Source organism: Bos javanicus, chromosome 7 (genome assembly GCF_032452875.1).
Source record: "Bos javanicus breed banteng chromosome 7, ARS-OSU_banteng_1.0, whole genome shotgun sequence".
Taxonomy (NCBI): domain Eukaryota; kingdom Metazoa; phylum Chordata; class Mammalia; order Artiodactyla; family Bovidae; genus Bos; species Bos javanicus.
In genome coordinates, this window is record NC_083874.1 from 13,927,848 (window position 1) to 13,999,936 (window position 72,089).

General features: G+C 39.7%; 2 protein-coding genes and 1 pseudogene across 10 annotated transcripts in view; 2 read left to right on the forward strand and 1 right to left on the reverse strand.

Annotated features, from left to right (window-relative positions):
* Positions 1–8,391: 8,391 nt before the first annotated feature.
* Positions 8,392–11,049, reverse strand: LOC133250625 (olfactory receptor 7C2-like; annotated as a pseudogene).
* A 525-nt stretch (positions 11,050–11,574) lies between these two features.
* On the forward strand, positions 11,575–40,686 carry LOC133250622 (zinc finger protein ZFP2-like). 4 transcript variants are annotated; one of them, XM_061422048.1, is made up of 6 exons: positions 11,697–11,780; positions 32,858–32,947; positions 33,462–33,588; positions 34,231–34,311; positions 35,139–35,221; positions 35,703–40,686. In XM_061422048.1, the coding sequence occupies exons 2-6, from the start codon at positions 32,915–32,917 to the stop codon at positions 37,587–37,589; spliced, it is 2,211 nt and encodes a 736-aa protein (XP_061278032.1). In that variant the 5' UTR covers positions 11,697–11,780; positions 32,858–32,914; the 3' UTR covers positions 37,590–40,686. The 4 variants fall into 4 exon arrangements, with proteins under 4 accessions (XP_061278035.1, XP_061278032.1, XP_061278033.1 ...); XM_061422049.1 differs by having other exon boundaries at positions 11,758–11,953; XM_061422050.1 differs by lacking the exons at positions 11,697–11,780; positions 34,231–34,311 and adding an exon at positions 11,800–11,953.
* An 18,443-nt stretch (positions 40,687–59,129) lies between these two features.
* The window catches only part of LOC133250623 (zinc finger protein 266-like), a 43,737-nt gene continuing 30,777 nt past the window's right edge, over positions 59,130–72,089 (forward strand). For 3 of the 6 annotated variants that reach the window (XM_061422056.1, XM_061422057.1, XM_061422052.1), the window contains exons 1-5: positions 59,130–59,207; positions 68,117–68,205; positions 68,707–68,833; positions 69,458–69,538; positions 70,268–70,350. In XM_061422056.1, coding sequence (XP_061278040.1) covers positions 68,173–68,205; positions 68,707–68,833; positions 69,458–69,538; positions 70,268–70,350 — 324 coding nt within the window. In that variant the 5' untranslated portion in view covers positions 59,130–59,207; positions 68,117–68,172. Of the gene's footprint in view, positions 59,263–68,116; positions 68,206–68,666; positions 68,834–69,457; positions 69,539–70,267; positions 70,351–72,089 lie in introns of those variants that run through there. The other 3 variants (XM_061422055.1, XM_061422053.1, XM_061422054.1) reach the window with 3 other exon arrangements.

The following is a 72,089-nucleotide window of genomic DNA, read 5'->3' on the forward strand; positions in this document are numbered from 1 at the left end:
GTATTTCTCACAGTTCTACAGACTGGAACTCTGAGATCTAGGTACCAGTGAACCTCAGATTGGGACTTGAACCCATTACAATCACTCACCTGGTGTCTGAACTTACCGAGGCTCAGATTCTTTGTGTCTCTCTGAACAGATGGAATTCAGCAAGAGGCAAAGTAGTAGGCATGAAGTTGATCTGTTAATATATTAGGACACTTGTGAGAGATGCAAGCAGGCCATGTGGAGGGGACTCCACCCCAAGGATTGGTGGTGGTGGTGGTTTAGTTGCTAAGTTGTGTCTGACTCTTGCGACCCCATGGAATATAAACTGCCAGGCTCCTCTGTCCATGGGATTCTCCAGGCAAGAATACTGGAGTGGATTGCCATTTCCTTCTCCATAGGATCTTTCTGACCCAGGAATCGAACCCGTGTCTCCTTGCTCTTGCATTGCAGGCGAATTCTTTACCTCTGAGCCACTAGGAAAGCCCTCCCAAGGATTAAATAGGCTATATTTTTATAATCAAAAGACAGTGGGGGAGAAAGAAAAGACCTCTTTCTTCCTTGTTCAAGTAGATGTTAAGCTTTTGTTACCAGCTCCCCCTTCGTATGGGGCAGAAGAGTGTCTGACCCTATGAGGTCAAACTAGGACTGTCACAGCGCTTATTCACATCATCAGAAAATTGATAACATTTTCTTTCTTTCACTTAATGACCTGGGGCATGTCTCATACTTTATACTTAAGCGAGCCTACTTCATTTCATGAGGTTTTGATAGCCTTCTTAAACGATCATTAACTAACAAAGTTCACTAGGTTTCTTTCCCTCTGTATCTGTAATCCCCTGCCAGGATTTCAGTAGCATATTGGGCACCTACTGACCTGGGGAGTTCCTCTTTCAGTATCCTATCATTTTGCCTTTTCATACTGTTCATGGGGTTCTCAAGGCAAGAATACTGAGATGGTTTGCCATTCCCTTCTCCAGTGGACCACATTCTGTCGGACATCTCCACCATGACCCGCCCGTCTTGGGTAGCCCCACACAGCATGGCTTAGTTTCATTGAGTTAGACAAGGCTGCAGTCTGTGTGATTAGATTTACTAGTTTTCTGTGATTATGGTTTCAGTGTGTCTGCCCTCTGATGCCCTCTCACAACACCTACCATCTTACTTGGGTTTCTCTTACCCTGGACGTGGGGTATCTCTTCACGCCTTCTCCAGCAAAGCACACCCACTGCTCCTTACCTTGGACGAGGGGTATCTGCTCACCGCTGCCCTTCCTGACCTTCAACGTGGGATAGCTCCTCTAGGCCCTCCTGTGTGCACGCAGCCACTGCTCCTTGGACGTGGGGTTGGTCCTCCCAGCCGCCGCCCCTGACCTCGGACTTGGGTAGCTCCTCTCAGCTGTTCCTGCGCCATCGCAGCCTGGCACTCTCAGCCACTGGGGTAACTCCTCTTGGCCGCCGCCCTTCAGGCATGGGGTCCTCCCGGCTTCTGCCCCTCACCTTGGACGTGGGGTAGCTCCTCTTGGCCATACTTAGTGCACCAGTCACAGCCGCCTGTGCTAAACAAAAACAATACCCAGCTGTGGATGTGACTGGTGATAGAAGCAAGGTCTGATGCTGTAAACAGCAATATTGCATAGGAACCTGGAATGTTAGGTCCATGAATCAAGGCAAACTGGAAGTGGTCAAACAAGACATGGCAAGAGTGTATGTCGACATTCTAGGAATCAGCGAACTAAAATGGACTGGAATGAGTGAATTTAACTCAGATGACCATTATATCTACTACCGCGGGCAGGAATCCCTCAAAGGAAATGGAGTAGCCATCATGGTCAACAAAAGAGTCTGAAATGCAGTACTTGGATGCAATCTCAAAAATGACAGAATGATTTCTGTTCATTTCCAAGGCAAACCATTCAATATCACAGTAATCCCAGTCTGTGCCCCAACCAGTAACGCTGAAGAAGCTGAAGTTGAATGGTTCTAAGAAGACCTACAAGACCTTTTAGAACTAACACCCAAAAAAGATGTCCTTTTCACTATAGAGGACTGGAATGCAAACGTAGGAAGTCAAGAAACACCTGGAGTAACAGGCAAATTTGGCTTTGGAATACGGAATGAAGCAGGGCAAAGACTAATAGAGTTTTGCCAAGAAAATGCACTGGCCATAGCAAACATCCTCTTCCAACAACACAAGAGAAGACTCTACACATGAACATCACCAGATGGTCAACACCAAAATCAGATTGATTATATTCTTTGCAGCCAAAGATGGAGAAGCTCTATACAGTCAGCAAAAACAAGACCAGGAGCTGACTGTGGCTCAGATCATGAACTCCTTATTGCCAAATTCAGACTTAAATTGAAGAAATTAGGGAAAACCACTAGACCATTCAGGTATGACCTAAATCAAATCCCTTATGATTATACAGTGGAAGTGAGAAATAGATTTAAGGGCCTAGATCTGATAGATAGAGTGCCTGATGAACTATGGACTGAGGTTTGTGACATTGTACAGGAGACAGGGATCAAGACCATCCCCATGGAAAAGAAATGCGAAAAAGCAAAATGGCTGTCTGGGGAGGCCTTACAAATAGCTGTGAAAAGAAGAGAAGTGAAAAGCAAAGGAAAAAAGGAAGGATATAAGCATCTGAATGCAGAGTTCCAAAGAATAGCAAGAAGAGATAAGAAAGCCTTCCTCAGAGATCAATGCGAAGAAATAGAGGAAAACAACAGAATGGGAAAGACTAGAGATCTCTTCAAGAAAGTCACAGATACCAAGGGAACATTTCATGCAAAGATGGGCTCAATAAAGGACAGAAATGGTATGGACCTAACAGAAGCAGAAGATATTAAGAAGCGGTGGCAAGAATACACAAAAGAACTGTACAAAAAAGATCTTCATGACCCAGATAATCACGATGGTGTGATCACTCACCTAGAGCCAGACATCCTGGAATGTGAAGTCAAGTGGGCCTTAGAAAGCATCACTACGAACAAAGCTAGTGGAGGTGATGGAATTCCAGTTGAGCTATTTCAAATCCTGAAAGATGATGCTGTGAAAGTGTTGCACTCAATATGCCAGCAAATTTGGAAAACTCAGCAGTGGCCACAGGACTGGAAAAGGTCAGTTTTCATTACAATCCCAAAGAAAGGCAATGCCAAAGAATGCTCAAATTACCACACAATTGCACTCATCTCACATGCTAGTAAAGTAATGCTCAAAATTCTCCAAGCCAGGCTTCAGCAATACGTGAACCATGAACTTCCTGATGTTCAAGCTGGTTTTAGAAAAGGCAGAGGAACCAGAGATCAAATTGCCAACATCCACTGGATCATGGAAAGAGCAAGAGAGTTCCAGAAAAACACCTATTTCTGCTTTATTGACTATGCCAAAGCCTTTGGCTGTGTGGATCACAATAAACTGTGGAAAATTCTGAAAGAAATGGGAATACCAGACCACCTGACCTGCCTCTTAAGAAACCTGTATGCAGGTCAGGAAGCAACAGTTAGAACTGGACATGGAACAACAGACTGGTTCCAAATAGGAAAAGGAGTTCGTCAAGGCTGTATATTGTCACCCTGATTATTTAACTTATATGCAGGGTACATCATGAGAAACGCTGGACTGGAAGAAACACAAGCTGGAATCAAGATTGCCGGGAGAAATATCAATAACCTCAGATATGCAGATGACACCACCCTTATGGCAGAAAGTGAAGAGGAACTCAAAAGCTTCTTGATGAAAGTGAAAGTGGAGAGTGAAAAAGTTGGCTTAAAGCTCAACATTCAGAAAACGAAGATCATGGCATCCAGTCCCATCACTTCATGGGAAATAGATGGGGAAACAGTGGAAACAGTGTCAGACTTTCTTTTGGGGGGCTCCAAAATCACTGCAGATGGTGACTGCAGCCATGAAATTAAAAGACGCTTACTCCTTGGAAGCAAAGTTATGACCAACCTAGATAGCATATTCAAAAACAGAGACATTACTTTGCCAACAAAGGTCCGTCTAGTCAAGGCTATGGTTTTTCCAGTGGTCATGTATGGATGTGAGAGTTGGACTGTGAAGAAGGCTGAGCGTCGAAGAATTGCTGCTTTTGAACTGTGGTGTTGGAGAAGACTCTTGAGAGTCCCTTGGACTGCAAGGAGATCCAACCAGTCCATTCTGAAGGAGATCAGCCCTGGGATTTCTTTGGAAGGAATGATGCTAAAGCTGAAACTCCAGTACAGCCACCTCATGCGCAGAGTTGACTCATTGGAAAAGACTCTGATGCTGGGAGGGATTGGGGGCAGGAGGAGAAGGGGACGACAGAGGATGAGATGGCTGGATGGCATCACTGACTCGATGGACATGCGTCTCAGTGAACTCCGGGAGTTGGTGATGGACAGGGAGGCCTGGCATGCTGCGTTTCACGGGATCGCAAAGAGTCGGACTCGACTGAGCGACTGAACTGAACTGAACTGAACTGAACCAGGATTTCAACAACTATCTGTATGACTATCCTGTTTCATCTCTTTCACCAGGATCATCAAGTTATCCTCCGGTTTGCAGATTGTTTCCTTCTCATTAAGTCCTCACAGGGCAGAGGGCAGAAAGAAAAAGCAGACTCTCTCATGATTAGCAAGGGTAAGAAGTACATCGTTAAGGCTTCATCGTTGATAGAAATGAGAGCTTCTATCGAGGGTGTGAGGCACTGCTACAAAGATCAATAGACCATGTGTTTACAGAGAGAACTACTGGACTGGCCAAAAATATCATTTGTGTTTTCTGTAAGATATTATGTAAATAATACAATATATAATAAGTTGCTCACAGAATAGATTCATCTGTCTTCCCCAAAAAAAGTCTCTGACATCAGTGGTCCATTCCTGGAAATTCATTCTTCCTCAAGGAAATCTATACTCTCATTAAAAAAAAAAAAAAAAAAAAAAAGAACAACAAATGAAGCTACATGAAAGACACAAAGGACTTTTCTGGCTCTAAGGTTTGTTGATTAAACCTGTTAGTCCAAACTTAGCTCCAAAATGTACCTCAAATATGGTTTCGTTCACTTAACAATATTTGAGAGGCTCACTGTGGTATAGACTTGCTATGCAAGACAAAGTTGGCCAAATATATATCTTGACTCCCAGGGAGCATATAGTCTAGACTTTAGAAAAGAGTAGGGAGGAGAGTGAGTCAGGGAGAAGCAGAAGAAACCTAAACAGGAGGCTTCAGATAATTAATCAATATAATCAAAGGTATTTAGGCAAATTAGGTTAATTTTATTTCATCCCTGCCGACCATATACACTTCCTTTGATTCTGAGAATTTTAGTGTATGCAGTCCAGGCCCCTTTAAGGAGGAGGTGAACATTCTCAGTCTTGCTTTCCTTAAGCCTTGTGCAACAGTGTGTTTTGCCTGAGATCTGGCCTTTCTTTAGGAGCTAATGATTACACAGCATAATGTCTTACTCATGGAAATGCTTTTCTTAGGTTCTATGTTAATTGTTATAATTGTAACAAATCTTGCCTGGCAACCTGTGTCTCAAGACTTGTAGCCGAGATTACACAGCAACAGTATATCTTGCTCAGAGAGGTTGCCCAGAACCTGCTGTCTCTGGCTAATCTTGTGCCGAAGTTATCTCAGGATGTATGCCTTGGGAAAAGGTGTGATGGAATTCTTTCCACCTTGAGGTATCATTTTTATTTATTCCCAGCAGCCAGTTGAAAATTATATAATGCCCCACTTAAACTAGTGATGCGGGCACTCTTGTGCCCCTTCCAGTGATTTTATCAGAAGTTTTCTCTATCACTGTTACTTTAATAAACTTTACTGCACAAAGCTCTGAGTGACTGGGACTGTGTCTTTTGGTCCTGGACTGAAATCATCTCTTCTGGGGCCACGAACCTGTTTGACACTGGTCTCAATGCTAAGCTATCAATTCTAAATTTCATATAGTAAATAAAACTTAAATTTTGAATGACATATATTAATTTTGAAGAGACAGTTTTCAGTGAACACAATGTCACTGCTTTATATAATTGGCATTATCTCATTTTTATTTTCTTAAGTTAAAAAATATGTATTTGTTTATTTATTTGACTGCATCAGGTCATAGCTGTGACTAACAGGATGTTGCATTGTGGCCTGTGGGCTTCTCCCTAGGTGTGCCTTAGTTGTTCCACAGCATGTGGGATCTAGTTCCTTGACCAGGGATTGAACCCATGTCCCCTGCATTGGAAGGTAGATTCTTAACCACTGGACCACCAGGGAAGTCCTATCTCTTTTTTATTTTAATTGATGCATAATATAATAACATAATAAGATGCAAAAATATTAAACACATGAAGAGCTTTTACTAATATATATCTTCATAGCTACTCACCTGATGAAGATATAAAACACTTCCATCACCCAAAATGTGTCTTTGTGACCTTTCTCAGTCAACATTTCCCACATTCAAAGTACCCAATATACTGATTCCTATGTCCATCAATGAGTTTGACTGCTCCTAGATTTCATAAAAATGGCATCATATAATGTATACACTTTCATGACAATCTAACTTATGTCTGAAGTTTGTCAATGTTGTTGTGCATAGGAGTATTTGTTCTTTTCATATTAATGTGGAATTTTCTGTATTTTGGTGTGCCATATTTTGTTTATCCAATCTAGCACTGATGGGCATTTGAATTATTTCCATTGTGGTGCTATCTTTCAAATTGCTGCTGTAAACATTTTCAGACATGTTCTGTGAATATAAGCACTCATTTCAGTCAGGTATATACCTAAGAGCAGGAGGGATATGATGTAGAGTAGGAGTATAATTAGATTTAGTGCATGTGCCTGTTTCCAAAGTAACGGAATCCATTTATGCTCCAGTATAAATATCCTAGTACACTAGTAGTATATGAAAGTCCCCATTGCTCCATGTCTTTGCCAGCCCATGGTATTTTTAATCTTTTGAACTTTAGCCATTCTGGTGGGTGATTGATTATTTTTTTGCAGGAGGGAGAGGGGCACATAGTGTGCCAGGCGGGATCCCATTTCCTCAACCAGGAATCCAATCCAAGGCCCCTGCAGTGGAAATAAAGAGTCTTAACCACTGCACAACTAGGGAAGTCCCAGTGATTATCTTGATATGCCTAATGGTAAATGAAAGAGACCAAGGATGAACATCTTTGCATGAAATGTTCCCTTGGTATCTCTAATTTTCTTGAAGAGATCTCTAGTCTTTCCCATTCTATTGTTTTCCTCTATTTCTTTGCACTGATCACTGAGGAAGGCTTTTTTATCTCTCCTTGCTATTCTTTGGAACTCTGCATTCAAATGAGTATATCTTTCCTCTTCAGGAAATGCCTCCTCAGACAGCCATTTTGCTTTTTTGCATTTCTTTTTCTTGGGGACAGTCTTGCTCCCTGTCTCTTGTACCATGTCATGAACTTCCATCCATAGTTCATCAGGCACTCTGTCTATCAGATCTAATCCCTTGAATCTATTTCTCACTTCCACTGTATAATCCTAAGGGGTTTGATTTAGGTCATACCTGAATGGTCTAGTGGTTTTCCCTAACTTCTTCAATTTAAGTCTGAAACTAAACAAAAACTATACAAAAAAAAGATCTTCATCACCCAGATAATCACGATGGTATAATCACTCACCTAGAGCCTGACATCGTGGAATGTGAAGTCAAGTGGGCCTTAGGAAGCATCACTATGAACAAAATTAGTGGAGGTGATGGAATTCCAGCTGAGCTATTTCAAATCCTAAAAGATGATGCCATGAAAGTGCTGCACTCATTATGCCAGCAAATTTGGAAAACCCAGCAGTGGCCACAGGACTAGAAAAGGTCAGTTTTCATTACAATCCCAAACAAAGGCAATGCCAAAGAATGCTCAAACTACTGCACAATGGCACTCATCTCACACACACACACTAGCAAAGTAATGCTCAAAATTCCCCAAGCCAGGCTTCAACAGTAGGGAACCGTGAACTTCCAGATGTTTAAGCTGGTTTTAGAAAAGGCAGAGGAACCAGAGATCAGTTTGCCAACATCTGTTGGATCATGGAAAAAGCAAGAGAGTTCCACAAAAACATCTACTTCTGCTTTATTGACTATACCAAAGCCTTTGACTGTGTGGATCACCAGAAACTATGGAACATTCTTAAAAAGATGGGAATACCAACCACCTGGCCTGCCTCCTGAGAAATCTGTATACAAGTCAGGAAGCAAGAGTTAGAGCTGGACATGGAACAACAGACTGGTTCCAAGTAGGGAAAGGTACATCAAGGCTGTACATTGTCACCGTGCTTATTTAACTTACATGCAGAGTACATCATGAGAAGCACTGGGCTGGATGAAGCACAAGCTGGAATCAAGATTGCCGGGAGAAATACCAATAACCTCAGATATGCAGATGACACCATCCTTATGTCAGAAAGTGAAGAAGAACTAAAGAGCCTCTGATGAAAGTGAAAGAGGAGAGTGAAAACGTTGGCTTAAAGCTCAACATTCAGAAAACGAAGATCATGGCATCTGGTCCCATCACTTCATGGGAAATAGATGGGGAAACATTGGAAACAGTGACAGACTTTATTTTCTTGGGCTCCAAAATCACTGAAGATGGTGACTGCAGTCATGAAATTAAAAGACGCTTACTCCTTGGAAGAAAAGTTATGACCAACCTAGATAGCATATTCAAAAGCAGAGACATTACTTTGCCAACAAAGGTCCATCTAGTCAAGGCTATGGTTTTTCCAGTAGTCATGTATGGACGTGAGAGCTGGACTATAAAGAAAGCTGAGAGCTGATGAATTGATGCTTTGAACTGTGGTGTTGGAGAAGACTCTTGAGAGTCCCTTGGACTGCAAGGAGATCCAACCAGTACATCCTAAAGGAAATCAGTCCTGAATATTCATTGGAAGGGCTGAAGCTGAAACTCCAATACTTTGGCCACCTGATGGGAAGACCTGACTCATTTGAAAAAACCCTGATGCTGGGAAAGATTGACAGAGGGAGAAGGGATGGACAGAGGATGAGATGGTTGAATGGCATCACTGATTCAATGGACATGAGTTTGAGTAAACTCCAGGAGTTGGTGATGAACAGGGAGGCCTGGTGTGCTGCAGCCCATGGGGTCACAAAGAGTTGAACACAACTGAACAACTGAACTGAACTGAACTGAAGGATGAACATTTCTGCACAGGAAAGAGATCATAAATTTCACTAAAGGAAGTTCTTGAGAATCAGTTACTTCTGTTTCATTTTTTATTACTTATTTTTTATCTTATTTTTAATTATACTGGGTATTCATTGTTACAGGCTGGCCTTCTCTAGTTGTAGCTGGCAGGGGCTGCTTTCCAGCTGTCATTAGATGGCTTCCCATTTCAATGGCTTCTTTTGTTATGGAGCATAGACTCGAGGTGCACTGATGTCATTGGTTGTAGCACAGGGCCTCAGTCACTGCGGCTCATGAGCTCTAAATCATGGCCTCAGTAGTTGTGGTGCTCAAGCTCCTCAGTATGTGGAATCTTCTTGGACCAGGGATCAAACACACATTCCCTGCGTTGGCAGGTGGATTCTTATCCACTAAGCCATCAGAGAAGTCCAAGAATCAGTTGCTTTAGGAAGTGAAAACTTAGAAGAAGCTCAGGCTATGGTATTTCAGAAAAAGAGCAACAAAGCATACACTCAATGAAGTTGAAGATTAGGTATTTCTGATTGCCAGTGTATTTATATAGGTTATTACAGTGATTCTCCCATCCCAACATCCACGTCTCCTCATAAGGACAAGAAAAACATGCTGGCAAGTTTCCTCAGGGCCCCATTCATATCCCTGTCCCTCAAGCTGTAGATGAAGGGGTTCAGCATAGGGATGACCACGACGTACCTTACTGAGACAATTGCCTGCTTTGAGGAGGAGGGGGAGAAGGCAGAACTGAGATATACTCCTAATCCTGTCCCATGGAATAAGCAAATGACTGTTAGGTGAGACCCACAGTACACAGAAAGCTTTGTACTTCCCCTCCACCAAAGAGATGTTCAATATGGAGGAAATAATCTTAGAATAAGAGAAAAGGATCCCAGAAAGTGGAGGAATTCCCAGCAATCCAGTCACAGAATACAGCATGATGTAATTGCTGAGAGCATCCAAACAGGCAGACTTGAGCACCACAGCAAATTCACAGAAGTTCAGAATTTCCATGTGTGTGGAGAATGAGAGATGCAATACCATCAGACTGTGCAAGAGGCTGACTAGGACACTGAGAAACCTAGAGACTAGAGCCAGCAGGGCACACAGGTGGGGACTCATGGTGACTGTGTAGTTCAAGGGGTGGCATATGGCCACATAGTGGTCATCGGCCATCACAGTCAGGAGGAAGTTGTCCAAATACCCCAATACCAAGAAAAAATACATCTGGATGATACAACCTTCATAGGTGATAACTTTGCTCTGTGTCTGGATATTTGCTAGCATTTTTGGAACTACAGTGGAATTGAAACAAATATCAGAAAGAGACAGGTGGGAGATGAAAAAGTACATTGGGGGTGGAGGTGGGGGTCAGAGCTGACAGTGAGGATGATGAGGTTCCCGAGCACCAGGACCAGGTACATGGACAGGAAAAGCATGAAGAGTAAGGGCTGCTGGTCTGGATCTTCTGAGAGTCCTGAGAAGAGGAATTTTGAGACAACTTTTTGGTTTTCTGCATCCATGTAGCTGATCACTGTGCCAGGTAACTGACAAAGCAAAGCTAATTCAAACAAACAGGAGTCCCCAAATATAAAGAAACTTTATCCTATTAATGAACACCCCCAGAAAAATGGACATGAGTTTGAGCAAATTCTGGGAGATAGTGAAGGCTAGGGAAGCCTGGCGTGCTGACGTCCATGAGGTTGCAAGGAGACACGACTGAGTGACTGAACAATCAGAAAAACGAGGAAAAAACCACACACATTTTGACTAACAATCGAATATTCCTTCCCTGAGAGCATGATAAACACCATTATCTTGTACAGATATTATTTTAGGGAAAATTTCTTCCTTTCTTCTAACTTTTTCACAAATGAGTGACTGCCTTCAAGACCATCAACTTTTGTGGTGTCCAGCTCAGCTTCAGCCTATTTCAGGTGTAGCATGTCAATGGCTCGAACGTTCTTCCTTCTTTGGGGTGGAGTTTCGCCTCTTGGATAATTCTGCTTTTTCCAAAATTTCTGTAGTAGTCGAGCAGCTCCATATGTGTTTGTGGTGCACTTACTTTGCTCTGTGGCCCTACCCCCTGACAACAACGAATTTGATCAGAAAGTGGTGTCTGGCCGAATCTGGCCATCTCAAGGATTGCCAGGTTTGTCAATATGGGAGAATCTAATTTTAAGCGCTCCCGGAATCTGAGAACAGGCAGGCAGAAAAGTTTTTGAGCCGCATCGTCTTGGGTGGGTAACCATCGCCAGCCTCTCCTTTCTGCCCTCCAAACCCAGAACTGTTATTCGTCCCAAAACTCGCCTCCAAAACTATATCCTGTTATGGGCCCCGCCTTCTGCTCGCAGCTCCGCCCATAGACTTAGTTCTGGCCTCAGCCGCTTCCGCTGGGCCTATTTCTGCCTTCAGTCCGCGTTCTGAGCTGACCTAGGGGTCTCGCCCCAACGCGACGAAAACTACCGTATCGCCAAGGGAACTTGCCAATCAATCGAACTTGAATGGCAGCCAGCGTCCTGGAACCCCGCCCCTCTACAGCCGTGGCACTAAGCGGAAGTGGCGTCACAGGCTCGCGACAGCATTTTGGTCAGGCTGGTCTACGCCTGGGGGAGAGAGGTAGGCTAGTCGTCCTGTGTTTCACATTGTTGTGGGTGAGTCTTGCGTGGAGGCAGGGTTCTGGGCTGCACCGAGGTCGTTATACAGCACGTTGGGCCTGGCTTCCGGGAGGACTCCTGAGAGAGGCCTGGCCCCTCCTTTCGCGTCCGTAGGATCAGAGTCACCGTCGGGTGGTAAGTGCTGTGAGGGCGCGTCTGCGGGGTGTAGACATTGACTGTGCTTTCCTATTCGAAAGCCTCCAGTGAGTTCTTTATGACTTTCGTCCACGAGGAAAAGAATTTCCGCTGTTCCAGTGTGCGTTGCTCCGTCCCCCACGTCCTCCGGGTGTTACGAACCTGGCTACCCTGTCCTGTTGCTCAGAGTATTGGGGAGAGTTGGTTTAAACGCCTGCTTCTTTTGTATGAAAAATAACGTTTCACCAAACAATTTGGCTTTCTCTTTGCGCGTTGTTTTTGAATATTTGATAGAGGTACAGATTCCTCGGATATCGAGGCTGCGCATATTACTCTGTTTATATGTATGTAGATTACAGAACTTGTTTTAAAAACGCACACATACACACAGCGAGAGCAGTTAAGTCATCTGAAATACCTAGGGTCGTAAGATCCCACAGTCAAACACGGGTCTCCAGGAGATACGATGGACGCTTTTTGATACAAGTTCAAGAATGAGAAACCATAAATAACTTGTTTGGATTAGATGTGTATTTCCCCACATTATGTGATTGTGTAACGCCTAGAACCTCAATAAAATGTGACCTTCCAGTACAGTGAATGTTCGTTGTCGTAGATTCATTTAGTTTTAGAATTTTCCATGCTTGTTCTCTCCTCGATTTACGAATACACCGTGGTGAGCTGTTTGACAATAAGTTGAAAATAAATCGCATACATGATGACTTGCCTTTTAAATATTTGGTAATACTTCTTCTAAAGATATGGGCATTATCCTACTAAATATCTGAATTCCATTATTTCACATAAGAAAGATAAAAATAATAATATTTTGAAGTATCTACTATAATAAGTTAGCCTCTCCACGTGGTTCCAAAATGTGTTTTTGGTACTTTGGGGATCTAGAACCCAATCAGGGCTTATATGTGACAACTGTTAATGCCTTTTTGTCTTTTTTTAACCGAGATCACTTCCCGTTGTTTGTCTATTAAGTTCATTATATTGACACTTTGAGGAGTCACACATTGTTTAAAAAGTCACAGTTTTATATTTGTGCTTTTATATTCACAGTGTGTTTAAGTTTTCCTTCATATCATGTAGTTTCTGTCAGTTGGTAATTGGTTGAGAGCCATGGTTGGCAAACTTATTGTCTGAAAAGGTCCAGATAGTTAGTGCTTGATGTGTCACGAGCAATAAGGTATGGAATTACTCAACTCTGCCTTAGTAGTAGAATAATACTGTCGACTTAGGGAAACAAATGGGCATATCTGTGATCCAAAGAACTTTATTTACAAAAACACACCCTATGACCAAAATGTGCCAACTCCTGGTATATTCTACTGGTTATTTCTTACACATATTTTGAAGGTGATGTTGTGTACATCAAGTTGGATTCCATCAGGAGATGTAAATTTAGGATATCCCTTGGTTGTGTTGCTCAGTAGGACTATTTGCTTAAGCTAGGAATCATCAGAGTTTTCTACTTTAAAAGTAGACTTTCCTATAAAGTCCTATGTGTGGTGATATTCTGATCCTCAGAATAACTTGTTTCCCAGCACCTTCCTATAATTTCTTTTAGCATCTGTTATTGTGTGAATAAACTTCTCTGTATATTGTTTCATCTTTTGGGGGTGTACTTTGAGGGTCAGCTTCTAGATTGTTTTTCTAGGTCATCAAACAAATATATATTTACTTCAGTGGATATTAAATTCTCTTAGATCTTGTGCCATTTTGTAGTTTCTGATCAACTTTTAAAAGGCATGTCTAAAACTGATTATGAAAAAATGCAAGGAACAGATTTTAGTTTTGACATCAGGACGCTTGTTTTTAAGAAGAATGTCCCAGAAGAATTTTTTCATCTTCAATGAAAAATACATAGTTTTTCAGAACTATAGCATTTTGATTTATATGTTTTTGTTCCAGGACATTTCATGTGAGTCTTACTTTATTTTTATGTTGCAGTCCTGTTTTTTATATTCCCTCAATTGTGTGTACTGTACTAGAACATTTTGTGAAAAGTGGCAAATTGTCTGGCAGTCCACAAGTGATTGTGGAATAACTTTAATGAGTTAGACTCTGTGCCAGGGACAGAGAAACAATGGTGGTATGTATACCTGTGGCTGATTCATGTTGATGCATGGTAGAAACTAACATAATATTGTAAAGCAATTATCCACCAGTTGAAAATAAAAAATATTAAGTCTGTTGTTGTTCAATTGCTCAGTCGTGTCCAACTCTTTGCAACCCCATGGGCTACAGCATGCTAGGCTGCCCTGTCCTTCACCATCTCCTGGAGCTTGTTCAAACTCATGTCCCTTGAGTCAGTAATGCCATCCAGCCATCTCGTCCTCTGTTATCTGCTTCTCCTCCTGCCTTCTATCTTTCCCAGCATCACGGTCTTTTTCAATGAGTCGGCTGTTCACATCAGGTCGCGAAAGTATTGCAGCTTCAGCTTCAGCATCAGTCCTTCCAGTAAATATTCGGGACTGATTTCCTTTAGGATTGACTAGTTTGATCTTTCAGTCCAGGGGACTCTCAAGAGTCCTTCTCCAGCACACAGTTGTAAAACAAATTCTTTGGCACTCAGTCTTCTCTATGGTCCAACTCTCACATCCATACATGGCTACTGGAAAAACCATAGCTTTGACTATACAAACTTTTGTCAATAATGTCTCTGCTTTTTAATATGGTGTCTAAGTTTCTCATAGCTTTTCTTCCAATGACCAAGACTTATCTTGCGGGTGCAGTCACCATGTGCAGTGATTTTGGAGCCCAAGAAAATTAATCTGCCACTGTTTGCATTGTTTCCCCATCTGTTTGCCGTGAAGTGATGGGACCAGATACCATGATCTTCAGTTTTTGAATATTGAGTTTTAATCCAGCTTTTTCACGCTCCTCTTTCACCTTCATCAAGAGGCTCTTTAGTACATCTTTGCTTTCTGCCCTAAGGGTGGTATCATCTGCATATCTGAGGTTATTGACATTTCTCCCAGCAGTCTTGATTCCAGCTTGTGCTTCATCCAGCCCAGCATTTCGCATCATGTACTCTGCATATAAGTGAAATAAGCAGGTGACAATATACAGCCTTGATGTACTCCTTTCCCAATTTTGAACCAATCTGATTTTCCATGTCCAGTTCTCACTGTTGCTTTTTGACCTGCATACCAGTTTCTCAGGAGGCAGGTAAGGTGGTCTGGTTTTTTTAATCTTTTTAAGAATTTTCCAGTTTGTTGTGATCAACAAAGTCAAAGGCTTTAGTGTAGTCAGTAAAATAGAAGTAGGTGTTTTTCTGGAATTCCCTTGCTTTTTCTATGATCCAATGGATGTTGACAATTTGATTTCTGGTTCCTCTGCCTTTTCTAAATCCAACTTGTACATATGAAAGTTCTCAGTTCACATACTGTTGAAGTCTAGCTTGAAGGATTATGAGCATTATCATGTTGGCATGTGAAATGAGTGCAATTGTGTGGCAATTTGAATATTCTTTGGCATTACCCTTCTTTGGGGTTGAAATGAAAACTGATCTTTGCAGTCCTGTGGCCAATTAAAAATAAAAAATAAGAAATTTAAGACAAAACAACAAAAAAAATTCATATAGCAATTGTCTTATCTGGGAATTCATTTTTTAAATGAAAACCAGGCATTGTGTGACATGGACAAAGAGTGTCTTACTATGAGATGGTAATATATATTGGAAGGGGTTGATATTTAACTTATGAAGCAAAACATGGGTTGTTGTTGTTTAGCCCCTCAGCCGTGCCTAACTTTTTGAGATCTCATTGACTGCAGCATGTCAGGCTTCCCTGTCCTTCACCATCTCCTGGAGCTTGCTCAAACTCATGTCCTTTGAGTTGGTAATGCCATACAACCATTTTCTCCTCTTTCATCCCCTTATCCTCCTGACTTCAGTCTTTCCCAGCATCGGGGTCTTTTCTAATGAATCAGCTCTTCACAATAGATGACCAAAGTATTGGAGCTTCAGCATTAGCATCATTAGAGCTTGCAGTGAATATTCAGTGCTGATTTCCTTTAGGATGGACTGGTTTGACTCTCTAAGAGTTTTCTTCAACACCACAGTTCAAAAGCATGAGTGTTTTGGCGCTCAGCCATCTTTATGGTCCAACTCTCACATCCATACATGGCTACCGGAAAAACCATACCTTCGACTATACAGACCTTTGTTGGCAAAGTAATGTCTCTGCTTTTTAATATGCTGTCTAGGTTTGTTATAGCTTTTTTTCCAAGCAGCAAGCTCTTTTAATTTCATGTCTGCAGTCACCATGTGCAGTGATTTTGGAACCCAAGAAAATAAAATCTGTCACTGTTTCAATTGTTCCCTCATCAGTTTGCAATAAAGTAATAGGACCAGATGCCATGATTTTTGTTTTCTGAGTGTTGAGTTTTAAGCCAGCTTTTTCATTCTCCTCTTTCACTTTCAACAAGAGGCTCTTTAGTTTCTCTTTGCTTTCTGCCATAAGGGTGGAATCATCTGCATATCTGAGGTTATTGATATTTCTCCCGGCAGTCTTGATTCCAGTTTGTGCTTCATCCATCCTGACGTTTCACATGATGTACTCTTCACATAAGTTAAATAAACAGGGTTACAATATACAGCCTTGACGTACTCCTTTCCCAGTTTTGAATTGGTCCTTTGTTCTATGTCCAGTTCTAACTGTTGCTTTTGACCTATATACAGGTTTCTCAAGAGGCAGGTAAGGTGGTCTGGTATTCCCATATCTTTAAGAATTTTCCACAGTTTGTTTTGATACAAACAGTCAAAAGCTTTAGTTTAGTCAATGAAGCAGTAGTAGATGTTTTTCTGAAATTCTCATGCTTTATCTGTGATCCAGTGGATGTTAGCAGTATCTATTTAGGTCACTGAGCAATAGTAAGGATTCATAGAATGGGTAAAAATTGTCAGATGACGGGAACTTCATGAGTAACATACAGTGTAGTTGAAAGCGCAGTGTATGTTTTACTGAAGAAAGAGTTTGCAGAAGCAGAACAGATAGTAATGAGATTTAAAGCGAAAAAAAAGGACAGGACCCAGGAAGGAGGTGCTCTGGGCATATTCTTAAGTCCATGTCAATTTTAGAAACATTGAGTCTATGTACATCTTAAGTATAACTGACTAACTGCTACTTTGGAAAAAGACTTCAGGGAAGATGAGACCGAAGGCATTGAGTCAACCTAGACTCTTATGCTGATTAAGTTTTAAAAGACATTCATGTTTATAGCGGTGTCATAATTATTATAGAAAATAAAGTAAATGATTTGAGAGTTTTGTAGAAGGTAAAAATGAAGGAATCCAGTGATTACCTATTTCCATTTACTAGATGACATGCCCTACTTAAAAAATGCTTGATTAGCACTCAGTGAAAAAAAACAAATCCAGGGCTATCTTAAGGAGCTTTGGGGAAGGCAACCATGTATTGTGACTAATTGAATAGAGCTCTGGAGCTAAATAGAAGATAGTATTCTTTATCTTTATATGATAGTAGGTGAAGGAAAGAAGAGAGAGTTGACACTGAAATCATAAAAAGACAAAGCATTCAAATTTGCCATATGGGAATTGATGGGAGTAGGAGGACGGGAAAAATCTGCATGTTTCGTTGATTCCATTTCTAGGGTGGGACAGTGAAACGCATGAAGACTTACCCCCAGATTTGATGAGACAATTTATTTGATTGGGAAAATTGCTCAGGGAAGAATTTAATTTTCAGTATTTATCTATCAGGATCAATGAGAGATATTTTTTTTTCTTTTTTCTGCCCGAACCCTGCAGCATGTGGAGGTTTTGGAGTTTTTTGTTGGTTGGTGTTTTTAATTTATTTGGCTAAGTCTTAGGATCCATGTAAAATCTCATCCTGATAAAAGCCCTTTATGCAAAATTACGTAGTGAAATAAAAGTGCATAAATGTAAGTAGTGTAGGAAACCCTTCCATAATTCCTAGAGACTTAAAGAAGATATGAAATTTCATAGTGAAGAGAGGCTGTTTCCATGTGACAAATGTGGGAAATTCTTTAAAAGTTTTTTGTATCTTAAGAGTCACAATCAAATTCACACTGGAACAAAACCATATAAATATGAGGAATGTGGTAAAGCCTTCATCTTGTCTTCTTTACTTACTTTACATATGGAAACCCATGATAGAAAGTTTTCATGTGAACACTGTGGTGACTTTTTTGTTAGATCTGAGATTAGGACACATTGAAAATCTTATGTTGGAGAGAGTCCTTTTTTATCTAAGCAATGTGGAAAATACTTTAAATGTTCCTTATGACTTCAGTGTCATAAAAATATTCACTCTGGATTAAAACCCTACAAATGTGAAAAATGTGGGAAAGCCACATTTGTTGATTGGGTTATTTGTTTTTCTTTTTTGATAGTGAGCTCCATAAGCTGTCTGTATATTTTGGAGTCTAACCCTTCTGTATTGCTTTCTTAGAAAATTTTTTGCTCCCAATTGGAGGGTTGCCTTTTTATCTTCTCTGTAGTTTCCTTTGCTTTGAGAAGTCTTTTAAATTTAATTAGGTCCCCTTCAATTTCTTAAATTTTCAGTAATTTACTAGGTAGGTCAAAAAAGATCTAATTGTGACATGTCAAAGAGTGTTTCTCCTATGTTTTCCTCTAAGAATTTTATAGTGTCTCGGCTTATGTTTAGGTCTTTAATCCATTTTGAGTTTATTTTTGTGTAGGATGTTAGAAAGTGTTCTAATTTCATTGTTTTACATGTATCTGTCCAGATTTCTCAGCACCACTTATTGAAGAGTCTGTTTGTTTTTTTGGTTTTTTTCCATCAGATATCCTTCCCTTTGTCACAGATTAGGTAACCAAAGGTGGGTGTGTCTATCTCTGGGCAAGAATACAAAGAAGAACTATACAAAAAAGGTCTTAATGACCCAGATAACCACGATGGTGTGGTCACTCATCTAGAGCAAGATATCCTGGAATGTGAAGTCAAGTGGGTCTTAGGAAGCATTACTACAAACAAAGCTAGTGGAGGTGATGAAATTGCAGCTGAGCTGTTTAAAATCCTAAAAAATGATGCTATTAAAGATGATGATGCTGCACTCAATATACCAGCAAATTTAGAAAACTCAGCTGTGGCCACAGGACTGGAAAAGGTCAGTTTTCATTCCAATCTCAAAAAAAGGCAATGCAGAGAATGTTCAAACTACAGCACAATTGCACTCATCTCACACGCTGGTAAAGTAATGCTCAAAATTGTCCAAGCGAGGCTTCAACAGTATGTGAACTGAGAACTTCCAGATGTTCAAGCTCGTTTAGAAAAGGCAGAGGAACTAGAGATCAAGTTGCCATCATCTGCTGGATCATAGAAAAAGCAGGGGAATTCAAGAAAAACATCTGCTTTATTGACTAAGTGAAAGTGTTTGGCTGTGTGGATCACAACAAACTGTGAAAAATTCTTAAAGAGATGGGAATACCAGACCACCTTACCTGCCTCCTGAGATATCTGTATACAGGTCAAGAAGCAACAGTTAGAACCGGACGTGGAACAATGGACTGGTTCCAAATTGGGAAAAGGCTGTATATTGTCACCTTGCTTATTTAACTTATATGCAGAGTTGCTGCTGCTAAGTCGCTTCAGTCGTGTCCGACTCTGTGCGACCCCATAGACGGCAGCCCACCAGGCTCCACCGTCCCTGGGATTCTCTAGGCAAGAACACTGGAGTGGGTTGCCATTTCCTTCTCCAATGCATGAAAGTGAAAAATGAAAGGGAAGTCACTCAGTCGTGTCCGACTCTCAGCAACCCCATGGACTGCAGCCCACCAGGCTCCTCTGTCCATGGGATTTTCCAGGCAAGAGTACTGGAGTGGGGTGCCATTGCCTTCTCCGATATGCAGAGTACCTCATGTGAAATGTTGGACTGGATGAAGCAAAAACTGGAATCAAGATTGCTGGGAGAAATATCAATAGTCTCAGATATGCAGATGACACTACTCTTATGGCAGATAGTGAAGAGAAACTAAAGAGCCTGTTAATGAAAGTGGAAGAGGAGTGTGAAGAAGCTTGCTTAAGACTCAACGTTCAGAAAACAAAGATCATGGCATCCGGTCCTCTCATTTCATGGCAAATAGATGGGGAAACAGTGACAGACTTTATTTTCTTGGACTCCAAAATCACTGTAGATGGTGACTGCAGCCATGAAATTAAAAGACACTTGCTCCTTGGAAGAAAAGCTATGACCAACCTAGATAGCATATTAAAAAGCAAAGACTTTACTGACAAAAGTCCGTGTCGTCAAAGCTATGGTTTTTCCAGTAGTCATGTATGGATGGATATAAGAGCTGGACCATAAAGAAAGCTGAACACTGAAGAACTGATGCTTTTGAACTGTGGTGTTGGTGAAGACTCTTGAGAGCCCCTTGGACAGCAAGGAGATCAAACCAGTTAACCCTAAAGGAAATCAACACTGAATATTCATTGGAAGGACTGATGCTGAAGCTCCCATATTTTGGCCACCTGATGCAAAGAACTGACTTAGTGGAAAAGACCCTGATTTAGTGGAAAAGACCCTGATGCTGGGAAAGATTGAAGGCAAGAGGATAAGGGTTTGACAGAGGATGAGATGGTTGGATGGCATCACTGACTCAATGGACATGAGTTTGAGCAAGCTCCAAGAGTTGGTGCTGGACAGAGAGGCCTGGCATGCTGCAATCCATGAGGTCACAAACAGTTGGACAGGACTGAGTAACTGAACTGAACTGTCCATGAAACATTAATCTAAGAAATTTTTGGAATTGTATTTGAGCCATATTAGAAGATTAGCCCTGGAAGAACATCACAGAAAGCCCTTGTTTAGTGTGTATTTGTGTGTTTATTTATTTATTTGGGGCTTCTCTGGTAACTGAGTAGTAAAGAATCCTCCAAGGTAGGAAACTGGGTTCAATCCCTGGGTCAGGAAGATCCCCTGGAAAAGGAATTGGCAACTCATTCCAGGACTCTTGCCTGGAGAATCCCATGGACAGAGGAGCCTGGTGGGCTACAGTCCATGGCACTGCAAGTGTCAGACAGGACTTAGCCACTAAACCACCACCATCATTTATTTATGTATATTTTTGGCCCCACCATGGTGTATGTGGGATATTATCTCCCAGAGGCATGCACGATCTTATTACCCCAACAGGAATTGAACCCCTGACCTCTGCAGTGGAGGCTTCCCTGTGCTTCCCTATCTGCTTGAGTTTGCTCAAACTTGCATCCACTGAATCAGTTATACCATCCAACCATCTCATCCTCTGTTGCCCTCTTCTCCTCTTGCCCTCAATCTTTCCCAGCATCAGAATTTTTTCCAGTGAGTCTGAATAATATTTCATTTTTGAATTTTTTTCTTCCATTCATGTGTTGATGGACACTTAGGTTGCTTCCATAACTTGCCTGCTGTAAAATAAGGTTGCTATGAACATTGGGGTGCATGTATCTTTTCAAATTACTGTTTTCATTTTCTTTGGATATACACCCAAAGGAATGGAATTGCTAGATCATGGTGTCGTTTCTTGAGGAGTCTCCATACTATTTTCCATAGTGGCTGCACCAATTTACATTCCCACCAGCAGAATACCAGTGTTCCCTTTTCTTCACAGTGTGGCCACATTTGTTATTTGTGACCTTTTTGATGACCATTCTGTGTGAAGCAATAGCTCACTGTAGTTTTGATTTGCATTTCTCTAATGGTAAGTAACCTTGAGAATCTTCTCATGTACCTGTTGGCCATCTGTGTGTATTTCTTGGGAAAATGTCTTTTCAGGTCTTCTGTTCATTTTTTTAATAGGATTATTTGGGTTTTTTTATCTTAAGTTGTATGAGCTATTTATATATTTTGTACTTTAATCTATTATTGGTCATATCATTTGCAGATATTTTCTGCCATTCGGTAGATGGTCTTTACTTTTTTTTTTTTTTGTCTTTACATTTTTTGATTGTTTATTTTGCTTTACAAAACTTTTACATTTACTTCAATCCCATTTGTTTATCTTTGCCTCTGTTTTCTTTGCCTTAGGAGACAGAGCCAAAAGCATTCTGCTAATATGTATGTCAAAGAGCGTTCTGTGTATGTTTTCTTCTAGGAGTTTTATGGTTTCTGATGGTGTTTTAGTCACTATGTCATATCCGACTCTTGCGACTCCATAGACTGTAGCCTGCCAGGCTCCTCTGTCCTTGGAATTCTCCAGGCAAGAATACTCAAGTGGGTTGCCATTTCCTTATCCAGGGTATCTTCCCAACGCAGGAATCAAACCCAGGTCTCCTGCCTTGCAGGCAGATTCTTTACTGACTGAGCTACAAGAGAAGCCCAAGTTTCTAGTCTTGTATTTAGGTCTTTAATCCTTTTTGAGCTTTTTTTCATACATGATATGTAAAAATATTCCAATTTTATTCTTTTACATGAACTGTCCAGTGTTTTCAGCACCATTTATTGGCCATACTGTCTTTTCTACATTGTATATTTTTGACTGCATTGTAGATTTGTTGACTTTAAGTGTGTGGGTTTATTTTTTGGTTCTTTATACTATTCCATTCATCTATGAGTCTGTTTTTGTTTCAGTTTTATACGGTTTTCATTGCTGTAGCTTTGTAGTGTAGTGTAGAACCTGCCTGCAAGTGAGGGAGATACCAAAGACACAGTTTCGCTCCCTGGGTCAGGAAGATCCCCTGGGAAAGGAAATGGCAACCCACTCCAATATTCTTGCCTGGGATATCCCATGGACAGAGGAGCCCATGGGGTCGCAGAGTTGAACACAACTGAGCACACACACACACACACGTAGTGTAGTTCGAAGCCAATGACTGTGATACCCCTAGCTTTGTTCTTTGTTGTCTATACTGCCTTGGCTCTTCAGAAGAATTATTTGTTCTAGTTCTGTGAAAAATATCATGAGTACTTTCCTAGGGGTTAAATTTCTGATTGCTTTGGGTAGTATGGAATTTTAACTGTATTGATTCTTTCAGTCCATGAGCACAGGATACCTTTCCACTTCTCTGTAATATCATCTTTAATTTCCTGCACTGTTAGATGGTTTTCAGAGTATAGGTCTTTCTTTGGTTAAGTTTATTTCTAGTAATTGAATTCTTTTTGATTTGTTTTTCAAAGGAACTTCTTTTTTCTGCTTTCTTTTTCTGGTAATTCATTATTGTATAGAAAAGAAACATTTCTTTATATTAATCCTGTATACTTTCCACTTTACTGAATTCATTTATTAGTTCTAATATTTTTTTGATGGTGACTTTAGGGTTTTTTTATATATAGTACCATGTAATCTGCAAAGAGTGGCAATTGTACTCATCCTTTCCAATCTGGATGCCTTTTGTTTCTTTCTCTCATCTGATAGCTGTGGCTGGGACATCCAATACTGCATTAAAGAGAAGTTATGAGAGTGGGCATTCTTGTCTTAACTTCTGATTTTAAATGAAAAGCTTTCTGTATTCCATTGAGTATGATGTTAGCTGGGGCTTGTCATAAATGGCCTTCATTATGTTGAGATGTGTTCCCTCCATACCAACTTTGATGAGAGTCATTATCATGAATAGATGGTGAATTTATTCAGTGTTTTTCCTGCATTAATTGAAATTATCTGTGATTTTTAGTACCCTTTTATTAATGTAGTGTATGACATGGCTTGATGATCAGATTTTGAACCATTTTTTCATCCCTGGAATAAATCTCACTTGATCATTGTCAATAATCCATTTTATAGACTGTTGAATTCTACTTGCTAATATTTTGCAGAGAATTTTTGTATCTCTATACATAAGAATTATTGGCCTGTAATCTAATTTTTTTTATACTACCTCTTTCAGGTTTTAGCATCAGGGTAAATTCTGATTCTCATAGAAAGAATTTGGGAGTATTTCCACCTCTTCTGATTTTGGGAATAGACATTAAGGGACTTCCCTGGTGGTCCAGTGTTTAAGACTATTTCAATGCAGGGGGCACTGATTCAATCCCTGGTGGTCAGAGAACTGGGATCCCATATGCTATGTGGCACAAGCATATGTATTCAGCCTTCTTTATATGTGGGATAGAATTCTGTGCAGCTGCCTTGCCTGGACTTTTAATTTGGGGGAATTTTGATTGCTGATTCAGTTTCAACATTAGTAATCAGTCTACTTAGATTATCCATGGATTCCTATTCAGTTTTCAAAGGTTTTGTAATTCTAGATACATATTTCTCCTAGTTCAATTTATTGACATATAACTGTTTATAGTATACTTTCTTTTTTCTCATAGTATTCCCTTTCGATTATTTCTGTATGTGGAATCAGTTATAATTTCTCCTCTTTCATTATTTTGCTTATTTGGGTCTTCTTTTTCCCTTAATGAGACAGGCTAAAGCCTTATCAACACTAACTATCTTTTCAAAAGACCTGCTTTTAGGTTCATTGATCTTTTCTAATGTAGGGGACGTGGGGTTCTCTATTTTATTTTCTCTCTGATGTTTATTACTTCTTTCCTTCTGCTAACTTAAGGCTTTGTTCTTTTTCTAATTCCTTTGGATGGTAAATTAGGTTGTTTACTTGAGATTTTTCTTACATCTTGAGATAGGCCTGTATCATTATAAAATCCCCCATCATGACTACTTCTGCTGCATCCCATCAGTTTGGGGACATTTTGTTTCTATTTTCATGTGTCTTGAGGTATTTTCCAATTTCTTTGTTGACCCATTCATTTTGTAGTAACATGTTGTTTGGTCTCCACATATTTGTTCTTTTCCCATTTTTCTTTCTGTAATTGATTTCTTCATTTCACAGCATTGTGGTCAGAAAAAATATTTGATATTATTTCGGTTCATTGAATTTGTTGAACAGACATGTCATCTGTCTTAGAGAACATTCCGTGTGCACTTGTGAAGAATGCTTATGTCTCTGTTTTGGGTTGGAATGTCCTGTAGGTATCTATTAAGTCCAAGTGACCAAATGCGTCTTAAGACTACTGTTTTATTCTGGATTCTCTGTCTGGATGATCTGTCCACTAATGCTGCTGCTGCTGCTGCTGCTGCTAAGTCACTTCAGTCGTGTCTGACTCTGTGCGACCCCATAGATGGCAGCCCACCAGGCTCCCCCGTCCCTGGAATTTTCCAGGCAAGAACACTGGAGTGGGTTGTCATTTCCTTCTCCAGTGCATGAAAGTGAAAAGTGAAAGTGAAGTCACTCAGTCGTGTCTGACTCCCAGCAACCCCATGGACTGCAGCCTACCAGGCTCCTCCATCCATGGGATTTTCCAGGCAAGAGTACTGGAGTGGGGTGCCGCTGCCTTCTTTGCCACTGATGCTAGTTGGATGTTAAAATTCCCTATTATTATTGTATTACTCTCAATGTCTCCCTTTATGTCTGTAAATACTTAATTTATTTAGCTTCTCCTGTATTAGATACACATATGTTAACAGCTGTTACATTCTGTTGTGTTAATGCCTTTATCATTACATAATGTTCTTTGTCTTTTATTTAGACTTTGTCTTAAAGTCTACTTTGTCTACTCTGAGTATTGCTACTCCAAATTCTTGTTCGTTTGCCTTTATATGGACTATCTTTTTCCTATCCTTTCACTTTCAATCTGTATGTGTGTCTTTAGCTTTACTAATTTGTGATTATCCTGGGATTCATATGTTGACCTGTAACTAGATCTGCTTGTTTTAAACTAATAGTGATTTAATTTCAAGAACATTCTAAAAAATGTATGTTATTTCTCCCTTATTACACGTTTTTTGTCTTTAATGTCATATTCTTGTTTAACACTTAATTGATTGTTGTAGTTATAGTTTCTTTGTACTTCCTTTGTACTTCCTTACTTAATCTTTGTACTTCCTTACTTAAATGGTTGTTACACAGGCTTTACTGTATATTTACTTTACTAATGGGACTTTTCTTTCCTATACATTCTTCTGCTCGTAGCCTTTTCTTTTCCACTTAAGAGAAGACCCTTTACTATTTCTCTTAGAGTTGTTTTAGATTTGATGAACTCCTCTAGTTTTTGCTTACCTGAAAGTTCTTTGTCTCGCCTTCGATTTTGAATGATAACCTTACTGGGTAGAGTATCTTTAACTTGTAGGTTTTTCCCTTTTAGCACTTTCAAAGTATATGCCCCACTGTCCTGCAAGGTTTCTGCAGAAAAATCAGTTGATAGCCTTAAGTGGGTCCCTTGTATATGACTCCTTGTTTTTTCTTACTGCCTTTAGAAGTCTCTGTTTACCTTTTGAATTTTAATTATGATATATTTTGGTGTGTGTCTCTGGGTTCATCTTGTTTGAGACTCTGTGCTTTCTGTAGCTGGATATCTGTTTCATTCTTCCATTTTGGGAAATTTTCAGTCATTCTTGTTGTTGTTTAGTTGCTAAGATGTGTCTGACTTTGTGATCTGTGGACTGCAGCACGTCAGTCTTCACTGTCCTTAAGTATCTCCCAGAGTTTTCTCTGGGAAATTCATGTTTTTGAGTCAGTGACGCTATCTAATCATCATATCTCTGCCACCCGCTTCTCCTTTTGCCTTCAGTCTTTCCCAGCATCACGGTTTTTTCTAGTGAGTCAGCTCTTTGCATCAAGTGGCCAAGGTATGGGAACTTCAGCTTCAGCATCAGTCCTTCCAATGAGTATTCAGAGTTGATTCCTTTAGGATCCACTGGTTTGATCTCCTTGTATTCCAAGGGACTCTCAAAAATCTTCTCCAAAACCACAGTTCAAAAGCATGAATACTTTGGCACTGAGTCTTCTTTATAATCCAACTCACACATCCATACATGACTACTGGAAAAACAACTTTGAATAAACAGAACTTTGTTGGCAAGTGATGTCTCTTCTATTTAATACACTGTCTAGGTTTGTCATAGGTTTTTTTTCCAAAGACCAAACGTCTTTTAACTTCATGGCTGCAGTCACCATCCACAGTGATTTTGGAGATAATGAAAATATGGTTTCTGCTTCTACTTTTCTGCCCCTTCTCTTTGCCAGGAAGTGATGGGAACAGATACCATGATTGACTTAGTTTTTTTAACGTTTAGTTTTAAGCCAGCCTTTTTACTGTCCTCTTTCACCCTCATCTAAGAAAGCTCCTTAGTTCCTCTTCACGTTCTGTCATTAGAGTGGTATCATCTGCATTTCCGAGGTTGTTGATGATGTCTCCTAGCAGTCTTGATTCCCACTTGTGATTCATCCCGTCTTGCTGAAGGCAATGGCACCCCACTCTGGTATTCCTGCCTGGAAAATCCCATGGATGGAGGAGCCTGGTAGGTTGCAGTCCATGGGGTTGCTGGGAGTCAGACACGACTGAGCGACTTCACTTTTACTTTTCACTTTCATGCATTGGAGAAGGAAATGGCAACCCATTCCAGTATTCTTGCCTGGAGAATCCCAGGGACAGGGGAGCCTGGTGGGCTGCCGTCTATGGGGTCACACAGAGTCGGACACGACTGAAGTGACTTAGCAGCAGCATTGAAATTGAATAAGCAAGGTGACAATATACAGCCTTCTTGTACTCCTTTCTCAACTTTGAACCAGTCACCCTTCCTTGTCTGCTTCACTTGCTTTTTGATCCACATACACGTTTGTCAAGGAACAGTTAAAGTGGTCTGGTATTCTCACTCATTAGAATTTTCCACAGTTTGTTGTGATCCACCCAGTCAAAGGCTATAGCATACTTAATGAAGCAGAAGTAGATGATTTTCTGAAACTCCCTTGCCTTCCTATGGTCCATAAGTGTTGGCAATATGATCTCTGTTTCCTCTGCATTTTCTAAACCCAGGTTGTACATCAGGAAGTTCTCGGTTCATGTATTGTTGAAGCATAGCTTGAAAGATTTTTGAGCGTAGCCTTACTAGCATATGTGCTGTTGCTGCTGCTGCTGCTAAGTCACTGCAGTCATGTACGACTCTGTGTGACCCCGTGGACAGCAGCCTACCAGGCTCCTCCGTCCACAGGATTGTCTAGGCAAGAATACTGGAGTGGGTTGCCGTTTTCTTCTCCAGCATATATGAAAAGGGTGCAATTGTATGGAAGTTTGAACATTTGGGGGCATTGGCCTTCTTTGGGATTGGAATGAAAACTGTCCTTTTTCAGGCCTGTGGCCACTGCTGGGTTTTCCAAATTTGCAGATGTATTGAGTGCAGCACTTTAACAGCATCATCTTTTAGGATTTTAAATAGCTCAGCTGGAATTCCATCACCTCCACTATCTCTGTTTGTAGTAATGCATCCTAAGGCCTACTTGATTTCACACTCCAGGATGTCTGTCTCTAGGTGAGTGAGCACACCATCGTGGTTATCCGTGTCATTAATACTTTTTTTTTAATAGGTCTTCTGTGTATTTTTGCCACCTTTTCTTAATCTTCCCTGCTTCTGTTTGATGATACCGTTTCTGTCTTTTATCATGCCCATGCTTGCATGAACATCCTTCATATGTCCAATTTTCTTGAAGATATGTCTAGTATTCCCCATTCTGTTGTTTTCCTCTATTAACTTTGTTTTTTGTTTTTTTTTTCATTTAAGCAGGCCTTCTTATTTCTCCTTGCGGTTTTCTAGAATTGTGCCTTCATTTGGGTATATATCTTTCCTCTTCTTTGCCTTTTGTTTCTCTTTGCGCAGCTATCTGTAAAGCTTTGGCTTCAGACAACCACTTTGGCTTTTTTCATTTTTTTCTTTGGGATGGTTTTGGTCACTGCCTCCTGTACAGTATTATGAACCTCCATCCATAGTTCTTCAGGCACTCTGTCTACCAGATATAATCCCTTAAATCTGTATGTCATCCTCACTTATAATGGGTATGATTTAGGTCACACCTGAATGGCCTAGTGGTTTTCCCTGCTTTCTTCAATTTAAGCCTAAATTTTGCAATCAGGAACTCATGATCTGAGCTACAGCAAGCTCTGTGTTTTCATATTTTTATCAAATACATTTTTCCCCTCTTTTTCTCTCTTCTTCTGAGACCCAATTACAAGAATGTTAGAATCATTTATATTAGACCAGAGATTCCTTAACCTGTCCCTTTTTCTTCCACCACAACACACAGTTTGAAGGATCTTAATTTCTTGATGAGGAATCAAACCCAGGCCCACAGTAGTGAAAGCACTGAGTCCTAACCACTAGTCTGCCAGGGTATTGCCATACTGTTCTCATTTTTTCAAATTTTGTTTTCTCTTTCTGTTTTTCTGATTGGGTGGTTTTTGTTATTCTGTCTTCCATATCAGTTGTGTGCTCTCCTGTGCCCCCTGATCTGATGTTAATACTCCTAGCATGTTTTTTTGGAGAAGGCAATGGCAGCCCACTCCAGTACTCTTGCCTGGAAAATCCCATGGATGGAGGCGCCTCGTAGGCTGCAGTCCATGGGTTCGCTAAGAGTTGGACACGACTGAGCGACTTCACTTTCGCTTTTCACTCCCGTGCATTGGAGAAGGAAATGGCAACCCACTCCAGTGTTCTTGCCTGGAGAATCCCAGGGACGGGTGAGCCTGGTGGGCTGCCGTCTATGGGGTCACACAGAGTTGGACATGACTGAAGCAACTTAGCAGCAGGAGCAGCATGTTTTTTATTTCAGTCATTTTATTTTTCACATCTGACTGGTTCTTTTTTATTGTTTATGTTCCTTGTTACAACTTTAACTATGTTCATTCATTCTTTTCTCCAGTTATCATTCTTATTTGTTGCTCTTCTTTAGTCACCAAGTCATGTCCAACTCTTTGCAACCCTTTGGACTAACAGGGTCTTTCTGTCCATGACATTTCCCAGGCAAGAATCCTGGAGTGGGTTGGCATTTCCTTTTCCAAGGAATATTCTTGATCAAGGGATCGAACCCATGTCTCCTGCATTGACAGATGGGTTCTTTACCACTGAATGACCTAGAAAGCCGTAGCATTCTTGTGCTTTACATTTCGTGTTGATTTCTGCCATATAACTGAGAATCAGTCAAAAGTTTACATAATATGTATGTATGTATGTATCACTTCCCTCCTGAGTCTCCCTCTTCTTCCCACATCCCACCCCTGTTGGTCATCACAGAGCACCAGACTGGACTCCCTTTGTTATTAAGCAACTTCTCACTAGTATTTTACACATGATAGTGTATATATGTCAGTGCTGCTTTCTGAATACAGCCCACCCTCACCTTCCCCTTCTGTGTCCACAGTTTCTTCTCTGCCAGGTTCATATATTCCTGAACATGCTATATTCCATGTATATGCGTTAATATATGATTCTTGTTTTTTTTCTCTTTCTGACTTCACTCTGTATAAGATGGTCTAGGTTCATCCGTTATAACTGACTCAGACTTGTTCCTGTTTATAGCTGGGTAAAATCCACTGTATTACTGCACCATAATTGCTGTATCCATTCATCTGTCACTGGACATCTAGATTGCTTCCATTTCCTAGCTATTGTAAATATTGCTGCAATAAATACTATAATTTAGTAGTGTGATTTCTGAGTCATATGGTAGATTTATTCTTAATTTTTAAAGGAATCTACATATTGTTTTCCATTTGGCTGTATCAGTTTCCTTTTCCACCAGCATTCCCTTGCTGCTTTTAATCATTTTTCTTTGTGTTTAATTTTTGTTAGTTTGAATAATATGTATGTTGGTGTCATTCTTTTGAGGTTTTTCTTTACGAAAGACTCTGGGCTTCCTGGACTTGGGTGACTATTTCCTTTCCCCTCACCCTAAGGAAGTTTCCAACTGTAATCTCAAATATTTTCTCATACCCTTTTCCTCTTCTTCTTCGGAAACCCCTGTCATTTGAATATTGGAGCATTTAATTTTGTCCCAGAGTCTTTAAGACTGTCCTCATTTCTTTCTCCTTCTTTTTTCTCTATTCTTCTCTGCTTTGGTTATTTCCACCATTCGATCTTCCAACTCATTTATCCATTCTTCTGCCTCAGTTATTCTGCTATTGGTTCCCTCCAGTGTATTTTTATTTCAGTTCTTATGTTTTTCATTGTTGATTGTCTGTTCTTTGTCTTTTATATGCTAAGTCACTTCAGTCGTGTCCCATCTGACTCTGTGCAACCCTATAGACGGCAGCCCATCAGGCTCCCCCGTCCCTGGGATTCTCCAGGCAAGAACACTGGAGTGGGTTGCCATTTCCTTCTCCAATGCATGCAAGTGAAAAGTGACAGTGAAGTCGCTCAGTCGTGTCCGACTCTTCGCGACCCCATGGATTGCAACCTAACAGGCTCCTCCGTCCATGGGATTTTCCAAGCAAGAGTACTGGAGTGGGGTGCCATTGCTGTCTCTTATAGGTCCTTGTTAAATGTTTCTTTTACATTCTCAATCTGTGCCTCCATTCTTTATCCGTGCCCACATATTATTTCTGAGGTCTTGTATCATCTTTAATACCATTACACTGAATTCTTTTTCCGGTAGACTGCCTATTTCATCTTCATTTGCTTCATCTGGTGAAGCCCTGGAATTCTTTTACTAATGCTTTAAACTGATTATTTCATATATTATTTATCTGTGTTAAATTAGTTGTTTCATCTATGTTTTATCCTTGTTCTTTTGTTTGAAACAAATTCCTTTATCTTCTCATTTTATTTCACTTTCTCTGTGAAATTAAGTGAAACATTTACCTATCTCATCTTTGAAGGTGTGTCCTTTTGTAGGTCCCTATGCAGTCTTTGTATGCAGTAGCTTTGGTGGGAGAGCTGGATTTAAGCAGAGAAGAATCTTCCTTGGCAGTCCCTTGAGTGAGGCTCCACGTTCCACTACAGTGCTTGATACCTGGTAGTGGAGCTCGGTTCCCACAAGCTGTGTGGCATGGGCAAAATTTAAGAAATAAAACTTTAAAAATTAAAATAAAGGGGCTTCCTTGGTGGCTCAGTGGTGAAGAGTCCACCTGCCAATGCAGTGGGTATGGGTTTGATCTCTAGTCCAGGAAGATCCCACATGCCACAGAGCAACTAAGACTGTGTGCCACAACTATTGAGCCTGTGCTCTAGAGCCTGGGTACTGCATTACTGAACCCACATGCTGCAACTACTAATAAGTCCGTTCATCCTAGAGCCTGTGCTCCAGAACAAGAGAAGCCAACCCAATGAAAAGCCCATGCACAACTACAGAGTAGCCCCAGCTCACTGTAACTGAGTATGGCAAAGAAGACCCAGCATAGCCAAAAATAAGTAAATAAATCTTTAAAACAAAAAATAAAATGTGGTCAGCACAGAGTATGTCTTTCCTCGGGGCGTCCTTGTTAGGAAGTTGTGCTGGTGATACAGTGGCTAGAGCCAGAGCCGTGTGTGAGCTGTTTTTCTCCTGTGCACAGTGGCTGTCACTACCCTGTCATCAGGGGCAGGAGCCAGGTCTGGTTCCAAGGTCCTGGAAGCAGAAGCCCTGAATGTTGCCTCTCAGTTGGTTCTGTTCTCTCCATGTTTGCACTCTCTCTGCTCCCACCAACTGTACCTTTGCCTGGAACAGGAGGGTTTTTGTGGGCCAGACACACACTGAGACTGTCTAGGAAGCCAGTCAGGTATACAGACAGCTCCTGATCCACAACATCCACAAGTCCCAGCACTGGCCTAACTCACCTTATTCAGATACAGTACTGGGTCCAGATCTGCTGCATACCCTCAAGTGTGCACTCTACTTGACAGCAAACACTAAAACCAGATCAATTCCCCTCCTTTCCTACCTGACTCTGTGGATCATTTTTACAGCCTTGGTTTTAGACATCGTTCTGTCTCCAGTTTGTTTTCAGTTTGAAGGGGCTCCATATAGATGTATTTTTGATATGTTCCTGAGGGGGAGGTGAGCTCAGGGTCCTACTTCACCTGCTTTCCTCTCAATGTGACATTTTCTGAGTGTGCAGGGATATTCAGGAATTTCAAACTAGAATGGAATGACTTTCGCACAGCGATTGTGGGAATTATGATCATCTCTGAATGCCCATGCCTTCTTTATTTTCTCATAGGTCTTCTTTCTAAGGACCCTTTATGCGATCCTGAGGAAAAGATAGAGGCAAGACAGGATGGTAGCTGAGTGTTTGAGGGATTGTTCTCAGGTAAGAAGACAGGGCATCCTTATACAGAGTGAGCTGCTGCATGCACCACATGGAAACATTTCCTTCTGGTTAGACCTATGTACACAGCTTAAATAAAGCTAGTCTGAGTCCCTTTTGAATTTCCTCCCCATGTGAAAGGTCTCATATTGATGAGGGATTACTCTGAATAATCTTAGTATTTCAGTAATTGCCTTCTGATATTGTGTCATGATTGCTGCTGCATTTGTTTTATTTTGACTGTTCTGACATGGTACAGAATGAGGGTATATATTTCTTAGTGACCTTATTTACTAGCTTGCCCAATTATGTGTAATTTGTTTAGGACTGTGTTACTGGTTCCATATCAGTCACAAATGGGTATAGCTAGAAAGGAGAGCTAAGACCATTGTGTCCTGGAAGAGAAGATGAGAGACCTTGAGGCCCTCTGTTGATATTGGGGCTCCCTTCCTCATTCTCCACTGTACATTGTTGGAGATCTTACTTTACTGAAACTACTTTTCGTGTGATGGTTTAGGACTCAGTGACTTTCACTGATGTGGCTGTGTACTTCAACCAGGAAGAGTGGACTTTACTGAATCCCTTTCAAAGAAAGCTATATAGAAATGTGATGCTGGAAAACTACAAGAACCTGACCACAGCAGGTAAGGCTGCCATCATTCCATTACACTCTTAGGGAATGGACATATATGTGCTGTACCTTCTATGTTCCAAGATGGGTGATGCCAACCTGAACACAATGGAAACTACTAGACACTCGTATCTAAGGAACGAGTTTTACTCCAGTATACTTTCTGTAACAATGTGCTTTGAGAACTAACAGCATTATCATGACTCTTGTTTGAAATATGCATTCTCAAGAGTTCACCTTTGGCATAGTGTCAAACTTAGAAATTTGGGCCCAGTTATCTGTTTTAACAGGCAGTGGGCATGATTCTTGAAACTAGCATTTGGCAACCACTAGTTTAGCAGCTTCTCCATGAGACCAAACATCTCTTTTACATTTACTTCATTTCCCATTTAACAACATTCTCAGTGCTTTGTAAATGTTCACATAGGTTTGAATATGTTTTTCACTGACCACAGATACAATCTCTTTGACACACAGAAAGAGGAGCTATTTGCCTTTTTATCTCTTTAAAAATTATTACCACACAACAACAACAACAAAAAAATTATTACCACATTCATTCTAATGACTTGATTAGATATAGGACCTGATTCATGGGAAGGTTTGTCATGCTTGGCAGGGACTTTTTCATTAGTATATCTTTCGTCATGAACAGGATATCAAGCAATCAAACCCACTTTAATCTCTTGGTTGGAACAAGACGTATTAAAAACTGTGGAGAGAGGAATCCTCCAAGGTGAGCAATTATAAAGAACTTCCCATGTCAATTCAATTTCAGTGTGTTTTGAATTTATAAGAAGGAGGCTTATTGAAATGTGCTTTCTCTCAGAAGGCTGAGGATATTGGTTTCTAATGTTCCGTGGCTTCTTGAACTTCTCATACGTACATACATTTAATCAGACTTTCCTGTGACCTCACAAAATAGCCTTTTTTTTTCTGTATTAGTTAAATTTTTTTTTTTTTTTGAGGGGTGGGGGTGCTGTATATAGGCTTTTTGTTGCTGCTTGCAGGCTTTCTCTAGTTGCAGCGATCAGGGGCTACTCTACTTTTGGTGTGCAGGCTTCTCATTGGATAGTTTCTCTTGTTGCAGACAATGAGCTCTAGGGCCTCCAGACTTACTAGTTGTGTCACTTGGGCTCTACACTGCAGGCTCAGTCATAGCACACAGCCTTGGCTTTTCCACAGCACATGCCATATTAGCTTCAGGACCAGAGATCTCACATGTGTCCCCTGCATTGGTAGGCAGATTCTTAATCACTGGACCACCAGTGAAGTCCCTTAGTTTTATCATGTAGATGTATATTCTTTGTCCAGAACTTTCCCTAATAATATTCTCTTTTCTTCCTTTTTACTCTCCATAGACTCATCTTTTAAATCAAGTACTCAATACATATGTATATTCTTGCTTAATTTTTGTCATTGTCAAATTCCTCACGTGTGTCTTGCCTTTTTAAAAGATATGTTAAATTGGAAACTTACACAGATGAGCCTTATTGTTTTTAACCCCTTTACCATCCACTTCTTTGTGCAAAGTCTTAAATTTATTATTCTCTTTTCCTTTAGAATGGGAAATGCAACTTATATCCAATGACTTGGGAATTCAGCAGGATATTTTGCCAGAAAAAACATCAAATAGGGTACAAATGGTAAGATCAGTAAGTTTCATTCATAAAAAAATACTTATTTTCCTTTTAGTTAATACTGGGATTTCCATACAGCATGAACATTAGTGATAGATATTTGAGTGGCATTCACCCCAGATAGCAGTGTCTGTCAACAAATTCTGATTATGATCAACTTGGGAATATCCTAACCCAAGGTTCAAAATAGTTGCTGCAGACTTCCCACAAGGAATCATTCCCATGTATATAATTAGACAATGAACTTTGAGAACAATTCAATGAAATTGTAGTGAACTGTTTTATGATTACAGTATATGGCACCTCATTGTGTCAAAAGATTTCATCATTAACTTTAAAGAAATCAACAGGGCAGGAAGTGTATGAATATAACGGAGATGGTAAAAATCATCATCCTCTCTGTAATGATGTTTCTGTTTTGAGATGGGTAGGATCAGTTAATGAATCTAAGAGATCTTTGAATCATCATCCATCCATTTCTCCACAGACACAAAGCCACAATGGACAGGAACTGTATGACTGTGAGCACAGCTGGAAAGACTTCAGTGACAGTGACTACTTGTACCATAGTACACAAAGGAGAACTGAAAATGGAGGCAATTCTCATGAATATAGTCATTATGGAAAAAGCTTCCTTATTCTGCACAATGAATCCTTTACTGGAGAAAAATGTTCCATGTTTAATCAGTGTGGAAAAGCCATCAGGCTGACTCCAAATACTGTGTACTGGCAATCTAGCATACAAGAGAAAGCCTTAGAACACAGAGATTGTGGGCAATCCTTTGCTAATGGGTCTTTTCTTCAGGCACAAGTGAGAGCTCAGAAGAAAAAAAGACATGACAATTGGAATGAATGTGGGAGAGCTTCCATTCAGTCAGCAAGCCTCCAGGCACATGTACCAACTGACACAGCTAACAAACATTACATATATGAGGATTCTGGAAAAGTCTCTGATGCAACCCTAAGCCGTAGACAACATATAAAAACACACACTGTAGAGAAGCCTTTTCAGTGTGACACATGTGGGAAAGCCTTTGGATCATCCTCATACCTACGCATTCACATACGAATTCACACTGGAATAAAACCCTACAAATGTAAGAGATGTGGGAAAGCATTTGTATCCTCCTCATACCTTCAAGTTCACAGTCGAATTCATACTGGAATAAAACCCTACAAATGTAAGGAATGTGGGAAAGACTTCTCTCAATCCTCAAACCTCACTGGACATATGAAAACTCACACTAGAGACCAGCCCTATAAGTGTAAAGTATGTGGGAAACACTTCCATCGATCCTCAGACCTCACTGGACATACGAAAACTCACACTGGAGAGCAACTGTATAAATGTAAGGAATGTGGGAAAGCCTTTGGGTCATCCTCACACCTTCGTGTTCACAGTCAAATTCACACTGGAATAAAAATATACAAATGTCAAGAATGTGGGAAAACCTTCACTGGTTCCTCTCGCCTTATTGAACACATGAACACTCACACTGGAGAGAAGCCTTTTAAGTGTGACACGTGTGGGAAAACCTTCACTCAATCCTCATGCCTTACTAAACATATGAAAATACACACTGGAGAAAAGCCTCTTAAGTGTGACATATGTGGGACAATGTTTACTCAAACTTCGTACCTTACTCAGCATATGAGAACACACACTGGAGAGAAGCCGTTTAAGTGTGACAAATGTGGGAAGGCCTTTGCTGCTTACTCATATCTTAGTAACCATTTCAGAACTCACACTGGAGAGAAGCCTTTTAAGTGTGACACATGTGGGAAAACCTTCGTTCAATCCTCAGGCCTTTCTCAACATAAGAAAACTCACACTGGAGAAAAGCCTTTTAAATGTGACACATGTGGGAAAACCTTCAGTCAATCCTCATACCTTTCTCGGCATATGAGAACACACACTGGAGAGAAGCCTTATAAGTGTGATACATGTGGGAAAGGCTTTGGGTTTTCTTCTATTCTTCGTAGGCATTTACAATCTCATACTGGTGAGAAGACTGCTAAATGTGAAAAATGTGGGAAAACCTTCACTCGAGCCTCAGGCCTTACTCAACATATGAAAACACACACTGGAGAGAAGCCTTATAAGTGTGACAAATGCGGGAAGGCCTTTGCTGACTCCTCGTGTCTTACTAAACACTTTAGAACTCACACTGGAGAGAAGCCTTTTAAGTGTGACAAGTGTGGAAAGTCCTTTGCTGTTTCCTCTCGTCTTACTAAACATTTTAGAACTCACACTGGAGAGAAGCCTTTTGAGTGCAATACATGTGGGAAAACATTTACCACTTCTTTGTCTGTTACCATGCACAAGCGAAGGCACACTGGAGAGAAACCATATTCTTGTAAGGAACGTGGGTAAACCTTTTTATGTTCCTCAATACTTACTTCCTATGTACAGTGACATTGGGAGAGAAGCCATTGGAACATGATATGTGGGAAAGCCCTTGGTGATTACTCCTGTCTTAACATTTTGTTTTTAATATTTGACTGCACTGTGCAGCATATGAAACCTTAGTTCTCTGACTGGAGATCTAACGTGTGCCCCCTGTATTGGAAGGTAGAGCCTTAACCACTGTAAACCAAGGAGGTCCCCTACTAAACATTTTCAAAATCAACACAGGAGAGAATCCTTTTGAGGGTAATAAACATGGGAAAGGATTGATTCACCAATTCTTCACCCTTTACCATTCACTACTGTATGCACACTGGCAAAACACTGTAAATTTCAGGAATATGGGGATCAGTTTTATCATTCATATCTCAGTAGTAATGGAAAAAATAAGGAGACTAGCTCAGGTTTCCTTCTGCCTTGTCTTGTCTCTAGAGCAAAGCCTAGAGTTCTTGATCACAATACACACACACAGTTCAACCAATGGTGACTCCTGCACACCAGGTCCCTGCAGTGGCATGAAAGATGAGGTGATGCCTTTGCACCAGCCAGGTAGATTGGAGCCCAGATAGCTACAAGGGCAGTTCCAGGAGCTACTGGGCTCCCCTGAGCTGGGAATACAGAGCACTATCTTGTGGGGGCTTCTTCCTTGAAATACTTCTTGCAGGCTGATGTGTGTCAAGACTCACCCTTCTTTTTGTAGATGACATAATCCTATACGTATAAAACTCTAAAGATGCCTCCAGAAAATCATTAGAGCTAATCAATTAATTTAGCAAAGTTGGAAGAAATAAAATTAATATGTGGAAATCCTTTGCATTCTTGTACATTAACATTGAAAAATAAGAGATACTAAGGAAACAATTCCATCACCATCACAACACAAAGAATAAAATACCAAGGAATAAACCTACCTAAGCAGACAAAAGATCTCTGTACAGAAAATTTTAAGATACTGATGAAAAAAATCAAAGGTAACACAACAGTTGGAGACATGTATCATGTTATTAGAAGAATCAATATTCTGAAAATGACTACTATCCAGTGATATCTACAGATTCAGTGCAATACTGATGGCATTTTTCACAGAACTAGAAAAAAATTTTTTTTTAGTTTGGAAATTCAAAAGACCCCAAATAGCCAAAGCAGTCTTGAGAAAGAGGGTGGAGGTGGAGCAATCAACCTTCATGACTTCAGACTATACTACAAAGCTACAATCAAGACAGTATGGTCCTGGCACAGAAACATAGACCAATGGTAAAAGATATAAAGCCCAGAGGGAAACCCACACACCTGTGGGCACCTTTTCTTGGACAACGGAGGCAAGAATATACAATGGAGAAAAGACAGCCTCTTTTAAAAGTGGTACTGGAAAAACTGGACAGCCTCATGTAAAAGAATGAAATTAGAACACTTCCTAACACCATACACAAAAGAAATTTAAAATGGATTAAAAACCTAAACGTAAGGCCAGAAATTATAATATTCTTAGAGGAAAATATAGGCAGAACACTCTTTGACATAAATGACAGCATTCTCTCTTTGACCCACCTCCTAGTGTAATAAAAATAAAAATAAACAAATGGGACCTAATTAAATGCTCTAGCACATGAAAGGAAGCTATAAACAAGACGAAAAGACAGCCTTCAGAATGGGAGAAAATAATTGCAGTGAAACAACTGAAAAAGGATTAATCTACAGAATATATAAGCAGCTTAGGCAAATCAAATACCAGAGAACAATCCAGTCAAAAAATCAGCAGAAGACCTACACAGACATTTCTCTAAATAAGACATAGAGGTGGCCCCCAAACACATGAAAAGATGTTCCACATCACTCATTATGAGTGAAATACAAATTAAATCTACAATGAGATATCATCTCACATTGGTCAGAATGCCCGTCATCAAAAGATCTAAAACAGTAAGTGTTGGAGAAGATGTGGAGAAAAGGGAACCTTCTTATATTGTTGGTGGGAATTTAAGTTGATACATCCACTATGAAGAACAGTATGGAGATTTCTTCAAAAACTAGGACTAAAACTAATGTGACCCAGCATCCCACTGCTGGGCATATACCATGAGAAAACCATAATTGAAAACAACACATGTACCCCAGTGTTCATTGCAGCACAGTTTGCAGTGGATAGGACAGAGAAGCAAGCCTTATGTTCATTGACAGATGAATGAATAAAGAAGTTGTGGTACATATATACAACTGAATATTACTCACCAATACAAGCAACGTACTCGAGTCAGTTCTGGTGAAGTGGATGAACCTAGAGCCTGTTACACAGAGTGAAGTAACTCAAAAAGAGAAAAACAAAGATTGCATACTAATACTTATGTATGTGATTTAGTTGCTAAGTCATGTCCAACTCTTGTGACCCCATGGACTGTAGCCTGCCTGGGTCTCTGTCCATAGGATTTTCCATGCAGGAATACTGGGATGGGTTGCCATTTCCTTCTCCAAACATATATATATGGAACCTAAAAACTTATATTTTTTAACCTATTTGCAGGGAAGCCATAGAAATGCAGACCTGGAGAACAGACTTTTGGACTGAGGCTGAAAGGGAGGAGGTGGGGCAAATTAAGAGAACGGTATTTGAATCTGCTTGTAACACGGGAGACCTGGGTTTGATCCCTGAGTTGGGAAAATCCCCTGGAGAAGGGAACAACTACCCACTCCAATATCCTTGCCCAGAGAATTCCAGGGCCAGAAGAGCCTGGTGGGTTACAGTCCATGGGGTCCCGAAGAGTTGGACACAACTGAGCAACTTGGAAAACCACTTAGTCAGACACTACTGAGCAACTCACTCATTGACATATACACTACCATGTGTACAATAGATAGCTAATGGGAAGTTGCTATACAACACAAGGAGCTCAACCTGGTTCTGAGGGGTAGGATAGTGTGCGTGTTGGGAGGGAGGTTCAAGAAGGAGGGTACATAGGTATTCTTATGGCTGATTCATGTTGTATGGCAGAGACCAACACAATATTGTAAAGCAATTACTCTCCAATTTAAAAAACATTTTTTAAATAAAGTTCACCTTTCCCCACCAGCACTGACTGTCAGTGATGTCTGTCCACTACTGTCCTTGCATGACCCATTGGATTTGACCCACTCTCTGGTACCTGCTTGTGAACAGGGAATTCCTGTTTTTGTATGACTGAGGCAGCTGTACTTGTGAGACTGCTGACCTCCCCCAGCAGGCTGCCTACAGAAGTGACCCTGCATGTGAGTATTTTAAAATACTGTTTTGTGGGACTTCCCTGGTGGTCCAGTGGTTAAGAATCCAGCTTGCAATGCAGGAGATTCAGGAGACACAGATCCATTCTCTGGGTGGGAAACAAGCATCTCACATGCAGTGGGGCAACTAAGCTATTGCACCACAAATGGAGAAAAGCCCCTTACAACCTTGAAGTCCCAGTGCATCACACACAAAGAATAATGTTTTGTGTGAGATGTTTTGTTCAGTGCATTAAGTCTTGAAATAACCAGCTAACCAGTTTCTTTATATTCTCTTTTTTCATATGCTACATTTCTCCATTTACAATCTGACTTAGTAGTTTTTTAAAAAACTAACATTTTCTAAGAATCTGAGTTTTGGTTTACTTAATTCATTTAAAATACCCATTTTAAATAAACCGCTAAAGGTCAGTTTTCATTCCAATCCCAAAGAAAGAAAATGTCAAAGAATGCTCAAACTACCTCACAATTGGACTCATCTCCCACACTAGCAAAGTAATGCGCAAAATTCTCCAAGCCAGGCTTCAGCAATATGTGAACCGTGAACTTCCAGATGTTCAAGCTGGTTTTAGAAAAGGCAGAGGAACCAGAGATCAAATTGCCAACATCTGCTGGATCATGGAAAAAGCAAGAGAGTTCCAGAAAAAACATCTATTTCTGCTTTATTGACTATGCCAAAGCCTTTGACTGTGTGGATCACAATAAACTGTGGAAAATTCTGAAAGAGATGGGAATACCAGACCACCTGACTTGCCTCTTGAGAAACCTATATGCAGGTCAGGAAGCAACAGTTAGAACTGGACATGGAGCAACAGACTGGTTCCAAATAGGAAAAGGAGTACATCAAGGCTGTATATTGTCACCCTGCTTATTTAACTTCTATGCAGAGTACATCATGAGAAACGCTGGGCTGGAAGAAGCACAGCTGGAATAAAGATTGCCGGGAGAAATATCAATAACCTCAGATATGCAAATGACACCACCCTTACGGCAGAAAGTGAAGAGGAACTAAAAAGCCTGTTGATGAAAGAGGAGAGTGAAAAAGTTGGCTTAAAGCTCAACATTCAGAAAACTAAGATCATGGGATCTGGTCCCATCACTTCATGGGAAATAGACAGGGAAACAGTGGAAACACTGTCAGACTTTATTTTGGGGGCCTCCAAAATCACTGAAGATGGTGATTGCAGCCATGATATTAAAAGACACTTACTCCGTGGAAGGAAAGTTATGACCAACCTAGATAGCATATTGAAAAGCAGAGATACTTTGCCAAGAAAGGTCCATCTATTCAAGGCTATGGTTTTTCCTTTGGTCATGTATGGATGTGAGAGTTGGACTATAAAGAAAGCTGAATGCCAAAGAATCGATGCTTTTGAACTGTGGTGTTGGAGAAGACGAGAGTCCCTTGGACTGCAAGGAAATCCAACCAGTCCATTCTAAAGATCAGTCCTGGGTGTTCATTGGAAGGACTGATGTTGAAGCTGAAACTCCAATGCTTTGGCCACCTCATGCAAAGAGCTGACTCATTTGAAAAAACCTGATGCTGGGAGGGATTGGGGGCAGGAGGAGAAGGGGACAACAGAGGATGAGATGGCTGGATGGCATCACCGACTCGATGGACATGAGTTTGCGTAAACTCCAGGAGTTGGTGATGGACCAACTGAACTGAACTGAACTGAAAAAACCTCTAGCACTTTAGGGTCCTCTGCAGTGATATTTTATACAGCTGAGTCTCTAAGAGCACTGCCAATCAAGCTGGTTTTAAAACTTTTTTCCCCGGATGTGTTATTTCTGGAGGATCCATTAAATACTACTGTTAGTAATTCTCTACTCACAAGTTTCTACTATTGTAAGATGTACATTATGTAAAATTTACTGTGTTAACTATTGTTCAGTTCAGATCAGTTCAGTCGCTGAGTCGTGCCCAACTCTTTGTGACCCCATGAATTGCAGCACGCCAGGCCTCCCTGTCCATCACCAGCTCCTGGAGTTTACCCAAACTCATGTCCATCGAGTCAGTGCTCCCATCCAGCCATCTCATCCTCTGTCGTCCCCTTCTCCTCCTGCCCCCAATCCCTCCCAGCATCAGGGTCTTTACCAACGAGTCAGAGTCAACTCTTCGCATGAGGTGGCCAAAGTACTGGAGTTTCAGCTTTAGCATCAGTCCTTCCAAAGAACACCCAGGACTGATGTTTAGAATGGACTGGTTGGATCTCCTTGCAGTCCAAGGGACTCTCATGAGTCTGCTCCAACACCACAGTTCAAAAACATCAATTCTTCGGCACTCAGCTTTCTTCACAGTCCAACTCTCACATCCATACATGACCACTGGAAAAATCATAGCCTTGACTAGACGGACCTTTGTTGGCAAGGTAATGTCTCTGCTTTTGAATGTGCTACCTAATTGGTCATAACTTTCCTTCCAAGGGGTAAGTGTCTTTTAATTTCATGACTGCAATCACCATCCGCAGTGATTCTGAAGCCCCAAAAAAGTCTGACACTTTCCACTGTTGCCCTATTTCCCATGAAGTGATGGGACCAGATCCCATGATCTTAGTTTTCTGAATGTTGAGCTTTAAGCCAACTTTTTCACTCTCCTCTTTCACCTTCATCAAGAAGCTCTTTAGTTCCTCTTCACTTTCTGCCATAAGGGTGGTGTCATTTGCATATCTGAGGTTATTGATATTTCTCCCGACAATCTTGATTCCAGCTTGTGCTTCTTTCAGCCCAGCATTTCTCATGATGTACTCTGCATAGAAGTTAAATAAGCAGGGTGACAATATACAGCCTTGATGTACTCCTTTTCCTATTTGGAACCAGTCTGTTGTTCCATGTCCAGTTCTAACTGTTGCTTCCTGACCTGCATATAGGTTTCTCAAGAGGCAGGTCAGATGGTCTGGTATTCCAAGTATGCAGTTATGTCGAGTTGCATTAAGTATACATTTTTGGGTAGGTGTGGCTGCTATGAGGCTAGTGGAATGTTGGCTTCCCAACTAGGGATTAAACCTGGGCCCTGGGAATGAGAACACAGAGTACTTACCACCGGACTACCAGGGAATTCCCAAGTATATTCTTATTGTTATGCAACAATTGCCACTATCCATCTCATGTTTTTCGTCATCCCAAATTGCTACTTGATACTTATTAAATAGTAACTTCTTCTTGTCCCTTAGTCTATTTCTGGTAACCACTGTTATACTTTCTATTTTGGTCTTTATGAAATAAATTCCTCTAGTTAAGTTATGGAGTTGGAACTATATATTAGACTTGGCCCTTTTGAACACCATGAATTGGAAATGCACAGGGATGATATTCATAGGGACTTGGGGAAAAGTACAAATTGGAGTTTTGACCTATGGAGATTCCTTCAGTTCGATATAAAGCCACCAGGGAAGCTGTCTATAGCACTAGAGCATTTTAAATTTATGTTTCTGTTTTCTGTGTTTGCCTCTACATGGATGTTTATTACATGCCACAGGGGACTGTGTAATTACATCAAACAATGTTAAGAGTGATTTTGCAATATCTAGGTATCCTTTAATAACCATGAAAAGATATCCAACAGGAATTTGCTATATGTCTCAGGAAACTCAAACAAGGTCTCTATATCATCCTAGAGGGGTGGGATGAGGGAGATGGGAGAGAGGTTCAAAAGGGAGGGGATATACACCTATGGCTGATTCATGTTGAGGTTTGACAGAAAACAGCAAAGTTCTGTAAAGCAATTATCCTTCGATTAAAAAATAAATTTAAAAAAATATTCGTGAGAAGAAATGCAGTATGTGTTAGTCACAAGTCACTGGGTTCCTCTGTGCAAGGTTCTATGCCATTGGTAATCAAAAGATACAGAAAATGCCCATGATGTGCAGAAACTCAAAAGGAGATCCTAATGAGACAATGTAGACTTTAAAGCATTTCTGCATACAGGATTAATTGGATAAAACATTCCAGTCCTTCAAAATAGGAAAGGTTAGATGTGTCTCCACTTAATATTTCTATAAACCATATGAAGGAATGTTTGACAGAAATAAAAGAGATAGTACATTGTTCCATAGGGGGACTTAATCATCTTTCTCTCCATAATGTTTCTCTAAGCAATAGGGGATAATCAGGACATTCATGACAATGAGTAAGGGTTTAATACATGTGTACTGAATAGTGTCTTTAGTAACTTAAAAGTGCTTGTCTGGGGATAGAGGTGAGGGGATGCACTAGAACAGACAGTTGGTTTCAGGGGAAGATTACGTTCTGTATCTTTTTGTAGCTGGTGTTTACTCAAGTATGTTCAGTTTTCAAAACTCGTTGCCTGAATTCTTAAATGAGCATTTCATTGTACATGAAATATATCTCAACAACAAAAAGTAAAAATCCTATGCAGTCAGCAGGAAAATAAACAGATGTCTGACCTTGTTCAGTACAAGGTTTCCCAGTTTGAGGAATGTGATATTAAACGGAATCTCTACTGGGAAACAGATAGCTGTTTGTGTGTGTCTGTGTGTGACTTCACAGTTAACAAATGACACACAAAATCTTTCCAAAAGAATGCAGATCCTAATGCCAGACTCACAAACTTGATGTATGTTGTTTCAGGCTTCATACTTCTCATCTATGGTGTTATCATGATGGTGGGTTTGGTTCACACATAAGAACTGTGGAACTTTCCACCTTTGTCATTCTAATACCATTGGAGATGACCATTTTAGACTGCTCTTTGGTTTTTTATTTTGTTGAAGACTGAATTCCTAGTGGTGGTTCTCTGAGAAGACACACATCTATGGAGACCCATACAATACACAGATTTTGGAACAAGTCTGACTTGCCACTTCCCATCTACAAAGGTGAGTGGGAGAGGGCAGACCTATTTCAATTGAATGTTCTCAACCAAAACATTCTTGAAGTTGCCCAGTAGTTAAAATGTATTCAAAAGGTTTTGGGTGGAGGTGGGGGATCACAACATTGTTTTTCTAATATTTTTTGGTAAAAAGGTATATTTATTTTCCTTTTCTGCCATTATTTGCCCCAGACTACTTTGCCATTGTGCATGTGTCTGTAGTACATTCTCTTTTTTTTCTTGCCTGCTTTACTTTTCCCATAACACTTTTGAACTGTTATATTTATCATTAGTTTATTATCTACCTCCTATATTCCTAATAGATCATTTGGACTTTGTATATATTTTTTTTGCTTTTAATTTTTTATTGAAATAAAATACTACATACAGAAAGTACATATGAGTGTTTACCTCCATACATTTTCACTGTGGAACAGCCTCATGTGACCAGCACACTGACCAAAACAAAGAATGTTACTACCACCCCCATTGTCCCCTACTGTACCCTTTCACACACTGACCTCCCAGAGTTAGAACTTTCCTGACATCTAATAGGACAGAATGAATTTTATGTCTTTGGTGATTGACATTGATGGAATGTTACAGTGTCACTTTTTTTATTTAAATAAACTTCTAATTTTTGAAACAGTTCAGATTTTCCCAAGAAAATAAACAATACAGAAAGTTCCAGTGTACACCACACCAAGTTTTTTCTGTGGGCACAAGGGAGCTTTCTAGGGTAATAGAAATGTTCAAAACTAGATTGTATTAAAGGTTGTATAACTATAAATTTACCAAAACCATTGATTTTATGCTTTCAGTGGCTGAATTTCATGATATATAAATGATCCTTCAATAAACCTGTTAAATATACTTTTAAAAAATTTTTCTGGACTGTCTCCAGGTGAATTGAAAAGTGTTACCTTTGTATTCAGCATGCCTTATTACAGAGCAATATTATTATGGTTATTACTGTGTATTGCAAATAGATGGGGGGAAAATGGAAACAGTGACAGACTTTATTTTCTTGGGCTCCAAAATCACTGCAAATGACCACTGCATCCATGAAATTAAAATTGCTTGCTCCTTGGTAGAAAAGCTATGACAAGACTAGACAGCATATTAAAAGGCAGAGACATCACTTTGCTGACCAAGGTCCATCTAGTCAAAGCTGTGGTTTTTCTAGTAGTTGTGTGGATGTGAGTTGGACCATAAAAAAGGCTGAGCCCCAAAGAATTGATGCTTTTGAACTGTGGTCCTGGAGAAAACTCTTGAGAGTCCCTTGGACAGCAAGATCAAACCAGTCAATCCTAAAGGAAATCAACCCTGAATGTTCATTGGAAGGACTGATAATGAAGCTCCAATACTTTGACAATCTGATGAGAAGAGACTCTGATGCTGGGAAGAGGAGAAGGGAGCAACAGGATGAGATGGTTAAATAGCATCATCAACTCAATAAACATGAGTTTGAGCAAACTCTGGGAGATAGTGAAGGACAGGGAAGACTGGTGTGCTACAGTCCATGGGATCACAAATAATTGGACATGACTGAACATAAAAAAATAAGAACAGTCTTGAAGTGTGAAGCTAATTATCAGTATTGTGTGATTTTCATTCCTATTCTTTTATAGAAAAACACAACAAATTAAGGAGACAAATATCAACATTTGAGAGGATAATTGTGGGGAAAACAATGCCACATTTGATATAAGTGCTTCAAATCTAATGTTGGAAATCATTGGAATGGCTCTAAGAAAGCTGGCCCAGGATAGAAATGTGTGGTCTGCAAATAGGAAAGAAAAGAAGCAATTTCTGATGAGGGTGTTAAGGAGAAACTGATACAACAAATAAATGTCTAGAGCTTTGAGAATAGAAGAAACAAAGCATGTCTTTTAGGGTCAAAAAAGGACGAAAATGCTTAACTTCACAATGTGTCTTTGAGCCTCATGATGTCCATTTAGTTCTGAGGCCAGTGACCCATCATAGACAAGGAGCTCTGCTGAGGGACCTTCCCAGAGCCCCCTTCACATCCCTGTTCCTCACACTGTAGATGAAGGGATTCACCATGAGGGTGACCACAGTGTACATCACAAAAGCAATAGAGCTTCTCTGGGAAGAATGGGTCATATCAGAACTGAAATAGACCCCAAGGCTTGTCCCATAGTACAAGGTGACCATAGAGAGGTGAGACCCACGGGTAGAAAAAGCTTTTATGTTTTCATGCTGCAGAGGACATTCTCATTAAAGAGAAGATGATTTGGGAGTAAGAGGATTCCAGTTAGGGGAAACACACCCAGCAGGGCAGTGACCACATACAAGCAGATGTTATTGATGAAAGCGTCAGAGCAAGCCACCTTGATAATCTGAGCCAGTTCACAGAAGAAATGTGGAATTCAGTGTCAGTACAGAATGTCAGTCGCCTCAACAGAATATGAATCAGAGCAACCAGAAAATGATGAACCAACACATCAGAAGAACCAGGAGGCAACACACACATGGGTTCATGATGACCATGTAGTGCAGGGGTTGGCAGATGGCCACAAACCAACCATAGGCCATTCTGGTCAGGAGAAGACCATCCATTCCTGCAAAAATCATTTTAAAAAATAAACCTGAGTGAAACATCCTGTGTAGGAGATGTCTTTGTTCTGTGACTGAATGTCACAAGCATCTTGGGGACAGTGGTGGAGACATAGCAAATTATCAACAAAGGACTGGTGGGAGAGGAAGAAGTACATGAGGGTGTGGAGGTGGGAGTCAGAGCTGATGGCCAGGATGATGAGCAGGTTCCCAAGCATGGTGACCAGGTACATGGACAGTAACACTCCAAAGAGGAGGGGCTGCAGTTTAGGATGATCTGAGAGGTCCAGGAGGAGAAACTGATTCTCCCGTATGGTTTCCTGCTCCCATGTAGCTGTGTGTCTGCTGGGGAACAAGACAAATGGAAGTTTCACCTAATAGCCAAGTGCCAACTCAGCTAGTTATCAGTTATGATTCCACCTTCTGGTTGATATCCTTTACACTCTATTAGTCCTTCTTGTGATAGTGATTCACTCAGTCAAATGGTAGGACCATTTGCATTTAAAATGTTTTTTCAGCTAAAATATTTAGCTGAAAATTTTTTTATCTCCTATCACAAGTTCTAATTCTTTTGTTGTTGTTTTTATTAAAGTATAGTTGATTTATAATATGTTAATATCTGCTGTATAGCAAAGTGAATAAGTGAATTATACATATATATTCTTTTTCATATTCTTTTCCATTGTAATTTAAGTGATTTATCTCAGGATATTAATTTTAGTTTCCTGTGCTATACAGCAGGAGCTTGTTTATTCACTGGTTCTAATTCTATATGAAGCTATAGACATGAACTGATTTTTATAGTATGACAGTTGCAAAATGATTAAAGACATTTAATATTGCTAAATGATAATCTTTTTAAAACTCTATAGCTCTTTCATTCAAATAGTTTAATAATAGTTTTTAGGACATGGTATCCCAACTCAGACAAAATTAATTCTATGACTTGATCCTCCCTGTTATTGTGACAGTTAATGCTTAATTTAAATTGCCTTTTTTTTTTAATTTATAAAGGTATGGTTACTCGGGACTTCCTGCTAGTACAGTGGATAGAATCTATCTGCCAATACAGTGGACATGGGTTCAATCCCTGGTCCAGAAGATTCTGATGCCATGAGGCAACTAAGCCCATGTGCCACAACTACTGAGTCTGTGTGCCACAACTACTGAAACCCATGCACCTAGAGCCTGCGCTCTGCAATGAGAGAAGCCACCAGAATGAGAAGCCTATGCACCACAAAAAAGAGTAGTCCCTGCTCACCGCAACTAGAGAAAGCACTACGGGAAGCCACAAGGTCCAGTTCAACCAAAAAAAAAAAAAATGGTTATTACCTTCTTTGTGAGAATTAAAAAGACCCTTGTGGCAGAGGAGGATCCCAGGAAGTGATGGCTGCTATTATTACTATTACTTTTATGACAGTTATTAATATTTTTGATACATAACTTTTCAAATTATAGAGATGTCATTCAGATAATGGGATCTTGAGTGAGAGTTCCTTGAATAGAATTTTGCTTCACCAACTTAAGGTCTGTGTGACCTTGACAAAGTTTCTTAACCTGTCTTAGCTGTAAATACCTCACCCCTACAACAGGAATAATAAATATCCCCTACATTGTAAGACTGATGAGTTAATTAAATGAGATGATGCATGTAATTTTCCTAGCATGGTTCTTGTGACAAATAGCAGGCATTTGATAAATGTCAGTGTCTAACAATATGTCTTGCATGAGTATCACTGATCATTATTCCCCTTAAACAGGGGCAGCCATCAAAGATCATTCTGTGGACTTCCCTGGTAGTTGAGATTTCACACTTCCAGTGCAGAGGGTTACCAAGATGGAAACTTGGCAGGGGAGCTAGATCCCATATGCCACAATTTAGAGTTGGAATGTCCCAACTAAAGATCCCAAATGCCACAGCTAATCACACACACACACACACACACACACATTATATATATAATATACATAATATATATCACTATTTAGAAAATTTTAATGTAAAATGTTCCAAGCTTCTATAAAAAAGTCAAACAAGATGATGACCTAGCATGGTGATCGGTGTCAAACAGATTCGTGGCCTCCAAAGGAGATTTCATTCTGGGACCAAAAGACATAGGCTCAGTCACTCAGGGCTTTGTGTAGCAAAGTTTATTAAAGTAACAGTGATAGAGAAAGCTTCCAGCAAAGACACTGCAAAGGACAGAAGAGTGCCCACGTCATGAATTTTAGCAGGGTTTTATATACCTTTCAGCTGGCTGCTGAGAATAGATATAAAGACTACCTCAAGTTTGTAAAATTTCTACCAGACCCTTTCCCAAGGCATGCATCCTGAGATAACATTAGTACAGTGAGATAAGCCAGAAGGAACACGTTCTGGGTGAGATATGGTGTTGCTTGAGAGGCAGGTTCCCAGGCAAAATAGATTGTTAAAATTATTAACATAGAACCTAAGAAAAGCATACTTATGAGCTCCTGATCTAAAGAAAGGTGAGATACATTACTGCACTATTAACACAAAGCTTAAGGGAGCCATGTCCCTCGTGACTAAGGCAAAGGAATTTTAAAAGAATGCTCTCCTCTTCCTTCTCCTTGAGGGTAACTGCCTAAGCTTTAGCTCTCTCAAAGTCATCCTGAAAAAAAAAAAAAGACAAATTTAGGATGATTATAAATGTTTACAGTCTCCATGACAGAAAAAATGCTCAGTACTATTATACCTAGAGAATGCAAGTAACATTTTTTTAAATAAAGTGAGAATTTACTAAACAATAGTATACTCAGGAGGAAGAGTGGGCAGGGTCATGTGAACAGCTGCCGAGAATACAATTAAGAGAAAAAAAAATCATTGAGAGCAAATTTAGTCTGGAGAGGTGGATAGAAAAGACCACTCTGCAATAAGAATACTGAGCTCTGAGAAGAGGGACAGGTAATTGCTAATCAGAGGAAATAAGGGAAGGGCAAGCATTTTGGCCTGAGAGAACAGAATTCACAGTTGCCCTGGGATTGGTGAGCTTGGTAATGGACGGGATATGAGCATCCAGTGAGATGAGGACAGGGTGAGGGTGAGGAGGACAGAGCGTGAGGCCCACAAGTCAAGTATCCTGTACTATTCTTGATGTGACTCTCATGTCGGTAATTTTATATTTATTTGTGGGTCAGAGGTCGTGACCATTTTTGCTCATTATTGTGTTTCCAGTGACCTACATGGTGCTAGTAGCACATATTAGGTGCTCATAGCACATTTTAGGTGCTCAACACAGGCAAGTGTTAGATATGTAATAAAGACTGAGACCATTAAGTATCAACTGTAACACACACAAAGGACCCTCCAAGCCCACTATATGCCTGAATATAGACATAGAATAGTAAAATTAGAGTACACTCACACATATATTTTAAAAGAATAATATATCGTGAACAAGTAACTCTTACTCTAAAAATGTAATTCTGCTTATTACTGGAATGTTTGCTATCATAATTTATCTCAAAAATAGGTCAGCGGAGAGCAATCATAACCATAATTACAGTCTAAAATGCATTGGAGGGAATGTAAGAGCCATTACTATGGTTAGCAGCCAGGACAGAGCCTCTCACTAGATAAGGAAGCTAAGGATCATTTCTTAAGTCAGTAAAGAGTATACATTTTAAGACTACAGCCAACTGGATATTCTACATTAAACACTAAATCTTTGTGTTTAATTCATGAAGAGGACAACGCAGTCTACTCCTTGATATTCTCTTAAACACTTAAAGAGAATGGTAAAATGAGCCAATGAAATGAGTACTGAATGTCAGTAATAATTACATTGTTTGTAGATGGTATTGTGGACACAGTGAGGTGGGTAAGGTGAAACATCAATATAGAGAACTAAAGTACCTGCTAACTATAGATTTCCCCTTCATAGACTAAATAACTATGGGACTGTCCCAGCCTCATTATTCTAGAGGTAAAGCCCAATACCCACCATCTCGCTTTGTTTCCTTCTCACTCCACCAGCCTTTACTGGAACACCGTCTCTGATGCTTACCAGCGAAGCTTTCTTGTTATCTGCAGTCAGCCCTGCGGAAACCCATTTGGGTTTTCACCAAGGCTGGGGTCACAGAATTATAGCAAAGGGGCAACAGTGCATGTTGTTATCTCAAGGGCTATATTCTCCTCATTACCAAAGTTGTGTGTGTAGGCAGCAGTGGGAGAAAAAGGTATGTTCTCCAAGGAGAAATTCTTTGACTTGACTTCAAAGTGACCAGGTATCCCCTAAGGAATGTTTAATTCCTGCAAGAACTAAAACATGGAGTCCTTTATTGATATTAGGGAGGGCTCCAGGTGGTGCTGCTACTGGTTAAGAACCCGCCTGCCAATGCAGGAGACATAAGAGATGCAGGTTCTATCCCTGGGTCTGGAAGATCCCCTGGAGTAGGAAATGGCAACCTGCTCCAGTATTCTTGCCTGAAAAATTCCATGGACAGAGGAGCCTGTCGGGCTACCATCCATGGGGTTGCAAAGAGTCAAACACGACTGAGCACAGCACATGCTAAGGGGCAGGGGCCACAATTAACCAGGTAGATTCAGCTGAAAAGAGTATTGAGGAGATACAATGTGACAAACAAATCATCTGTAAAGTTTATCAAGAAAGGGGAGGACAGAGATAAAACATAGAATAAACAGAGTATCTAAAATGGGAGGGTTAAAACTAAAATTTAAGGGAAGTTATGGGAATACATTTAAGTTCAAGAAGAATGATGGTATGTAGTGCAAGCCTTTAAATACACAGGCATGTCTGGGTACATACATACTTCACAGGATGCACCATACACTTCTAAACCAACAGATAGCATAATGTGCTGTATCTCCAGCTTATAGGATATGGATGCAGAAATCAAGGATGGGAAGCTGAAGTGAACCCTTGTAATATCACTCCTGGTAAGACATGTGAGGAGTCTGTGCTCCAGCTCTACATACGTATGGCCTTTGCAGCTTTGGATGCCTGGACACCAAAAATGTAGCAGTTCTAGAGACATGACAAAAGTCCCATTGAACTTTTTTTTTTTTTTTTTTTTTGTCATGCTGCCTGGATTGCAGGGTCTGAGTTCACCACCAAGGACTGAATATGGGCCCGTGGCAATGAAAGTGCCAAGTCCTAACCTCTGGACCACCAGGGAATTCCTGCCACTGAACTTCAAGCTATGCTGAAAAGTGAAACTACTGGTCATTCAGTTATGTCTGACTCTTTACGACCCCATGGACTGCAGCCCGCCAGGCTCCTCTGTCCACTGTCCATGGGCTTCTCCAGGCAAAAATATTGGAGTAGGTTGCCATTTCCTCAGTCAGTGGCTGGGAGCAGGAGCAACCTCAGGGCAAACACAGTGGTGGATACAGATGGTGGTCACTTATGCTCCCACAGCAAGAGATCTGAGTGGTGTAATCTCAGGTGAGGCTGCTTTCTTTAGTTGAGGGCAGTTATCATAGAGAAGGCTCAGGGCTCTTGATCTCTATGCTTGAAAAATAAGACTTTAATTCTGAAGGGAGAAATGGGCAACACAGCACAGGATTCACTACAATGAATCCTATTAGCCATTTGGAGTGGATCTTCAACAACATGGACAGTGTTCCTGGAGAGCTTATTTGTGATTAATGGGGGTCAGGAGTTGGAAATGACTTTTCTTGGGAAGTGAGGGACAAACCAAGAACAGAAGCATCCTAAGTAAGGCTCAGCCAAGCATGACTGTCTTTTTGGCCTGTTTCTCTATAAAAATCCAATTCTCTCTCCCTACTACTGCCAAGAAACAGACCAACACATGCCACTGCCAAGTAGATATTAGTGGGGTGTTTCACAGGCACATCCAACTTAACCTCTCCAAGAACAAACCTACATTTTTTTCTTCCTTCCTTCCTTTTCCTCAAACATGTTATATCAGAGTGAGTAACACCATAGACGACGTGAACAGATCCACACATGGAATTGTTCTAGATAGTTAAGTAATAACATATTAACATATTTTTCCTAATTATTTTTTTTAGGATTTATCACAAAGTCTGGTTTTACCATTTATTTATGTATTATTTTATTTCCTTTCTCCCAGTAGAATATAATCTCAATGAAATTTGTGCCTTTATTTTGTTCCAAGTCTTATACCAGTACCTAGAAGATAATATTTAATAAATGTTTAAAGGCATGAGTCAATCAAACCATTGCTATTATTAGCATCAGAAAGAAACTGGTTTCATCTTTTGTGGGGAAAAAAAGGAAAAAATAGAAAAAAAAAAGGAACTTGGAAGCAGAGAAATGTTCCAATTTTTTTCTTTTCTAGTTTTTGCCAGATACTAAACATCGGAGAAGGGGACGACAGAGGATGAGATGGCTGGATGGCATCACCGACTCGATGGACGTGAGTTTGAGTGAACTCCGGGAGTTGGTGATGGACAGGGAGGCCTGGCGTGCTGCAATTCATGGGGTCACAAAGAGTCGGACATGACTGAGCGACTGAACTGAACTGAACTGAAACATCACCTACACAAATTGAACATTTTTAACTATCAAAAATTTGTATAATGGCTGCAGTTCATCTGTTAATCTCAGAATGTCTTGTTTTCCATATATCTTTTAATGACATGCAGCTGTTAGGTAATTTTTGTCTCTAAGGAAAAATTCCAAATCTAATAACAGTGTAAAGAAATATAAAGAGAAAAACACCGCAGTCAACATAGCATCAGGTTCCTCTTTTTCAGCATGTTTTTCATATGACTAACAATAATATTACACTTATTTAATAATATTACACTTATTTGGGTACTATTATGGACTGAACTGTGTTCACTCAAAATTTTATGTTGATATCCTTATTCCCAGGGCCTCAGAATGTGACTGTATTTGGAGAAAGTGCCTTTCAAAAGGTAGTTAATTTTAACATGAAGTCACCAGGGTGAACCTTAATTCAATCGCCCTGGTGTTCTTATAAGAAGTGGAAGTCAGAACACACAGAGAGGCCAGGGAAACCTGCACGAAGGGAGGACCAGGTTCAGAATCGGCATGACAGTGGCCATCTGCAATCCAAGTGAAATGGAGCAGGACGTTATGGTCTGTGCTCCCCCCATGTCCTCAGCCTACCTTTTGTCTGTGGAACAACTTTAGCCAAAGAATAAGCTTAATCAGAGAAATGAAAAAATGCAGAAACAAAGGAAAACTGTCAAAGGAGGCCAAGTAATAATAGTTAATAGTCATATTAAGCAGAGTCAAGGACATTTAGTTCCTCCTCAAGGGCTATTATAGATGATACCCTGAGCAGTATCCTGTGAGGTATCTTGTAGATAATGAACTGCACATCAGGTGGAAGAAGTTAACTACCTGATGACCAGACTGTAGTCATGATATAAACTGTCACAGTTCCAAGAACTGCCATCAAGGAAATGGGAACAAACCGATCCTGCAACTGAAGATTAACTACTTAAACAAGATGAATCTGATTAGGACACCACATGATCAATTTCAAGGAGATTATCAGAGCTGACTGTACTATAGCTGCATGTAGGCCCTTCCCTCTGTCTATAAAAGCTCTTGCCCACTGATTGTCAGTGCAGGAAGTCAGCCTTCTGCTAAGCATCTGCCCTCCCCCTGCCACCCTGCTGGTTGCCAGCATCCAAAGTAAAGTAAACTTTCCTTTCCACCAATCTCACTTGTCTATTGGCTTCTGAGAGGTCAGCTGCTGGACCCCACAAGGAGACAGGCCTCAGAGGAAACCAACCCTGGTGGGACCTTGACATTGAACTTCCAGACTCTAGGATTGTTAGAAAATATATTTCCATTGTGTAAGTCACCCAGTCTAGCATTATTAGGATAAGGCAAGCACCATTTCAAAATCCTCTTGGTACAGCTGTTACTTGAGCCATGTCTCCTGTAATTATTTCAGTGGAAGTTGTGACAACTTTTTTGCTCAGTCCCAGCTAGACACCTTGCCAGTCAGTTCAGTTGCTCAGTTACGTCCGACTCTTTGTGACTCCATGAACCGCAGCATGCCAGGCCTCCCTGTCCATCACCAACTCCCTGAGTCCACCCAAACCCATTTCCATCAAGTCAGTGATGCCATCCAACCATCTCATCCTCTGTCATCCCCTTCTCCTCCAGCCCTCAATCCCTCCCAGCATCAGGGAATTTTCAAATGAGTCAGCTCTTCGCATCAGGTAGCCAAAGTAGTAGAGTTTCAGCTTCAAAATCAGTCCTACCAATGAACACCCAGGACTGATCTCCGCACATACCAAACATCTCCTGCTTTCTGCCCTGAAACTTCTGATACCAAATTATGGGACATTTGAGGGAATCTGCTCTGTATTCAGAAGTGTGCAACTCAGACATAAAGGGATGCTAATCTCTCTAGGACCATCTCTGGCCCATAGAAAGCATGAGCTGAGGTCTTTTCATCTATTGAGAGGAAAGTTCTGGGACACATATCATGTTGTACCTCAGGAAGGTTTGGTGGGATTTAGTAGCAGTCATCAATAAAAGCAGTCATTATTATTTTGATTCCTTAATTGATATGGTTTTCCTTCCTTCCCTAGTAGATAATAATAGGAAATATATACAACAAATACATACATATTTGTTCTGTTTCTCTGGATAACCCTAACAACAAGGCCCAAGAGAAATGAAAATATGTTTGAATATATATGGGTTTTCATAGCACCATTATTCATAATATGCACAAAGTGGAAACAATCCAAATATTCATCAATTCATAAGTAACTAAAACAATATATTCACTGCTGCTGCTGCTAAGTCGCTTCAGTCGTGTCCAACTCTGTGCGACCCCATAGACGGCAGCCCACCAGGCTCCCCTGTCCCTGGGATTCTCCAGGCAAGAACACTGGAGTGGGTTGCCATTTCCTTCTCCAATGCATGAAAGTGAAAAGTGAAAGTGAAGTCGCTCAGTTGTGCCAACTCTTAGCGACCCCATGGGCTGCAGCCCACCAGGCTCCTCCATTCATGGGATTTTCCAGGCAAGAGTACTGGAGTGGGGTGCCATTACCTTCTCCAATATTCATACTATGGGATATCATTCTGAAATACAAAGAAATTATATATGCTACAACACGTATGAATCTTGAAAAATATACTAAGTGAAAAAATTACTGATGAAAGGTTTCATGATCTTATTTACATGAAATGTCTAGAAAAGGTAAATGGATAGAGACAGAAGGTGGAATCATGGCAGCATGGATGTTAAGTGTCTAGGAATATGGGGGTGTAACAATCAAAGGGTACTTTATAATGGAACCAAAATTCCATTATATTTTTACAACTAGGTTTTAAAATAACATAAATCTGTTGTTATCAAAGAGTCTGATACAGGTACAAGTAAATATTACTGACACAGAAGAGTCTAAAACCTGAATTAATATATACAGGAATTTATTGAATAAAGGTGGAATTTCAAATTAGTATGTCAAGGATCCTCTCTCTGGAGGAAAAAACATAATTGTATCCACTACCCCATGTGTGTGTGTGTGTGTGTGTGTGTGTGTGTGTGTGTGTTAGTTACTCAGTTGTGTCTGACTCTGTGACCCCATGGACTGCAACCCGCCAGGGTCCTCTGTCCATGTAATTCTCCAGACAAGAATACTGCAGTGGGTTGCCATTTCCTTCTCCAATGCGAATTTTAGTAGTAGTTAGTCACTAAGCCGTGTCTGACTCTTGCGACCCCACAGACTGTAGCCTGCCAGGTTCCTCTGTCCATGGGATTCTCCAGGCAAGAACAGTGGAGTGGGTTGCCATTTCCTTCTCCACCACTACCCCAGAACACATGCCAAAACACATTCTTTCACGATTAAAATGTCCGTAAAAATATAAATTTTAGAAGAAAATTAGAAAATCTGTATGTAACCTAGAGTTAGAAGAGAATTTTTAAGGAAGGCTAGGAGAAAACCCAGAGTTTTTTTTGTTTTTTTAAGAAGAGAGTCCTCTGGCTATGTAAAAAGTGAATTTCATTTGCAATTGATGAAACATTAACATGGCAAAACAATTACCAGTTTAACAGACGCATAAAACACATTTGATAAGGCACATAAGCAATTTTCGTAAATGTGCTAACAAGTAGGATTTCAAAATACCTTTATAAACTCCTCTGCGGCCACCCACTAAAATACACAGAAAACATGATTAAGGAGAAAACAGAACTATTTCTGAATGAGTGAAGAAGGCCTGGTTATCAGAGCTGTTTCTCAGCTAGGAGGCCCTAGACGGTATGGTAAGATCGAAAACATAAAAAACCGAAATACATACTTGAACACAATATATACAAAGGTTACAGGAAAATGTCACTACTTAGAATACTCAAAGGAGTCAATAATTTAAGTTTAGCACGGTGTCCTAACTTCATACAAAGAAGGCAAAAATAAACGTTAAATATGAGATTGATTGAATAGAGGAGATAGACCATATCTCGGGTTGACAGGTTTATCAATATAGGAGACTAAGGGCTCCAGGGAGCTGAGAATAGACAGGTACAAAAGCTTTCGAGTATCATCCATTTGGATGCCTCTCCCTTCTGACCCCTAAACTCGGGAGTGCGCCTCTTCTCGCCTCCCCATCACTTCCGGGCATGGGTCGCGCCCTCCACTCGGAGCTCCGCCCACGAGCCTAGTTTTAGCCTCGGAATCATCCACTGGGAGTGTTTCTGCTTCCAGCCCCGCCCCCCAACCCCCCACCCACTGAATCGACTGCAAGACCCCTCACCCGCAACGTTGGGAGAAACTGCAAGTTTTCTCTGCATTGGCTGAATTTGACTGACAGTCCCAATCTCAGAACTCCACCCCGTCACGGCCGAAGTAGGAAACGGAAGTGGCGTCACTGTCTGCGTCGGTTTTCCGTCCGGCGGCTCCGTGCTTCTAGGAGGGAGTGGTTTTGGTCGTCCTGTGTTTCAGCGTGTCCTTGGTGAGGCTCGCGTTCAGGAAGGGCTGTGGGATACAAGGAGCGCGTTAAAGGACAGGTTTGGTCCGAGTTTTCGAGAGGTCTCCTTGGGCAGGCCTGGCCCCTCTCTCTTACATCCTTCGGGACCTAAGGCCCCGCTTTCATCCAGGTCGTAAGGGGAGTTTTCGGGGTGTTGTCATTCACTGTGCTTCCCTATTCGAAAGCCTTTGTGACTTTAGTTCTTGAGATCATGAATATCCACTGTTTGATTCCGGTTACTCAGGCCCCTGCACCTTCTGGTTATCTTGAAGTTAGTGATCCTGCTGTATTCCTCTAGAGTATGAAGATGTTCACTTGAAAATGAAAGAGTTGAGTTTATTCAGTGTTTTATCTGGGAACTGTTGCCCAGGAGTCAGCCTCTGAGATAGCTGTGAGAAATTATTTTGAAGAGATGAGGTGGGATGTTAGTATATATGTGATTCGGGGGAAGGATATGGGTAATTTTCCACGAAAAATTAATCTAAGAAAGAGTTGGACCACTTTATTTGAGCCAGATTTGAGGATTCCAACCCTGGAAGAGCATCTCAGAAGGCTGTTGTGTGTGTATGTGTAACTGAATCTTCTTTGAGTACATCTAAAACGAACACTTCATTGTATTTCAAGTCATATCCGACTCTTGAGACTCCCATGGACTGTAGCCTGCCAGGATCCTCTGTCCATGGGGTTCTCCAAGCAAGAATACTGGCATGAGTAGCCACTCCCTTCTCCAGAGGATCTTCCTGGCTCAGGGATCTGCATTGCAGGCATATACCATGTGAGCCACCAAGGAAGCCCAATATATACTATAGTATTACTTAAGCATGTAATCTATTTAAAATGAGATTTTTTATGTTGCTTTCTTCATTTAAAGTGTCCAAAATTAGCTGCACCCTAAATTTTTATCAGATGTATTTCATTAGTGTGCATTTAGGATCTTATTTTCACAATCAGGGATTGAACCCATGACCCCTGCAGTGGAAGTGCAGAGTTTTAATCACTCAACCAGCAGGGAAATCCCTTGATTAGTGTTTAAAGTGAAAGTCGCTCAGTCATGTTGGACTCTTTGAGACCCCATGGACTATACAGTCAATGGAATTCTCCAGGCCAGAATACTGGAGTGGGTAGCCCATTCCCTTCTCCAAGGGATCTTCCCAACCCAGGGATCGAACCCAGGTCTCCAGCATTGCACACAGATTCTTTATCAGCTGAGCCACCAAGGAAGCCCAAATTAGTGTTTAGACCATATGCAATATACAGTTGAAAGAGCAGATTCAAATACTGAAGTTATTCCAAATATAAAACGGACTTAAAAGGTCCTAGTGAGATAGTTGGTACATAATGGTTGTCAATAAATGGCAGTTGATGATACTGATCCTCTTGTTGTAGAGCATACAGTTTTAGTAGCTTTCATATATGTCCTCTGCACAAAAGGAGCTAATTTATCATGTTGATGACTGATAATTAGTATTTGTTGATTTGTGCTTGATACGAAGCTGAGCTCCAGATAACCGTATCTTCAGAGGGATGGAGATGGCCCTATCCACTTACATTCTTAAGCTACCCTGAAATGATCGTGATTCAGGAAAGAGTATGCAAATTTCACTATCAGTCTTGCAGCATAGCAGCCTATCATACGCCCCATGGTAATTTGTCATTAATGCTTTTTTTTTTTTTTCCAGAGACTTAGCTTTGGGTTCTGTTTTTTAAATACAGATTTCTTTGGTGTGATTCTGAGCAGTTGTGTTGCTTGTTTTTATCTAAGAGGAGCTGAAATGAGCCAGAGAATGCTGCTCTCTAAGACAGCTTCCTAGTATGTATGCATGAGGTAGAGTTGCCGCATAGTCCTACTCATGTATTTTATTGCCTTGATAAGTAAAAAGTCACATTACTTATGTTTCCTTGCCTGTGAAATGATTACTCTTTGCCTGGTGGGTAACATGGCACACCATTTATCTCTCCGGCTCCAGATGGGACAGGACTTCCCTGGTACTTCATGGCAGTAGTGTGTACTTGTGAGTTTTTTAGTTTTTGGTTTTGAGTGTGTGCTTATCTCAGAGTTGCAATGTCTATTTTATTTTTTTAACTTTTTGTTAAAGTATAATTTATTTACAGTAGTGTATTGGTTTCAGGTATGCAACACAATGAATGTATTTTGATCGGTTATACTCCATTTAAAGTTATTATAAAATATCACCTACATTCCACGTGCTGTACAGTATATCCTAGTAGCTTTTTTACTTTATACATAGTAGTTCATACCTCTTAATTCCCTACTCCAGTCTTACCGGCTTTCCCACTGGTAGCCACTAGTTTGTTCTTTGTATCTCTGAGTCTGTTTTGTTCTATTCGTTTCCTTCATTTTTTAAATTTCACATATAAGTGATAACATGCAGTATTTGTCTTTGTCAGACTTGTTTCACTAAGCATAATAGCCTCCAGGTCTATCAGTGTTGTTGCAAATGGCAAAATTTCATTCTTTTTTATGACTGACTGGTATTTTGTGAAACTTCTTTATCCATTCATATGTCGATGGATACTTAGGTTGCTTCTATATCTTGGCTTCTGTATGTATGTAATGTTGCTATGAACATTGGGGTGCATGTATCTTTTCAAATTACTGTTTTCATTTTCTTTGGATATGTACCCAAAGGAGTGTAATTGCTGGATCATATTATAGTTTCTTGAGGAATCTCCATACTGTTTTCCCTACTGGCTACACCAATTTAAATTCACATCAACAAAATACAAGGGTTCCCTTTTCTTCACATCTTCGCCAAATTTGTCATTTGTCGTGTTTTTGATGACAGCCATTCTGACAGGTGTGTGGTAATATCTCATTGTGGTTTTGATGTACATTTGTCTGATGGTGAATGATGTTTAGTTTCTTTTCATGTAACTCTTGGCTGTCTGTATGTGTTCTTTGGGGAAATGTCTTTTCATGGCTTCCCTTCATTTTTTAATAGAATTGTTTGTTTTTTTTTTATTTTGAGTTGTACAGCTGTTTATATATTTTGTATATTAACCTCTTATTGGTCATATCATTTGCAGGTGTTTTTCTCCCATTCAGTAAATTGTCTTTACATTTTGTTGATGGTTTATTTTGCTGTACAAATGCTTTTAATTAAATCCCATTTATTTTTGCTTTTGTTTTCTTTGCTTTAGGAGACAGATCCAAAAGTCATCCAAATTTATGATTTATGTCACAGACTGTTCTGCCTGTGTTTTCTTCTAGGAGTTTTATGGTCTTACTTTTAAATCGTTAATCCATTTTGAGGTTTTTGTACATAGTATGAGAAAATGCTCTAGTTTCATTCTTTTACATGAGCTGTCCAGTTTTCTGAGCACCGTTTATTGAAGAGACTGTCTTTTCTCCATTGCGTATTCTTGCCTCCATTGTGTATTTTGTCGTAGATTAATTGACTGTAAGTGTGTGGGTTTATTTCTGGGCTCTGTATTCTGTTGTTCTATGTGTCTTTTTTGTATCAGTGCTATACCATTTGATTACTGCAGCGTTGTAGTATTGTCTGAAGTCAAGGAATGTGGTATCTCCAGCTTTGTTCTTTTTTCTCAAGATTGCCTTGGGTATTTAGCCCAGACTCCCAGGACTTCTTTTCTGATTCCATATAAATTTTAGGATTATTTGTTCTAGTTTTGTGAAAACTGTCATGGGTACTTTTCTGGGGATTGCATTAAATCTGTAGTTGCTTTGGGTCGTATGGACATTTTAACAGTATTAATTCTTCCAGTCCATGAGCATGGGATATCTTTCCACTTCTTTGTAATATCATCTTGAATTTCCTTCAGTGTTTTATTGTTTTCAGAGTATAGGGGTTTTTTGTTAAGTTTTTTAATTCTAAATTAGTAATTTAATTCTTTTTAATGCATTTTTAATGGGATTTTTTTCTTGCTTTTTGTCTCTGATAGTTATTATTGTATAGAAAAGCAACGGATTTCTGTATATTAATCTTGTATACTGCTACATTACTGAATTCATTTATCTTTAGTTTTTTGGTGGAGACTTTAGGGTTTTATATTATATATAGTACCATGTCATCTGCAAATAGTGACAGTTTGACTTCTTCCTTTCCTATCTGAAAAAGAAAAAGTGAAAGTGTTAGTTGTTCAGTCATGTGTGACTCTTTGCAACCTTTCCTATCTGAATGCCTTTTATTTCTTTTTCTCATCTGATAGCTGTGGCTAAGACTTCCAATACAAGTAGGGAGAGTGGGTATCCTTGTCTTCTGATTTTAGATGAAAAGCTTTCTGTATTTCAGTGAGTATGGTGTTAGCTGTGGGCTTGTATAAATGGCCTTTGTTATGTTGAGATATGTTCTCTACATACCAGCTTTGATGAGAGTCTTTATCATGAATAGATACTGAGTTTTGTAAAATATTTTTCCTGCATTTATTGGAATGATCTTGTGATTTTTATTTGTCCTTTTGTTAACGCGGTGTATCACATTACTTGATTTTTCAGATGTTGAATCATACTTGAATCCCTGGAATAAATCCCACTTGATCATTGTGAATGATTTTTTTAATAGATTTTTGAATTCAGTTTGCTAATACTTTGTTGAGAATTTTTGCCTCTATATTCATGAGAGATATTTGCATGTAATTTAATTTTTTATACTACCTTTTTCTGATTTGGGCATAGGGTAATGATGGTCTCATAAAATGAATTTGGGAGTGTTCCCACCTCTTCAGTTTTTCAGAATAGTTTGATAAGAGTAGGTCTTAAAGAGACTTCCCTGGCGTGCCAGTAGTTAAGACTCTGCTCTTCCAGTGCAATGTGTGTGGGTTCAATCCCTGGTCAGGGAAATGGGATCCTGCATGCTATGTGGCATGGCAAAAAAGAATAAGTATTAAGCCTTCTTTTTATGTTTGGTAGGATTCCCCTGTGAAACTGTCTGCCCTGAACATTTGGTTTTTAAGGGCTTTGATTACTGTTTCAGTTTCAGCAGTGGTAATTGGTCTGTTTAGATTATTTATTCCTGATTTAGTTTTGGAAGATTGTGTGACACTGGAACTATATTTCTTCTAGATTGTCCAATTTTTTGGTATATAACTGTTCATAGAATTCTTTTTTTATATATAATATTATTTTATGATTATTTGCATCTCTGATATCAGTTGTAATTTCTCTCCCATTTTTTATTGTGTTTGTTTGGTACCCTCTTTCCTCTTGTTTCTTGATGAGACAGGTTAAAGCCTTATCAACATTATTTATCTTTTCAAAAGACCTACTCTTGGGTTCACTGATCTTTTCTTGGATTATTTCCTCTCTGATGTTTTTTATTTCTTTCCTTCTGATAACTTTGGGCTTTGGTTGTTCTTCTTCTAATTCCTTTCAGTATTAAATTAGGTTGTTTATTTGAGTTTTTTCTTATTTCTTGAGATAGGATATGATAGATAAATATGATAGATATTTACTATCATAAAATTTTCTCTTCTAACTGCTTTTGCTGCATCCATAAATTTAGTGAAGTTTTGTTTCTGTTTTCACTTGTTTTGACATATTTTCCAGTTTCCTCTTTGATTTCATCATTGACCCATTGGTTTTGTAGTAGCATGTTGCTTTGTTTCCACATGCTTATTCTTTTCCCATTTTTCTTTCTGTAATTGATTTTTAGTTTCATACCACTGTGGTCAGAAAAAAAAAAATCCTTAATATGATTTCTATCTTTTTAAATTTGTCGAGCTTACATGTTATCTCTCTTGGAGAACATTCCATGTGTACTTGAAAAGAATATTTATTTTGCTATTTGGGGATGGAATGTCTTGTAGTTATCTATTAAGTCCAACTGGCCTAAATGTGTCTTTTAGTACCATTGTTTTCTTACTTATTTTCTTTCTTGATGATGTATCCACTGATATAAGTTGGGCATTAAAATTTCCTATTTTTATTGTATTATGGTCAATGTCTCCCTTTATGACTGTAAGTAATTGCTTTATTTATTTAGGTGCTCCTGTATTAAGCCATATATGTTAACAAATGTTATATCCTCTTGTATTGATGCTTTTATCATTACCAAATGCCTTTCTTTGTCTTTTGGACTTTGTTTTAAAGTCTTCTTTGTCTGCTATGAGTAATGCTACTTCAGAGTTTTGTTTGTTTGCATTTGTGTGTAATATCTTTTTCCATCCTTTCACTTTCAATCTGTGTATGTCTTTAGCTTTACTAATTTGTGGTTACCATGGGGTTCATATGTTGACCTGTAATTAGATCTACTTGTTTTAAACTAATAGTCATTTAACTTCAAGCACATTCTAAATTATTTGCTCCCTTCTTCCACATTTTTTGTTTTCAATGTCATGTTTTATGTTTAGCCCTTAACTTATTATTATAGTTACAGTTTCTTTTAATCTTCATGCTAGCTTACTTAAACCCTTGGTCTACAGCCTTTACTATATATTTACCTTTACTGGTGGGATTATCCTTTCCTATACATTCTTTCTTCTTGTTGTAACCTTTTTGTTTCTACTTAGAGAAGACCCTTTAACATTTCTCTTTGGGTTCTTTTAGTATTGATGAACTCTTCTAGTTTTTGCTTGATTGGTAAGTTCTTTATCTCTCCTTCAGTTTTGAATGATAACCCTGTTGGGTAGAGTATCTTAAATTGTAGGATTTTGCCTTGCAGCACTTTAAATGTATTATGTCCTTCTGTTCTGCAAAGTTTCTGCAGAAAACAGCTGATAGCCTTAAAGGGGTCCCTTGTATGTGATTCTTTGTTTTTCTCTTGGCTGCCTTTAGAATTTTCTCTTTAGCTTTTGCATTTTATTATTATATATTTTTGTATGGATCTCTCTGGATTCATCTTGTTAGGGACTCTGTACTTTCTGCACCCGGATATTTGTTTCCTTCTCCAAATTCAGGAAATTTTCAACCATCATTTCATCAAATACATTTTGACCCTTTTCTCTCTACTCATTCTGGGACCCTTCCAACCAGAATGTTAGAATGCAGCTTGTTGTCCCAGAAGCTCCTTAAACTGTTGTTTTTTGTTTTTTTTTCTTTTTTTGGCCCCACCATGTGGCTTTGAAGATACTTAGTTCCTCGACCAGGAATCAAACCCAGGCCCACAGCAGTAAAAGCGCTCAGCCCCAGTCGCTGGACCACCAAGGAGTTCCTACTACTACTACTACTACTACTAAGTCACTTCAGTCGTGTCCGACTCTGTGACCCCATGGATGGCAGCCCACCAGGCTCCCCTGTCCCTGGGATTCCTAAAGTGTCCTAATTTTTTTAATTTGTTTTTTCTTCCAATTTTTCTGATTGAGTGATTTCTGTTATTCTATTTTCCAGATCACTTATACATTCTATGTCAACTCATCTACTGTTAATCCTTTCTAGTGTGTTTTTCATTTCAGTTATTGTATTCTCCACTTTCAACTGGTTCTTTTTTATATTTTCTAGTTAAAATTCTCATTGTATTTTTCCTTTCTTTTCCCCAGTTCAATTAGCATTCTTATTACTACTGCTTTAACACCTTGTTATTTTTATCTTCATTGAATTAGTTGTTTGTCAGGGTTTTGTGTGTGTCCTTTCATTTGAAACAAATTCTTTTGTCTTCTCCTTTTGTTTAACTTTCTCTGTCACTATGAAATTAAGTAAAACAGTTGCCTATCCCATCTTGAAGGTGTGTCGTTTTGTGGGACGACCCTTATGCATTCTTCATGTACCCCAGAGCTTGGATTGGTGGCTGGATCTAAAGTAAGCACAGGGCAACTTCCCTGGTGGTCTGGTGGTGGAGACTCTGTGCTTCCACTGCAGGGGGATGGGTTCATCCCTGGTCAGGGAACTAGGATCCAACAACTTGTGTGGCGTGGCCATAAATAAATAACATTTTAAAAAACAAAGTGAGCACATGTTATGTCTTTTTTCGGGGTGTTTTGGCAGCTGTCACCTTGTTGGGTGATAGCTGGAGATAGAATTGGAGTTGGGCTGGAGATAGAAGGGCTAGAGCCAGAACCCTGTGTGGGCTGGTTTTTCTATGCCCAGTGGCTATCAGTGTCCTGTCAGCAGGGGCAGGGGCAGGTCCCAATGTGCTCGAAGCAGAAGCCTTGACTGTTGAGTCTGAGTTGGTTCTGTTCCCTCCAAGTGTGCACTCTCTTTTCTCTCAGCAGCTAGAGCAGGAGGTTGGTTGTGTGTCAGACACACACTGAGACTGTCTAGGAAGCCAGTCAAGGATCCAGACAACTTGCGATCCACCACCTCCCAAGTGCCAGCAGTATGCTCCCTCACCCCATTCAGATGAGGTGTTGGGTCCAAATCTGGTACATCCCCCAAGTGTACACTCTTCCTTGGCAGCAAACACTTTTCCCTAGTTAGAAACTGACCTGAGCTTCAGGCAGGTTCAGCCTGCTTCCTCCACCTTGTTCCTGGGAATAAGCAAGCTGTGCACTCTCATCAGGAGAGGAGTCTTGGATTCTTACAGCCTTCCTGTAAGTCCCACTTGTTTTCAAACCAGCTAAGGGAACTTGTCTTCCTAATGTCAGACCACAGGTTTGCAGTGTCCAATTTGTGGTTCAGACCTCCAGGCTCATGATATTCTCTTCTGTGTCCCCTTCCGGGTGGACCCCCGACCACTTCCCCTCCTTTCCTACCTGACTCTGTGAGGACCTTTTTTACAGACTTGGTTTTGGAAGCATCTTTCTGCTGATGTCCAGTTTGTTTTCAGTGAGACTTGCTCCACATGTGGATGTACTTTTTATTTGTTCCTGAGAGGGATGTGAGTTCAGTGGCCTCCTACTTCACCAACTTACCTCTCTGTGAGATTTTCTGAATGCACATGGACATTCGGAAATTCTGAGCTAAAGTGGAATGACTTCCAGGCAAGGACTGTGGGAATTATGATCAATTCTGGGTGCTCATGCCTTCTTTCTTCTCCTAGGTGTTCTTACTAAGGACTCTTTCTGCCTTCCTGAGGAAAAGATAGAAGCAAACAGGATGGTAACTGAGTGTTTGAGAAATTGTTCTCAGGTGAGAAGAAAGTGTATCCTTGTACAAAATGACCTAGTGCATTTACCAGATAGACACATTTGAGGTACTTAAATAAAGTCTGTCTGAATCCATGTTGAATTGCCTCACAAAGTGGAAGCTCTCATATTGCTGAGGGATTGCTCTGAATAATCATAATATTCAATAATTACCTTCTGATATTATCTCATGATTGCAACTCCTGTTTTGTTTTGTTTTGTTTTTGCCTGTTGTTCTGACATGATAAGGAACGATAATGTGTATTTCTCAGTGAATTTATTTATTCATCAGCTTGTAAAAATATTTGTAATTTGCTTAGAATTGTGTTACTGGTTCCATATTGATCAGAAATTAGTGTAGATAGAAAGAAGACCATTGTGTCATGGGGGAGATGATGAGAGAACTTGAAGCCCTCTATTGATGCTGAGTCTTCCTACTTCATTCCCCACTGAACACTGTTGAAGATCTTACTTTACTGAAGCTAGTATATGTATGATGGTTCAGGACTCAGTGACCTTTGCTGATGTGGCTGTGAACTTCACCCAGGAAGAGTGGACTTTACTGAACCGCTTTCAGAGAAAGCTGTACAGAGATGTGATGCTGGAGAACTACAAGAACCTGACCACAGCAGGTACAGCCACCATCATTCCTTAGCCTCTTAGGAGACAGACATATATGTGCTGTACTGTCTGTGTTCTGAGATGGGTGATGTCAACCTGAACACAATGGAAACTAGTAGACATTCGTCTCTACATGAATGAGTTTTAACCCAGTATGGTTTCTGTAAAAATATGGTTTTAGAACTAACAGTGTTACTATCATTCTTTTAGAAACGTGCGTTCTCAATTGTTCACCTACGGCATAGTAAATGAAACACTGGGATCTGGGCCCAGTCATCTGTGTTTTGACAAGCACTGGACATGATTTTCATAGACACCAAAATTTGGGAACCACTAGTTTAGTGCCTTCTCCATGAGAATGACTATTTCTTTTTGCACTTATTTCATTTCCCACTTTAATAAAAGTCTTAGTGCTTTGTAAATGTACATATAGGTCTGAACATGTATTTCAGGGGCCAGAGAGATGATCACTCTGAGACAACAGAAAGAGGAGCTATTCACCTTTATATCTCTTTTGGAATATTATTAATACCACATTCATTCTAATGACCTGACTAGATACTGGAACTTATTCATGGGAAGATTTGTGTTGTTTGGAGGACTGTTTCTATTAATAGATCTTTCCTCATGAACAGGATATCAGGTGTTCAAACCCACTCTGATCTCTTGGTTGGAAGAAGAAGAGTTGAGTACTGTGGAGAGAGGAGTCCTCCAAGGTGAGTGATTGTAAAAGACTTTGCATGTTAATAAAATTTCAGTGTGTTTTTAATTTGTAAGGAGGCAACATGTTAAGATGTGCTTTTCTCTCAGAAGGCTGAGGTCATTGGTTTCTGATGCTCTGTACCTTCCTCAACTTCTCATATGTACTTGTATGTGAGTGCTAAGTCGTTTCACTAATGTCCAAGTCATCGTGACTCTTTGGATTGTAGTCCACCAGGATCCTCTGTCCCTGGGACTCTCCAGGCAAGAATACTGGAGTGCCCTCCTCCAGAGGATCTTCCCGACCAGGGATCGAACCCATGTCTCTTGTGTCTCCTGCATTGGCAGGCCAGTTCTTTACCACTAGCACCACTTGGGAAGCCCCTCATAGGTACTTACTTTCCATTTAATCAGAATTTCCAGTGATCTCATAAAATAGCCTTTTGTTTCTTCTTTAGTTTTAACATTTTGATGTATACTTTTTGTCCAGAACATTCCCTGGTAATACTGTCTCTTTCCTTCATATTTAATTTTCAAAGATTTGTCTTTTAAATCAAATGCTGAATTTTGACTGCATATACATATATTACTACTTATTTTTTGACATAATCAAACTCCCCAAATCTATCTTGCCTTTTTAAAAGATATGTGTAATTTGGAAAAACATACAACTGAGCCTTACTGTTTTTACTTCCTCTAACATCCACTTCTTTTTGCAAAGTCTTAAATTTGTAATTCTCTTTTAGAGTGGGGAATGCAACTTAAAGCCAAAGACTCAAGAATTGGGCAGAATATTTTGGGGAAAAAAGTGTCAAATGGGATAGAAAAGGTAAGATCACTAAGTTTCAAAAAAATATTTCTTATTTTCCACATAGATGATTTTAGGATTTTTGTTAGAATATGAGCACAAGTGATAGATATTTGAGATCAAAGGCATTCACCCTGGAGATAGCAATGTCTCTCAAAGAATTCTGATTATGACTAGCTTGGGGATATCCTATCCCTAGGTTGATACTTGTTGCTTCAAAATTCCCACAAGGAATCATTCCCACTTATATAAATTAGACATGGAGTTTTCAAAACAATTCAATGAAGCTGTATAGAAGCCTTTTTTTCTTTTTTAAGAAACAGGTTTATTTTTTTGTTCTGTTTTTTTGTTGTTGTTGTTTTAAATTATGAAAATATAACACATTTACAGGAGACTTGGAAAATACAGAACAAAGTTACATATATATACTACATTTATACACTATATATACTACAATTACTGTTTCAGGTATAAAAATTAAGGTTTTTAGTAGAGTTTCAGTATCAACTCTCAGAAATTAATAGAATGAACAGAGGAAAAGTAGAAGGGTATAGCAGACCTTAAAGACACTATGAACCAATTCAACATAATGAAGATTTATACAATTTTCACACAACTGCAGGATATTAATTCTATTCAGGTTCCCATAGACTATAAACCAGGCGACACTAGAACGTATCCAGGGACATAAAACAAGGTACAGAAATTTCATGCTCTAAGAGTATTGAAATCATAGTGTCTGTTCTCTTGTCACTGTAGGAAATTATGTTAGAAATCAATATCAAGAGATAACTGAAAATAACCCTCATATTTTCAAGTGTAATGTGACATTTACCAAGAGAGATCTTTGACTTAGCCATTGAAAGCCTCAATAAAGTTGAAAGACTGAAAGAACACAGAAGGTGATGGCAGAGAAGAAAGCATTTAAATGAGAAGTTAATATCAAGGATACTTTAGAAACCCCATGTATTTGGAAATTAAATGTCCACTTTTAAATGATAGGTGTAGCTAAGAAGCCATAAGAAGAAAAATTAGAAAATATTAGCAACAATAAAAATGAAAAGAAAATTTATCAGAACTTATTGCATGCAGCTGAAGTTGCTCAATGCATCTAAATACAATGTGGAATCTTGAATAACAAATAATGGACACTAGCATAAAATTTTGTGAAATTTGAACAAAATCTGTACTTTAATTAATAATATTGTATCACATGTTAATTTTTTTAGCAACATAGTATTTCTTTATATTCTGAGAATTGGATTAAACGTTTCAAGCCTCATTCAATTTTTTTAAAAAAACAACTAAAATAGTAAGCTTTCTCGGCTTTTACCAGTAATATTAGATGCTAGAATAAATGGATATATATCAGAGTTTTGAGTGAATATAAATTAGAAATCTAGCATTGTATTATATTTAAACATGTAGAACCAAAATGTCATAAATTTTTTAGCTAATCAAAAATTTGTAAGTTTTCTAAAATATATATTATACATGCTATTTATGTATATATATGTATACAAAAGCTTTTCTTCTGCTTCCTAAAGGCTTGAGAAAGAACAACAACAAAAAAACTGGAAAACATAAACTAAGTGAAATAGGAGCACTGAATATGAAAAAGAAAAGGTGAAATTATATAAAAGTAAAAGCTCATCATATAGTTCAGTTATTTTTAAACATGACCGCTCATTAGAATCACATCTGGAGCTTTGGAGAAAAAAAAAATACCTGGGCATTTGTATTTTTAAAAAAATTCCAAG

Bases quoted from the DNA above. Each gene is read 5' to 3' on its own strand.
- LOC133250622 (XM_061422048.1), top strand. From the start codon at position 32,915: ATGGTAGCTGAGTGTTTGAGGGATTGTTCTCAG. The intron at 33,589-34,230 runs GTAAGGCTGCCA...CGTCATGAACAG, and splicing joins CAAGAACCTGACCACAGCAG to GATATCAAGCAATCAAACCC. The intron at 35,222-35,702 runs GTAAGATCAGTA...ATTTCTCCACAG, and splicing joins CATCAAATAGGGTACAAATG to ACACAAAGCCACAATGGACA.